Here is a 72089-nt window from a genome sequence, read left to right as displayed (position 1 = left end):
AACAGTAGGTGAGGTAGACTGGTCCAGTGCATACTGAGGATTTTTTTCTGAATCAGTATGACATCCAGGTATTTCTGGCAAACTGTGGATTTTGCTTTTGTTTGCATACTGCATACTGCTGCATACTACATTTTGACCAAATCAGTTCCTACTGCTAGTGTGGTAGAAGGTTTCGAACACAACCAAACACTAAGGCAGGAAAACACACAGACAGGAAGTACAACCAGACATGATACATGAGGAGTGGACCTACAAAATAAAAGAGGAAACAGACTGACATGAATGAATACAGGATGCAAAGAAAAACACAAACAGAAACCTCTAAAAAACAAAATCTACAAGATAACAAAAACCCAGGATCATAACAATTATTTTTCTTTACAATGGTTCATATCAAGAAAGGAGAGTTTCAAAACTGTTTCCACCAAGATCATGTCAATCTTAACAGACTCTAATAGTTAACAGCTACATGGACTCAGCCTGCCAGCTCACTGCTTTATTGGCCGACAAAAATCTTACGAGGCGGTGGGACAGGTGGCCACCATGACGAATAGCCTAGCCATCCTCCAACCTTATCAGGCCTGCCTCCTGCGTGACCTAGAAGGCAAGGCCACAGCAAAGACCGTGGGGCGGCTGTGGCTCAGAGGTAGATCGGAAGGTCAGCGGTTCAATCCCCAGCTCCTCCAGGCAACATGTCGAAATATCCTTGGGCATGATACTGAACCTCAAATTGCTCCTGATGCACCATGTACAGCAGTCTTGGCCACAAGTGTGTGAATGAGATATGTAGTGTAAAAGCCCTTTGAGTGGTCAGAAGACTAAAAAAGTGTAAAAAAAAAAAATTAAATTAAATAAACATTTTTTTTAACTACACAGAGCTTAGGAAAGCTACAGATTTCTCCTTATGCATGATCACATGCGCTGTTCAGGAAGCTGGGACAATTATGGGCTTCTTGGTGGTTACCCGACATCATCTCTGGCTGAATCTCACCCAGATGTCCAACTGGGAGAATATGAGGCTCTTTAAAGCCCGTGTTTCCACCACAGGCCTGGTTGGCCCGGCAATACAGCAGTTTTTGAAGAGGGCCTTTATTTCATAAATGTTAGATGCAGGATTTTGTTGAGTATAAGTGTTATTTTCAGTGTAAAGGCATGACCAGGGTTGATGTTTTGCAATTGTTTGTTTAAAAGACTGATGATTGGTGTAGTTGTTTCTCTTCAAGTAGCAATGATGTGTGGAAGATGAAGAAACCTCCGCGGACACCAACTCGGTTGCATAATAATCAATTTATTGCAGCAAAGTTCAGCATCCACCAGGCCCCATGGTCTGCCTGGGAGAGGATTCAGGACCAAAGCGAATCTCTCTCTTTCAGCTCATTCAAGTCTCTTATATACGTACAGGCATCAATACATTTGTCCGTATAGCAACTCTTCCCCTGCTATGATCAATCACAAAAAACCCCACAAGTATCTCCATATTTGGAAGGAGCCTTATTCCATATTACTTCTAGCCTGGCGCCAGTATTCTACACATTTGTCTTCCAGGCCTAAACATCCCTAGGCCACTAACTTCGAGGCCTCCTTGCCTGACCAAATTAGGAACTTTAAGAAACTGAGCATAATACACTACATATTTCCCCCCTTCGAGACTCCACAGAGTCTCGAAAATAAAAAGGTAATTCATGCACATAACATTTCCTTAACAACTGTAGAAATTGATGGAGTGTGAGAGCGAAAAACCTGCCTGGCAGCTTTCTTTACCATTTGCCCATCAAACAATCTAGACAGGAAAATTCTCTCACGGTCCCTCTGCCTCAGGTGACCACATATAGTACTCCAGACCAAATTACTTGCTTTCCCTAAAAGTGTATGAATCAACATATGAGCAAATACATATGAAAACCCCAGAAACAAATCAAAACATCATCCAAAGTCAGGCTGGTCAACCCATCGTACCTTCCAGTGGACCTTTCCCTGCCTACCATCAACTTCCCTACGCATCGAAAAAGAAAAAAAAACACTTGAGGTTTCCATTGTATTTACATCATAACAAAAACATCATCTCTAAAACAATTGAAATACAGAATCGTCATGCAACAATATACATCGGGGTCAACAAACAAAAAAATATAATATTATAATTCTTGACTTCCTTATGGTAGATGAAGATCGAGGTGTCATGTTCTGTCCTTGTTCGGGGCCTTCCATCCTTTTCAATGTCCATTTTGAGTGTCCAGATCCATGTAGAACAGAGGGGATTCCTGAATAAACAATAACTTCCATGTTGATCTCCCAAACACTGTCCTGGGAAGAAAAAACACATCACCCAGTATCTTGCCGAACACCACAAAACACACACAAATATAATTTTATATATTTTCTTTTTCTTTTTTTTTCCCATTTCAGTTTACCAATCTTTCCATTTCCCCCCTTTAACCATAGCGACCTCTATTTAGGGTCTCAACGTGCTCAAGTATAATTAATTCCACTAATACTAACACAGTGTAGCAAAATATCATTGAAACCAAACCAAAGACGTTACGTATGTGAAAAAACATCAGTAAAATGTTATAATGATAACAGAATAATATTTCAAAACAAACACATAATCCGCATTACAAGCAAATAATCAAAATGGATATTTCTCAACCACTTCAACTTCTGGCATTATTTCCTCATCATTTTCGTCTAAATCGATCCTTGGTAACAATGGCATCTGGGCTCCATTTCCCGGCATCACAACTCCAACCCATCTCAATATCATGGCTTTTGCAAAGGTCAATAATAATGTACAAAAGCAGAACATTATACCTAATGATAAAAGAACTGCTACCAAGATCTGAACTAACACTGCCCCCATTGGCCCTAATTTATCCTGCAACCAAGCATTATGAACCATCCAGCTGACTGTGAAGGCCCAAATGCATCCCTTATATGTTTTAACGCATCTATAACACTTGTCATGTTATCAGAATTGTCAGGAACCAAAGTATAACAAGCATCCCCAGACAAATTCAGCACCATACATAAACCTCCTTGTTTGGCCAAAATATAATCAAGAGCCATGTCATGTTTAAGCAACGTTAGTCTATGACTTCTCTGCGTATTTGACAGAAAGTCAAAACCTTTTATAGTTTCATTTGCAAAGCCCTGCAAAGTGTACGTAATGTTATCAATATGATCAGCCAAGAATGTCACTCCATACCAAGGAAATAGTCCAATTCCCCATTTTTCTCCAAGACTTAACCTCCAGTGGTAAGATTCCAAATTGTGGAACTGAGCCATTTCTCTCTTTTTCCTACCTCCTGGGATGTGATTAAATTGCGCATCATCAGGCGCATATCCCCTCTGGATGGTTAAAACCTCATATGGAAGTTTCAGAGTTGCCATATAACAACATCCCGTCCATCCATATGGTAAAAATATATAGGCTTTATCCTGGCAAATCCACCAAATATCTTGGAAAGTTCCTATTGTGACATTTCCTGGCAAAATCTGATTCCGTACCTTCAGAGTTCTACTTTGTTTACGATGTGGGGCATGAAAAGTCACCATATATGTATCATCACTTGATTTATGACCAATTCTTCCAAATTGCATCATATATTTATCACATTCCGATATTCCCATAAACATTCCCGGACCATTGTGAGTGTCATTGGAACAAAAACAATCTTTAGCCCTCACAGGTTTCACTTCCATTGCATCTGGAACTGCTGTCACTACATCTTCATGTCGGTCAAGTAAATTTAAATACGGTAACTCCATTAACCAAGAACAATTAAACCTAGGCTTAAACAAATGAGACGACAAGGCCATAATTCTATCTTCCGGTGAATTCTGTTGATAAACCAACCATGACAATACATAGAACTGACAGACAGTAGAAAGCGGTTCTGGTACTGCTTCCAAAATTGACGGCCACGTGCCAGGTGATGGGATTTTCACCACACATGGACACTTCAACTGTCTTACCGATCTTACAGAATGTGTCAACTGCTGGAACCACAAATTCTTACTTGCCCATGGGTCTGTGATTTGTAATGCCGAGGAATCAAATCCATATGCCTTCCACTGTGCTTCTCTCTTTGTCAATATATGATATGGTTCTTCCTCGTCAGGATTTAAACCATCAACCTCTGAAAGAATTTGCTGAGCCAATACAAATAAATCCTCATCACTCATTCCCACGATTAGTTTCCCTTCATCATTATTCCCAGTAACATTTACCACATCAGCATCATTGTATTTCTCTGTTTAAAACCTGCAAAGTCCAATATTGGCGTTTGTTTTCCTGTAAAGTTTTCAGCCACCAATGACTCTCCTATTACTCCACTGTACATTATCCTCCTTTAAAGTCGCATTTGTAAAAAATGATTCTTGTACATTTTCAACAACCACAGAACCTTCAGTAGTCCCCAAATTTTTCATTGTAAGGACCACCCTACGTGTTACATATTTTTCTATCCAGTATTCTTCAGATGGCACAAATTCAAACTTTGGTTCCAAATAAGTACACGTATATTCTCCCAGATCGTCTAAGGTAACATTACGCAAGAAGAGTGAACAGTCTCCTTGAACTTTTATCCACCACAAATCATTTTCCAACACATACCTCCTTTTGTTAATTGGTACCATATCAACTTCAGGTCCTATTAACATAACATCATCACCGCTGCTATTCTTCCACTGAGGTGGATATTTACCATTATAATTCCTTCTTCCGCACTTACACGGAAGCTGGACTGATTCCCCTGACACTACTTCAACTTTACTCTTCGTAACGTTTAGGCTTAACTCTTCTCCGGACTGGTCTCGGACTTCTTTGTCCACTTGTGGTTTCAAATTGTCCTGGACCGTCATCACAGCAGCCCTCTGTGGTCTCCGATTCGCAGTCCACTGCAGTGGATCCTGCTGTTGCTGGGACATGTTGAAAATCGATGCTACTAAATTGCTCTCCCTGTCCATCATCTGACCTGTGTCCTGTGGCATTGTCAGAAACATATGTATCCTCATCAATATTAGCCACACTATGAACATCCTCCTCTGTTTCTCCTGAACCCGCATTATTTTGTCTCTGAGGGAATGATTCTTTCTCCCTCGGTACTTTTACACAGTGTGATAAATGATACCAAGTCGGAGACCCTTTGACCTGGACCGCAGTTCCAGTACTGCGGACCACTTCAAATGGTCCTTCACGACGTTCGTTATACCACTTTCTTCTAAATACCTTTACAAACACCTTGTCTCCTGGTTGCACTGTGTTCCTGTTTTGTTCAGCAAGGCTCTCCTGCACCTCTTCTTGTTTCTGCCTGTCGGAAACATATGTGGATATCTTTTTACGAAGAGTTGCCATATATGTCACATATGCTCGCATGTCATCTTCCAAAAGGGCCAAACTTGGTCCCTTTCCACTTGTTCGCAAACAAGGAGTTGGCATCCGTCTCCCTGTGGCTAACTCATGTGGAGTCATTTGCAAGTCACGAAGCTCACTTGAACGACACACCATCAATGCTAACGAAAGTGCCGCCACCCAATTCAAACCCATATGTTGGCAAATTTTAACAATTCGGTTTTTCAAAATGCCATTCATTTTTTCACAAATCCCTTGACTTTGTGGATGGTAAACGGCTCCTAGACGCTGTTTGATTCCTAATTTTTGCAAAATCAACTGCACCGTTTTATCCACGAACTCTTTTCCATTATCTGAGGATATCCGATCAGGAAGTCCCCACCTGCTTATAACTTCACGACACAAGAACTTGGCAACCGACTGAGCATCCTTTCGCTTGGTTGGACAAGCCTCAGGCCACCGTGAAAATCTATCCACAACAACTAAATATATCTTTTTCCTTCCACTGGTTTAATCATATCAACAAAATCAACTACCAATTCTCGCATAGTACCTTTCGGAGTTGGAATGTAACCAGGGGAACCTTTATACCTCTCGAACATTATTCTTCAGACAAATGGTGCACCTTCCTATAACAGAATCAATCTGTTCCAACAAGTACGGTGCCCAAAAACCATATTCTTGTACAATTTTCCTTTTCACTTCTCCTCTTGCGACATGAGCCAACCCATGTGCTTCTTGAATCATTAATCCCAACAGGTCCGGGGGTGCCACTATCAAGCCCTCATGATTTCGCCACAAGCCAGTAGAATCTTGTGTTGCACCTCGGTCCTGCCATAACTGTTTATCAATTACAGAAGCAGTTTCCTGCATCACGACCACATCTCTAAGGGTAATTTTATCCTCCATGTCCACTTCATGGGTAACCAAAAAAACCTTTCCCAATCTATCAGCTCCTATAACTGCTTTTGCAGCCTCATCAGCAGCTTTATTTCCCTGGGTGACCCATGACATGTCTTTCTTATGTGCCGCACATTTAGCTATTGCTATTTCTTTAGGTTTCATCATTGCATGTAATAATTTCATTATTTGGGCATGATGTTGTATAGGAGAACCATCCGTTTTCTTGAACCCTCGGTTCTTCCATACCGCTCCAAACAGGTGACACATTATGTGCATACGCCCAGAATCTGTGTATATCGTCACCCGCTTGTCATCTACTAACAAACATGCTTCAGTAAGCCCCACCAGCTCCATAAGGTTGTGCGGTAGGCTGCGTATTATTTCAGCCTTTTTCAACAACAAAATCAGATCCGTGGGCTCTGACCACCGCATAGCCAGCAATTAATTTCTCTCCTATACGATAACAGGATCCATCCGTCCAATAATCCAAGTCTGCCTCACACATTGGGAGGGCTTGCAAATCCGATCTAAGCCTCGAATACTTCTCTGTTTCCTGAATGCAATCATGCGGCTCCCCATCCTCTGGAGTTGGCAAATTTTCAGCCGGATTCACCGTGGCACACCTTGCCAGGGTGACATCTTCCTGTTCTAAGAGCCTATGATAATCTCGGAGCCTAGGCATAGTCAATGTATATTTTCCATAATTCAAAAGATTTCTAAGGCTATGGTGGGTAAGGATTGTTACTGGATAACCCATAGTGACAGAAGATGCCTTATCATACATCAAATAGACTCCCACCATTGCTCTATAACATAATGATAACCCCATCTCCACTTCTGAATAAGCTGTAGAGTAATAAGAAATGGGTTGAGGACTTGTCCCTGTCCCGGTTGGCTGACAAAGAACTGCACATGCATATTTGCCTCCAATAGAAGTAGAGACATACAACAAAAAATTCTTAGAATAGTCTGGCAGTGCTAATGCTGGAGCTTCCTGTAACCTCTGTTTAATTGTTTCAAATGCAACAAGGCCATCCTGTGTCCAATTAAGATTACAATGGAGTTGAGCACTCCCGGTATCTTTAATCATAGCCCTCAAAGGGCCTGTTAAATTGGCATAATCCTCTACCCATGCTGATGAATATCCAGCAATACCAAGAAACGTCATCATCTCTCGGACCGTTCTGGGCTTTGGAGCCTTTCGAATAGCTTCCAAATGACTGTCAGAAATACTTCTATGCCCTTTAGTTATTGTTTGACCCAAATAAACTACTCTCTCCTGACAATACTGCAGCTTTTTCTGAGAAGCCTTATGTCCTTTTTCTGCCAATGTCTGCAACAATTTCACCGAATCCTTATGGCATGTCTCCTTATCTGGCGAACAAACAATGATATCATCCACATACTGAACAACAGTGCTAGTCACCATCTGATCTACTCCTGCCAAATCTTCTTTCAATACTTTATTGAAAATATGAGGACTGTGTTTAAATCCCTGTGGCAATCTCTTATACTCATAAAACCGTCCATTATAAGTAAACCCAAACAGACCTTGACTTTCTATACTAAGTGGCACACTAAAGAACGCTCCACACAAATCTAACACTGTGAAATGTGTAGCAGCTGGAGGGATTTGGGCTAACAAAGTATGTGGATCAGGTACATCTGCTGGAAAGTCAGCCACCACTTCATTTACAGCTCTCAAATCATGTACCATTCGGTAGGAATCATCTGGCTTCTTTGTGGGCAATAACGGCGTATTGCTGTGAGGAGTCTGAGTTATTTTTAAGACACCTACTTTCAGTAATCCTTCAATTTGTGGTTTAATTCCTTGAATTGCCTCCTCCTTTAGTGGATACTGATTCTTCCATGGAGGTTCAGTGCCTGGTCGGAGTTCAACTTTCACTGGTTGAGCTGACTTCACGAGTCCAATATCCGTACTATGCTGAGACCACAGACATTCTGGTACCTGTTTCAACATTTCCTCTCTCATAGGGTCTGTGTCCATCTTTGCACTGAAAATTGACTCGTGTGTCATCTGCACCGATTGTGGTTGTCCCTGTCCTTGAGCTGAAATCATAATTTTTATGAACCGTTGATCCTCGCTTCTCCAAATAGCAAGGTTATCCTTTAGTGGCGTAAAAGTGGCCTCCTCTGCTTCTGCCATCATTGCCCCAATATGTTTCTGTTCATATCCTTCAGCTACCATCAAAGTCACATGTGGAACACTATTTTCAATACTATATTCTTTATCAATATATTCATTGTTGTTTATCTTCATGGCTGCTCCTTGTGGACCCAAAACTATACAACATGAGCTGAGTTGAACACGCTCTGGTTGACGACTCAACCACTCATCTGGATTTGATTGGGCTCCATCCTTAAAATACTTAAGCGTGCAGTGAAGCGGATACTCAGGGAGCTTCACGTCAGGCATGTTTGCTACTATAAACTTTTCCCATAGTCTGACTGGCTCCAATAGACCTGGACTAAGATTTCCAACCCAATAAACTGAAGAAGCCCCAGTTTCTGTTGTCATATATAACTGATGACAGGTATCGCTTGGCATTTCCACTAGACAGCCATCTGGTGTACACCGTATTGTACATTTCAGTCTACACAAGGCATCTCGGCCCAAAAGTGCAATAGGTGTGTGTTCTGAAACCAATATAGGTATCATAATCCTTTGATTTTTATAGCAGAGCTCAATTGGTTTTGTGAGAGGAATCAGCTGTTTCACACCCTCAAACCCGACTGTCCGTACCAATTGATTGGACATGGGGAGATGTATAGCATCCTTAGGCCGAATACAAGTAAAGGCAGCTCCGCAATCCGCCATCACTTCCAATGGTTGATTATTCACCTTTACCACTATTGTTGGATCTTGTTCCGGTCCTGACACTACCAGCTGACACCCCCCTCTCGGGTTTTCTGGGCACCCCTAAAATCCTGGTTCCGGACCCCTATACGGGTTCACCGGTCCCTGTGATGGCTGTCCTGATGATTGTCCCCTAAATCCTCCTCTAAAACCTCCTCTAAAACCTCCTCTGAAGCCTCCTCTCATTGGGCTCCCCCCTTGTATATTGCAGTCATGAGCATAATGACCGAATTCCCCACAATTATAACATACGTCTGAAAACTGCTGAGGGCCCGGATTGAAATTTCCTCCTCTACCTCTTCCCTGATTTCCTCGACCTCTTCCTCTCCATATCTGTGGCTGACCAAAAACTGGTTGTGAGAAAGAGACAGTAGGGGCCACAGACGGCAACTGTGGTGGTTGTAACTGGATCTGACTTGGCTGTGGTTGGGGTGATGGTTGACTTGGTTGAGACTGACCCTGCATAACCACAGCTTGTTTTTTCTCCTTCTTCTTATTATCCACTAGTTGTATTTGAGTAAGTTTTCGTAAAGTTTCCTGATCTTGTTCTTTCTGATCATGCTCCTTTTTCCGATACAACTCAACTTGGTGCGCTATATGATCTGTATAAACACTTTTTGCCATACTTCCAAGACCCACTACCTCTGCCAATTTACTCCTCGCTGGTAGGGGCAGCCCTTTCTGTATCTTAGCTCGCAAAATCGATTGTTCCATTTGATTCAAATCTGGGTAATTTCCTGTAACATTTCTCCACACTTGATGAGCCCTCGACACATATGCCCTCGGATTTTCCTGCTGTCCTAAAGGCTCAATAAGAATATTATCAGGGTGCACATTTGTTGGGAATGTATCCCTCAGTGCTCTCCACATTCTTCCTCTATTTGCAGCAAACAGCTCTGAATCATAAACTGTCGTTGCCACATAACGATTGAGCCCTGCTTTCTGTAAAATCTCTTCCATCGCCGGGACCCCTAGAAGACTAGCTAGAAGTCTCTTGATATCTCCTATTGCTGGCTGCGTTCCCACCAAGACTTCTTCCAGCTTTGAGATCCAAGGATACGCTCCATCTTGCAAAATAGGTAATTTCTCTAATGTGTCTGACATATCTGTATTCTGCCAAGGCTTATACTCCAAATTCTGTCCCCGAACTATCACTGGGCACATCTTATCAAACTTATCATCCTTCTTTGAGCGTAAGTCATACTTTGAAGTCAACCCTTTTGAGGAATCTTTCCTTCGCAACTCTGCTACCTGTATCCGCAACTCCTTTAATTCATCCTCCAACGCTTTTTGAATTTCTGGATCAGTGGATTTTTCTATGTCCACCAAACATTGATCCATTCTTTTCGTGGCAGTTTTCAAAACCTCCTGTCTTTCTTCATCGTCCCTAGATCCAGATCCTGACTGGACAAAATACTTAGGAGACCAAGAGCGCTCATCCTCAGAGGCACTATCTCCACTCTCACTCTCAGTTGTGCTATGCTTGCCTGGATCCATTTTCTTCAAAATCTTAGTTCCTCTTTTTTCCGCTTTGGCCAATATCCGTCTCACTACTGAATCATATCCTCCAAAAACTTCATCCGAATCAGTATAACTATCATCTTTTACTGCCTTCTTTTTAGGCCTTTGTCCAGACCGACCTTTCAGAGGTGTCTGTTTCTTTTTTGTTTTAGAGCTGGGGTACATTTCTATAATTGTTTTAGCCTTTCCTGTCTCTATGATTTGCTCATTCTCATCCATAATATGATAATTACCCTCCTGACTGATCACTGGCAGCTGGGGATAAATGTCAGTATACTGTATCTCCTTCTCATAGGGTGGGGGGCTCTTTACCGAGACTGTGTGTGAGAAGGGTGCGTTAATTTTTCCCATTAATTCCTCTGTCTTTTTTCCATTTTTCTTTATTTCTTCTGCACTCCTCTTCCTTCTTTCATCTGCTAATGTTAACACTTTTTGTCCTTCATTTTCAAACAACTGCAAAATTCCAAACTCTATTTCTCTTTTCTCTTTGCGTTTCTGTCCCTTTTTCCCTTTCTTTTGGCCCGCATTATATGTGGCCACGAGTACCTGCATTGTTTTGATTACTTCAGGGTTAAGGGTCCCTTCCACTGGCCAAGTTTGCTCAATGTCAGGCCACCGCTTACTCCATTTTTCTGAAATTTTGCAATACCTTTAACAAGAGGATTATTCTTCTGCACTACTTCAACAGGGGTAATTGCTTTTTTAGTTTTAATATCCATTCTTGTACTATCTCAACCACTCAAAGGCTAAACAAATTTGCCAATGTCAGAGGAAACCAGAGATTTATCAATACACGAGCAAAAACACAACACTAAATACTCATCTATTATTGTTATAACACTCCTTGTCAGATTTCAAATAACTCACAATCCTGTATAGAAATAAAGACTCAATAAGTCAACACTCCACTAATTGATTAAATGCTTCAATTGCTCAGTCCGCTGCCAAGTTTATCTTCCCTATAACTGCAACATATAATATAAATAAACAGACAAGTGTATTCTTTTTCACCCCAAACTTGCAACACAACAGATAAAAAGAAGCACTACAAACCTGTATGGAACACAAACTAAATATGTATCATTAATTACTACTACTTGTGATATATATATATTTTTTCTTTTCCCCAAATTCTATGAATAGATGTGTACGCATCTATGTCAGGTCAGATATTCATGTAAAGAGTTTGTGGATAAAATTGCACTGGCCTTAGTCAAGCTGGGTGCTGAATTGAGGCAAGCTGGCACCAGCAGACCCCGGCCCGCGCCAAGTGAGGTCAAGGGTCTTCCCGTCTGCTCTTGGAGGAATCCAATTTCAGATGCTCTCCGTCTTCTCAGGTTTCTCCCCAATTCTCATACACCATAGTTAAAAAAAGGAACAAAACAACAGTTCAATATCTTATATATGTTCTAAATCCTCTAGTATAATTTACACACTTTATTTACCAACAGAATAAACATTTAACTCAACTATTATTCATAACTCAGGACTAACTAACTTAATACGATAAAGAACAAGGTCAGGAACACACACAAATTTCAGGATAAATCCTTCCAAGCATCAACTAAACCACAAAGTTATCCTTTTCAGGATTTTAATTTTCAACACTTCCTCAGGAGATTTCTTTACTTTATTTATACTTTCCCCCTTTTTCCTAATGCTTGTGTATACAAAAAGTCCTTGCTGATTTCTCCACTCAGCTAAGGCTCATATAATTTATTAATATAAAAAGTCCCTTGTGAGGCTCATATATTAATCTACAAATGTCCCCTTATAAGGGCTCATAGGTTTTATTCATTGTTCTATAAAGTCCTCTTATCAAGACAAGGGCTCATGTCGTTTTTAACACTGGGGAGACAAAAGTCTCTCCTTATAAGTTACTAAATCTCCTTTATTCAACCTCCCTATATATATATTTCCATTTAGTATAAACTCTACTTTCTATATATCAATTACACATACTCACAGATATCCCACAACCTTCTACACACAACCTCATACACACCCCCAGGTACCAACAAAAGCACGGACCAGCCGTTTATCACATAGAGACACAAACCCAACAAACAATATTTCCAAAGACACAACAACACTGGATCCTAAACTGTTAAAGTTAGAACTTATTTCTAACTCATTCTTAACTTATTTTCCTCATTTGGTTATGTTATCTTATTCCAAAAAACTTCTCACTTAGAGCAAGCTTTTCAAAAACAACTCACCATTTAACAAGTTTCCTCATAATGCGTGCATGCTTTTTACTCTTAGGCTCATTCAGCCCCTTTTTCATCTTATCTTATTCACACTTCAACTTCTATTTTCTCTTTTATTACTTCTATTTTTCACTCATCTTTTCTTTTATTCTTTAATCTCTTTTCTCCTTTTTCTTTTATCTCTTTTATCTTCTCTTTACTTCATCTTTCCAATTTTAGCCTGGCGCCAGGCCTTCTATTTTAACTCTTTTTAAACCTTTACTCCAATTCGACTATTCCTCAAAGTCAACTATCACGCAGTCACTAATTTACACGTCTTACCGTTAAGAGCCGTGGGCCCTGACTTCATTAATCTTGCATGGTTATTTAGCTCACAAACGTATAATTCCACTTATTCTACACTTTAGCTTTAATTTTAACCTACTTCTTTTCTTCTTTATTCTTCTTCTCTATTACTTATTTCTATTTCTATTCTCTTTTCCCTTTTTTCTCTTTAAGGTTCCTTTATCTCTTATTTCTTATTTCTTCTATTTATACCTATGCCCCCCTGTTTTGCAACACTTCTGATGCAAAAACACAATTTAGACACGAAAGCCACTCCAACATCAACACATCATAGTACTCCTGCACTCTTTACAGTGTGACCCAGCAGCAAAAAATCCCCCAGCCTCAGCGAACAAACCAGCGTGGTAATTTGTGAGGAAATACTCACCCTATTAGTTGACTTGACACGGGAGCAAGTGCATTGAAGCTGTCGGCAATGCTGCGGGACACAACAGATCCTGTTCGTGACGCCAAATCTGTAGTTGTTTCTCTTCAAGTAGCAATGATGTGTGGAAGATGAAGAAACCTCCGCGGACACCGACTTGGTTGCATAATAATCAATTTATTGCAGCAAAGTTCAGCATCCACCAGGCCCCATGGTCTGCCTGGGAGAGGATTCAGGACCAAAGCGAATCTCTCTCTTTCAGCTCATGCAAGTCTCTTATATACATACAGGCATCAATACATTTGTCCGTATAGCAACTCTTCCCCTGCTATGATCAATCACAAAAAACCCCACAAGTATCTCCATATTTGGAAGGAGCCTTATTCCATATTACTTCTAGCCTGGCGCCAGTATTCTACACATTTGTCTTCCAGGCCTAAACATCCCTAGGCCACTAACTTCGAGGCCTCCTTGCCTGACCAAATTAGGAACTTTAAGAAACTGAGCATAATACACTACATTGGGACCAATCAGGAAAAGTTATTAGAACAAAAAATCACATAGCACCCAACATATATAATCAGTGCAGAATCTCAAGCAGCGAGCACAAAACCAGACTGAGCCACCCCAACTGGTGCACCCAGACGCCCACAACCATGGCCGAACATGATCCTCCAACCCAGTTATGGAAGGATTTGATGGCCCCGCTATTTGGTTTTATAACGGAGGGGGTCTCCATTGGCAAACAGGCTTGACTTTTTCAAAAAGCTTGTGAAGTTTGCAAAAGGAAGTTGGAAAAATCCCACACCCCAAACCCCCCATCCCCCACCCAGAGCCAGCGCTCTGCCGGCTCATCCCGCTATCAGGAGAGGCCCTGACATTCGGAGGTGAGCCAATCTACCCGGCGCTCGACTGACCAAAGCTGGCTAACTCACCCTCTCTGGCAGCAGCAGCCCAGCCAGGTGGGCAGAGGGAAAAATCTAGGACCTAGTTACTCCCTTTGTGGAAGGAGGGAATGAACAACACCCTCCTGTCGGGACACATGGTCCCTCAGCAGCCAGATGCTCTGAAACAAAAGCTGGTGCAACAGTGTCCCTTGCTAGTGAAAACCGCTTGGCATAAACAGTCACTAAGCACACACCCTGACAATCCCCCCACATTTCCACCTCACAAAATCTGCACACCCCTGTCCACTAAGCTCTATCAGAACCATGATCACAGAAAGCACTCATATGACCCGAAGCCCACCTAGAGGCCAGGACATTTTCTCACATTTTTAAAGCAAGCACAAGTGAGCCCAAAGCCAGCTACATGGCTGAGTCCCTCTCAAATAACATCACAAAATACAGCCTCACTGTCACACGCAGACAGCCTGACTGTAGCAAAGAGAGGTCACGGCTGCCCTCTTGTGGTGAGAGGCCAGCACTGTGCAACAGACTGGAAATACGAAAGCGTCTCTGCCATCTATCTCTGTGGATTCTGAACACTCTAAAGAAAGGCTGTGCCTTACAGTTTGATCGCAGTCCACCGTGTTTCACTGGTGTTATTCAGCCAACAGCCCCAGTTCTAGTACAGGAGATATCCTCCCTCCTAGAGAAAGCTGCTATATGCTCAGTGAGAGAGGCAACACGGGCTATTGTCACAGATATTTCCTAACCTCAAAGAAGGATAAATCCAAATGGCCAATTTTGGATATGAGAAAATTAAACAAATCATTGAGAAAAATGTCATTCTGTATGTTGACACAATGCCGTCTATCCAAAGCGATCAGAGGTTTGCCCTTCTGTACAAAGCCCGAGTTCTGTGTCCTCCCTATCAGCCTGTCTCCCCCTCCCCCTTTGACTTCCAGTGTGTGCATAAACGCTGCACTGGCCCCCCTACACTAGGGAGGGATAAGAAATTATTGTTATCTGGATAAAGCACTCACACACATCATGCCAGAGTCAAGGAGCTTTGTCATTACACACACCAAAGCTGACAGATCACCTGCAAAAGCTGGGTTTCCTAATAAACTGGAAGAGAATTTGCCTTGTGTCCAAGTGACAACTTTTCTGGATTTGAAGTTGAATTCCCAGTCAATGGGAATGCGCTTGTATGGGGACAGACAGTTGTGTATTTAAAGGACAGCTTGAGCTTATTATTAACACCGTCTCAGCGTGTCAGTGTATGGTGATGCTAGGACTGATGGTGGCAGCATCAGCAGTGATACCACTTGGTCTCCAGCCTCTCTAAAGATGGTTCATCAGACATCATACAAACCCAGTCGAGGACCATCATCACAGGCTCAGGATTACATCGCGGTTCCATCAGATCCTGAATCCATCCAGTTAGATGACTAACTGGATGGATTCACGTTTGCTAACAGCTGGTATCATGAAGACCAATGCGTTCCTATGGGGATGGACGCGGTGTGCGACAGCAGTGCGGTAAGTGTAGAGTGCAGGGGGAGTATGCTTTATGGAGCAGATATGGTTGGACAACACCGCCACAATCTTATACAGAAATTGACAAGGCGGAGTCCCCTCCCCAGTCCTAAACCAAGAGGCATTTCAGGTGCACTTGTGGGCAAACAAACACTTTCCCTGTCAGCAGCACACATTCAGGGCCAGATCAATCTGGGATCAGACTTCCGTTCAAGGGGTAATCCTCATCCTGCAGAATGGAATCTGCACCCATAGGTGATGGAGGAAATTTGGACTCTGTTCGGCCGAGTGAGCGTTGATTTGTTGGCATTGTGGCTCGCAACACACTGCCTGCTGTGGTTCTCCATTCACAATGACGACCCTCGGTTAGGGCATAATGTGCTGGTGCACGCATGGCCGAAAGAAAGGCTTTACATGTGTCCCCCTATCCCACTTATCCAACAGGTTCTGGACAGAGCTAGGAAGGCCAGGTTGCAAATCATCCTGGTCACGTCATATGGGCTATCAAAGATGTGGTTTGTGGACCTGCCCTCAATGATGCATGAGACACCCTGGGCACTCCTATTGCACGCAGATGTCCTAACCCATGCAGCAGGAGAGATTTTCCATTCTTCCCCATACAAGTGGAAGCTGGTGGTTTGGTTTCTGGGAGTGCTTGCTAGGCAAGGGTTTGTCTTTAGTAGAAGTGGAGACAATACAGAGTGCCAGGGCTTCATCTAACCATTCTCTGTATGCTATTACGCACTGCTGTGAGGCACGTAATGGGGATCTGATATACTGTGGTATAAGGATTTTTTCTGTGTTTTCTTCAAAGCCTGTTGGACAAAGGTTTGTCCGCTTACGCCTTAAAGGTCTACTTATTATTGGGGCGCCTGTTGGCTCAGTGGATAGAGCAGCGCACAGATTGTATTCTCGCCGCAGTGGCCACGGGTTCAATTCTGGCCTCAGCCCTTTGCACCTGTGCATTATACCTATCTGCAGAAGATCTGCCTAGCTGTGACTGCAGTTTTGATCTATTTTAAGCCCTTGTTTGAGATCAGTTTTGAAGGAGTTGTATGTAGGACATTCTCGTATTACAGGCAGTATGTTATTTAAGATGTTAGTACCCTTAACGTGATGGTCTAAGGACAGAGGGATTTCATATGCTGTAACGCCCTCTGAGGCAAACTTTCTTTGTGATAATGGGCTTTACAAATAAAATGAACTTGACTAAACTGACAGTAGAGATTGTCAGAATGTGGTGCTTCTGTATGACACCTCACAGTCCCTTCTGGCAGTGGCCCTGGTTGTTGTGCCACTGTTTGCTTTCAGTAGCATTTAAGCATATTTAAATGTTTTAACATTTCCGAAACTCATAAAGTAAAGTCAAGGGTACGGAAATGATCATAAGTGAATGGTTTGAGCATAGTTACACCAGTGAGTGACCAGTTTGTAAAACAATGCAATGACCTGATTTGTCATGTAGATTGAGTTTAAAAGTACTAGAGATCTTTTTGATGTAGTTGCTGAAGGTGAGTGAAGGGTCTAAAAAAAATCAAGGTACTTGAACTCTTCTACCATCTCAAGCTCCTCCCCTCTCAGAAATACATTTCAGTGTGTAGTCTTTGTTGGGTGTTTAGAGAACATTATACACACTGGGTTTTTTTGTGTTAAATAAGAGACATGATTTGGCGAGCCAATCCTGGATGTGGGTCATTGCTAACGTAAGAATATGGGCGGCTTCTTGGTTGTTTTTTGCTGATGTAAAGATAACTGTGACATCCTCATATATTTGAAAATTAATGTCTTTGCATGCATTTGGCAGAACATTGACGCTAATGAAAACAAAATTGGTCTTAGTATGGAGCCTTGTGGCACACATCCCGTGAAAGGAGATCACCACCAACCATGACACATTGATTTCTGCTGGATAGGTATGAATTCATTCCTTGGATGGCTTGTTTAGAGAAGTTAAAATTAGTTATTTTAGCTCAAAGGATTTGGTGGTCAGGGGTACCAACACAACCACTCTTGTCCAGGAAGCCCCTGATTTTTTTGAGAAATTCACTTCTTGCTGATTCAGCTGAGTGGTGGGCATGGAATCTAAAATGCATAGGATGCAATGAGATGTAGCCATGTTGTTTGGGTACCCACTTATCTATTATTTTTGAGACAAGGCTGGAATGTTGATAGGCCTGTAGTTATTCTTGTCTGTTTTACCTCCAGATTTTAAAATTGGACTGTGCTCACTTTCCAAGATGATGGGACAACAGAGTGTTTGATTAATAAATTTACCATATGTGTAATCGAACTTATCATGGAGGCTGCAATTTCCGCCTGGCATGTGGATTTTTTTTTTTAAGATTTTTTGTTGGGGGGGGGGGTCTCTTTATTTAATGGGACAGATTGCATGAAAGGGGGAGAGAGAGGGCGGCTAATAATAAATGGACTCTCTTTTCTTCCTTCACCTTCTTAAAAAGGTCAGCGCTGCAATATTTGTGCTCATCCAAAATCTCTTGATACCTAAGTCCTTCATAACCTTTAAAAGCAGGTGTGTTTCTCCTTATGACCAGATATGTGGGATTTTCTTTTGCATGCATCTCTACCTCACAGCCTTACAATGTGTTGGTGTGCATGTTAGCAGAGCCATTGAACAGGGAAGACAAGTATGTTGTATAAATCGCAGGATACAGCCCAACCTAAGTTGAATATATCTCATCACAGCAGCTCTCAGAGCCTGTTTGAATCTGGTATCAACATGTGTCTTAGGTGGTCTGATGACAAATAGACAGCTCGGTCTGTTCACACACATTAGAATGTGTCTCCTCATGTGTCTCAAGTGACCACTTGTGATTGGATCTCCCATATTTGCTTTACAAGCAAATAACCATGGACATCATTTCTGTTTAAAAAGACCAAATGCTCTGCTACTGGAACACTTATAATCTTTTGAAGGTGGGTGATATATCCAATATACTTAGTGTATGATGTTTGGTTCCACTTCCACGATTTATGAAATGACTATATTGCTAACATGGAGTATAAACTGTCACGTCATTTTTTTTAACCACTGGCACAAGATTTGCTTCGGCTTGTCAGTTCTCCTGCTCTAACAGAGCAGGGTTTTTGTAGAGTTCCAGACCTGACTAGTCACATTTTGAGACCATGGAACACCAGTGCGACTTGCAATTTGTTTGTTTTCAGCTTACAGAAAATAATTCCTCAAGTTTAACAGTGCTGTGGTAACAGTCTAACTTAGTCCAACAGTAGTGTAAGCAAGAGGAGTGTATTTTTGTATCTACAGAGCTATGATCGTTACTTTTTAGTCACGTTTTGACACCATGGAGCACCAGTGCAACTTAAATATATGGCAGTAGCTGCTTTAATTTTCTTAAATGTAACTGCAGTTCAACTAATACTTTTGTATTCTTTTGTAGTTTAATTTGCATTACTTTAGAGGAGATTTAAAAATGCAGAGATATGTATTGTGTATCACAAAATAGTCTAAACACTTTTGCAACATTATTTAAAGTCATATTGCCCAGCCCTATAGTCTTTATTGTTTGAATGGGTACAATCTTCTGTCACTGTAAAGCTGCACACAGCACAATGATTGGCAGTCTCTCCCTGCCCCTGTCTCTCTATGTCTCTTTTGTTTATCATACTGGGAGAGACTGCTGCTGAGGGTATGTGAGCTCCACCCATACACACAGTGAAAGGACTAAGGTCTCGAACACAGTGAATAAGTGAGCAGTGCGTGATGGCAACCTGGTTGAACTGCAACGTCTTTCACACTTGGATTGCTGATACTGGCAGCATTGTAGCTGCGAATGCTCTGCAAAACTGCCTGCTGCAATGAGTACTGTTCCAGTTTCCACATTTCTAAGAAACTCTATGATGATATTGTGAGTGTTGATAAGAGTCTCATGCATATATTGATAGGGTGGTGTCCAAAGGCATGATAACGGCATCGCCGCAACCAGGACCAAGACCAAGGACTGGGGTGAGCGGGAGGTACAGTACAGTACAGCCACAGCACGAGCACAACCAAAGGCAGGTCACAGCGCCAGCACAGATATCACCACGATCAGGCACAGCCAGGGTTGCGGCCAGAATCCGGGAAAGCTAGGACACATGGGAGCAGGAATGCTCCGGAGAGGCAACGGGATTAGCGTAGTGCATTTCAACAGACCCAAGGTGGTGAGCAGTAAAAAGGATAAGCACTCACTGAGGATCCTAGAGTCACTGATCAGCAATTATGACTTAAATATGAATGCCAGAGAGCAGTAATAGAAAAGAAAGAAAGTTACCGGTCTCAGTGCTAAAAGAATGTGGTCATATGTGTCCCAGGCTGCATTATTATTTGTGTCCTTACTTCCTACACAAAAGGAGAGGAGAATTATGACATCAGTTAAACTTTAAAACTCTATGTTGTTACAATGTATTCATCGCTGCTCTAGAAATAATTCTCCATATTTAGTTAGTAATGTATGATTACAATACATTAGATAGAATGTTCTCACAGCCCGTTGAGTTCTGTATGAGTTAAAAAGAAAATGAGGAATCAATGTTGATCTCATTGTCTCATCTCTCTCCACCAGCTTCTTAATCACAACTCCTAATCACCTGATAATGTGAAATTAATGAACCTTGACAAACTGTGTGTATATACAGTAGGTATATGTGTATTTGTGTTTGTGTCTGCTTATGTTCTATTTCCCCTGATTACCTGCTAATATTAAAATACTGACTGTCAGAGAGCAGCAGCACTGCAGATGTGTGTATGCATTGATACATCATGTGTATGTATGTGTAAATACAGCAGTAATTTCCTGAGTCTGTCTGAAGGTTAATGATGTGTGGAGTCATTAATCATGGCACAATTAGGAGCGGTTGTAACAAGAATTAGAGCTATGAATTGCGTGTGTGTACTCTACAGAACGTGTGGAGGCGAGTATGTGTGGTTGTGTTTTACAGTTGTATGTTTTGTCTGGCTGCATTCATGAGATCATGATGTCATCAATGAGCACTGGCTTGAGAGTGTTGATTTTAACATGTAAATATTAACACAGGTGTTCTCTGATAGTACTTTACACTGAAGGCCTTTCCTTTACACTGCTGGCTCTTGTTACAACCCATCTGAAGTCAGCAGCTTTCTGTTCCAACTGCACTCTCTAGGCAGCGTGATGTTGCACACACTCTAATGACAATTACCAGTACCCTCTCATCCCAAGTCGTCATATGCAGCTGCTTTGCTGTGGGCTTGTGCATTTATATATAAAGGTCTTGTTATCCCTCTTTGTCTGCTTTTCATATTCCAGGTGGGATTACTGCTTACTATTAGACAACAAAGCACATGGCAGCCAATGCTGGGATGTCAACAGGTGCCAACACGTTTTCATTCCAACTTGTCACATGGTGCTTCTCTGTCAGTGACCTTCCGCAACATGACAATTTAGGTATCCTTCTGCATCAGCTGTTTATGCTCTGGGATGCTGTTACCATGACATAAACAAATGCACGTGGTGGGATGAAGCAGTGCGATCCTTATCTTTACATAACAGCGCGGACTGTCACGATGGTTAGGATTAGGCAACAAAGTTACAGAGAATTAGGTTTAGACAAAAGAGACACATGGTCAGGGGTAGAAAATAACAGACACATATCCACACGGGAAGCGAACTCTGCACTCCCGTACAAAAGTAAATTGTTTGGGGGACCGATCCACCTCCCCACCCAACCGCCCTATACTGTAAGCGCAGTCATGCTCCTTATACTACATGGTTACCAGCAGCATTGTGAGGGCCTGAGCACCAACTGTACGCCCGACGCACAAAAGAGCATCTTGGACCCACCCCCAAACTCAACAGGAAGTCGGCCATTTTGAATTTTGTGCTGATTTTTGTTGATTTTGGGCCTTGTACTTTTGCAAACTTGTCCTACAGGATTAATCCGAACAACTTCAAATGAGGTGTGTCCATTCTCAACCCCTTGATGAAAAGTTATCAAATGTGTGTGCAAAACTGCACAGGCTTTCCCGTGGTGTGGTGTACAATTTTGATGTCTTGTCATAAAACAGGAAGTTGTTATAACTTTGGTGTACATTGTCTGATCTGCCTGAAACTTCACTGGTTTGATTGGGTCCTGCCCCGAACACATCTATATGACCACAGGAAATAACGTATTTTTTTGTACTTTAATGAGATCCAGTTGAAATTCTGCCTGCATGATCTTAAGACCTTCCCGATTGAAAGTTATCAAAGGTCCATGCAAAACCAAACTGGACACATCTGTATGACAATATTCAATAATAGCGCCACCTACTGACAACAGGAAGTAAGCCTTGAGGGACAATTATCATTGGATTTACATGATATTTACAGGGCTTGGTCTACAAATGATGTACACCAAGATGATATGGAATTTGTGTCCCCACAGCTGCCATCTAGTGGCCGCTGGAAGTACTACACCATGTGAAATAGCTCACTCCAGGGTCCAAAGTCTCTGCATAAATTATCCAACTTTCATAGAAATGAATGACCACTTTAGCTGGAGTCCCACCTGTAGTGGAATGCATGGCGTGGTCATTACATTTTTCCTCTGAGGAACTCCAGAGCTCAATGTCCCCTGGGCAAGTGGGGGACACGTCAAGAGACACTGTTTTACAACCCAAAACATCCAACAGAGGGTTGTAAATTAACTTAACTATTACTCCATGTAGGCATCTGCAAACACATTCTGCTTTTAAGCCACAGAAAGTGTCAGTACTTGTACAAGTACTTGGCCCTTTCCATCACAAGATGCGGTGGGAGATAGGCAACTCTTGAGGCCATGTCCAGCATACCACAGGATGTAAGACATCTGAATGACCTCCTGGGGTCACTCAGGCACATGAAGCAACAATCATTCATTGCCCCCCCCTGCTGAGATGACAAAAGGCAGAACATGTTGTAAAATCATTATAAATCCTTGTGTTGAGACTAACATCGCTTGGACCTAGGTTGCGAGTTAAAGTTTAACTTAATTCTCTAATCCTTCTCTTTGTAGGTAAGAGTTTGTCTATGTACTTTGATGAAGAAGTAGGACCAACTCCCATTCTTTTATCATTTAATTTGAATGATTTAGGTAAAAGCATGTTTTATTCCCTTTTTGTGATGGAGCCCTATTGCCATCTAAGTGACCTTAATTATCATTAATCTCGTAACCAACTTTATAGTTACATCTTATTTTGCAGTCATTGTATAATGTTAAAAAGTAATCCTATATCTATGTAATCACCAGGTCTGTTAGGATCCATGGTACAATGTTATGTTATGTGTGGTCATTTAACAGAATTGTGCAAAGGATCTTCAGAATCATGTGTTATGTTATAAATTGCCTTTAGGTCTCCTAACATGTATTTGAAGTTACTGTGATGAGACTATAGTGGTGATAAGATACCTGAATTTATACACCACAGGTTAGATCGCGTAATTCGTCATTAAGTACAGAGACATAAATGTCTCCTAAAGTACATTAGGTCTTTTAGAAACTAATGCCAGATGTGCAATCGCTCAGTTCAAAAGTTCACTAACTCCGCCTTCCATCCGCATCCCCAAATCGAAAGATAAAAACTGAGTGAGCTCAGCTCAGCTTGCTCTTCTCAATCTCTTCTCTCCTTCTCTCTTCTCAAGTTTTTCTTCAAGCCTCTTCAGGCTTCTTTTTGCTTCTGAGGTGTATTATGCTCTGTTTATATGGGTCTTATCTTGAGATCAAAGGTTAAGGGATGGTTAGGCCTTGGGGTCTGATGGCTGGAGTACGGACACCCGGCTTAAATTACATGGAATGTGTCCCCTTGGGGTTTTTGTGGTTGAACAAAATGGGTGAAGGAATGTTTACTGATAGATCTGTAGATGCTTGTACCTATATAAGACACATGCATGAGCTGTAAGAGAGAGATTCACATTGGTCCCGAATCTTCTCCCAGGCAGACCATGGTGCCTGGTGGATGCTGAACTTTGTTGTAATAAATTGATTCTTATGCAACCAAGTCGGTGTCAGCGGAGGTTTCTTCATCGTCTACACATCATTGCTGCTTAGGAAACAACGACACTCCTTTTTACTGCGGCGCGTCTCGTGCATCCGCGCTTGCAACTTTTTCTTTTCTTCAATTTTATAAGCGGAGCCGCAACAGCTCACCAGAGCTTTGCTGAACTTTACTTTTGAAGCCATTTTCTTTTTAAATCTCTTTGACGCTTTTCTTTAAACCAGTTTTTGGTCAGTAAAGACACTTTTGTAATTCGTTTTAAGTAAACTCAAATTGATAATTTAAAGTGACTCCCTCAGACCAATGGGACTACTTTTGATTATTTCCGCAAGTTTTAATTGAGAAGGACACTCCGCAATTCGCCATCAACTCTGCCACGGATCTAGAAGCAACACCTGCTGCACAAACTATCAGCATCCGTTGCCTGCCCTTAAGGACTTTGTTTAAAGACTTTTACCGGTTCGCTGAGGCGAACACCGAGGCCAGTTAAAGATCGCCACACACCGACTCCACCTGCCCGGCCGCCGCCGCCGGAAGACGTGCCGCAGCTCTCCCCTGGAGTGACGCGAGGACCTGGACCTCCCCGGAGAAGTCTTATCAAGTCGGCAAAAGTAGGCCAACATTTTCCTGTGATCAGAGTTGATGTCATATAGCAAAAGCTTTAATGCCAAATTTCTAAATTCAAATTCACCGTTCAGTGCGCATCCACGCTTTAGACGGTCACGTATTTCCACCCACTATCATCCATAATTAATTATTTACATCACCTGAACATACATCACTTAGGTTCCCTTTCATTTGTTCATTGTCCCTTATATGTCATACTATTTCCTCTATATACTCATCATTTTATTTGCCTAAATAAATTATTCTCATTTATCGGCAAGTCATTGTCTGTGGATATTATTTCATGAGAGAAACAAGATCAATGTATACAGGATAAACGGTACAGATTGTGAGATTGATTAAAGTAATGACATGTCTTAACACGGTCACAATTTAAGATTTAATTTTCTCCTGAATGGAGAATGGTACCCCTTTTACTTTAACGAGTGCAAAATCCAAATTCTAATGTAGTTATTATTAACTGCTACACACCAGTACCCTGACATATGTGAGGGTGTGAGGGCCCTTTCATCAGTGCTTGCAGCTTTAATTACCTGATGTTGTCCATCAACATGTCATAAGCACGCGACATGTTCCCTCCAGCTGGGTTTTCAAGTGACACCGCCAGTGCGTGTTGCAAGTGGACATTCCCCCTACCCTCCAGCCATCCACCAGCATATAATAACGTCGCCACCAGTTCTGTCTGAGTGCTTTCTCATCTAACGCCGTCCAGCTGAATTGCGATTGCACATGTAAGGTGGCTTTTGGCATCATGCTCGTACACCGAAAACACTGACACTGCAAATGCACATGCTGGCACGGATAGTTAGGATTAGGCGAAGGAGGGACATGGTAAGGTGATTAAAAAAACCCCATCACATTCAGATGGGAAGCAAACACCAGACTCGTGCATGAAAGTCCAGGATTTGTTGGACCCATCCTCCCGCACAGGGGCTGTTCCTGTTCAGCTATGTTCTCACTTGATGCCATTCAGGAGCATTTCATGCACATGTGAAAGGTGGCTTTTTCCATTGCAAACGCACACCAAAAGCCCTATCCCTATCAAAACGGCAGTAATTTACAAGTTTGGAATGAGAATGGGCTGGGCCCACACCCACAGTTGGCTGTCAGTCAATGTCTGGCTGTTGATCAGCATCTGAGGCCCTGATTGGTGTGTCCCACACTGCTGGCATCAGTCGGTCCTTATCAGCGCTTTTATAGCGATTCAGTTTGTGTAATTAGTTGCAGAGCCAGTCAGCCTTTGTAGCCATTATGTTTTGTTTTGGTTTTTTTTTCAGTTTTTAAATCTGGTCTCGTGTAGTTAAATAATTATCAGACTCCAGGCTAAATCAGTACAGAGAAGGCATCATAGGTTTACATGTAAAGCTTGCATTCCCAAACACTGACATGCTAGCATTGGTTCTCAACTAGACCTGAAGAATGGAACTGTTAATGTCTGTGTTTCCTGCAAAGGGCTGATTTCCTCCTTTAACATTAAAAAAATTCCCTTTTAAAAACTTATTTTGAAATATAACTGGTCTTGGTGTTTGATGAATGAAAGCAGATGGATTAAAAATGCTGCACTTTTTTCCTGCCTACTCAAATGTTTGTCAAATGATTCTGTAATCAAATCTTTCACCTATCATTTCACATCCTGTTGTCAGCAAATGAACCCTGAGGCAGTAAGCTGATTTTTAGTGACAGTCCCCCCTGGCCCTCGCCACAATCATTTACCATCATTATCTGTGGCTTTGTGAATGTGCTGCCCTTCTATAGCCAAGATGATTTACAGAGGAGGCGAGTCGTTAGCTTTATGACAGTTTGAATGTGCACGATACAGGAGCCACAGGATGTACAAGACATTTGCATTGGTATGTGTTGGTGTGACATATGTGTCATTAATAATGCATGTTTGCGTTTCCATGGAGAAGGGCCAGTGCTTATGCTATATCCAGCATGCACATTACACCAGTGTGTTCTCTGCTATACTTCATTCTGTGTGAGTGTGTGAGTGTGTGTGCTTTTATTTGTGACTGTGGTTATTAAATGAATCTTAATCGGTCCATTTGATGTATCAGTGGTCATAAGGGCACTGTCATGTGAAATCAACACAGCATGGATGGAAAAACAACCCAATGTGCAGTGTAAGAAGTTTAGAGTGTAATTAGAGCATATGCAGCATTTGACATTAATGTGCGTACATACATGCAATAACCTTTGAATTACAATACTGCATACAATCCATGGAAATTTCCCTCCAAGTCAGTTTATGACTTCATTAGTGTACATGAGTCTGTCGGTCCATCAGTGTGACTGCCAAGAGCTGTGTTGCTGATAAGGGCTTTCTATACATGCAGGGTGAATAATTCCTATTAAGCTGGCTACGTGCTGCACCCACCTGGTCGTGAAAGTCACTTTGTGTCGCAGTAATTGGCAGGGTGTTCCGCAGCATGGTGATTAAGCATTGCTGAAGAAGTCTGTGTATCCAGGAGAAATCCTGAAGGGGGCAGTGGAGAAAGTTGTCACACTGGTGGAATGCGTATTGTAACAGAAACACGTAGTGCTGGTACATTTATTTACAACAGTATGCAGTGCATTTGGTGCTGCAGGGACATCTTCTCTTAAAATGTTTCTGTGAAATTGTTTGTTGTGAAACCGCTGGCTGCTATATGCTTGTCTCAAATGCTTGTCTCTATTTCATTGCCATACATTTTTCTGTGAACAAATAAGTCAATGCATAGAGAGTAATGCAGGAAATGTTTCTCTCTTGATAAGTTGGATGCCTAAAAAACTTGCGTTTCTGAGTTGGCTGATCTAATGGACTGTTTTTCAATAGGAACTCTGTTACCAGCTCCCTCTCATTTGAAAATGGTAAAATGAATGAATTGATAGTACTTTTTGTGTATATTGGCGATGACAAAATGCGCCTTGCACATAGGGCTTGCGCATAAAATGCTGCTGGATGATGTCAGGCTAGAAAGATGGCACCCACAACCAGCTGGACTGCACCTGCCGCAATGTCACCTGAGAATGCAGAACTTGTCATGTCCGCATGAAATGCTGGAGAACGGCGTCAGGTTGGAACACTGCCAGTAACCACTTAATATAAGAAGCATGATGAGCACTATAGGGCGGGTGGGAACAAACACCAGACCTTCATGTGGAAGTCTGGTGTTTGTTCTGTCTGAATGTGATGTTTTTCTTGTGATGTTTGCCTCCTTCCGCTAATCTAACTACCCGGGCCAGCTTGAGCATTATTTGACATCGTGGTATTGGTTGCCATGTGATTTATTGTCTAAACATAACAACGTGCAGCATGGTGGGATGCCACCATGTATTCTATTGAATGTATAACATTGCTGTTTTTTTTTTCAAATGTGCTAAATAAAAATAAATAAATAAATAACAATGTGTATTTGTTGACATCATGGGAGCCGAATCCTAGAGCATGAAGAGCAGACAGAAGGATAACTTGAGCATTAAATGACGTGGGCGTGATATTAAAATTTTTGTTATTGCATAACATCGCAAAAATTAGACATATCATATCTCAAAGAGACACCGAAACATTAGTGCACTTATTTGTTACTTCTAGGCTGGATTACTGTGACACTCTATTATCCGGTTGCCCCAACAAGTCCCTGAAGTCTGTCCAACTGGTTTATTACGCTGCTGCATGTGTATTAATGGGAACCAAGAAAAGGGATCATATTTTTCCTGTCTTAGCTTCTTTGAATTGGCTGGGTGAGAAGCTCGGTCATCCGGGAGGGGCTCGGAGTAGAGCCGCTGTTCCTCCGCGTTGAGAAGAGCCAGATGAGGTGGCTCGGGCATCTAATTAGGATGCCTCCCGGACGCCTCTCTGGTGAGGTGTTCAGGGCACGTCCCACCGGTAGGAGACCCCGGGGTAGACCCAGGACACGCTGGAGAGACTATGTCTCTCAGCTGGCCTGGGAACACCTCGGGATCCCCCGGGAAGAGCTGGACAAAGTGGCTGGGGAGAGGGATGTCTGGGCTTCCCTGCTTAGGCTGCTGCCCACCCGACCCGTAAAATCCAGAATTTAATTTAAAATCCTCCTCCTAACATACAAAGCTCTGAATCTGTTGCAGCTCATAGTTACTTATCAACCCTCAAGAGCACTGCGCTCTGGAAATGCAGGGTTACTTGTGGTTCCCAAAGTCTCCAAATGTAGGATGGGAGCCAGAGCCCTCAGTTACCACACTCCTCTTTTATGGAACCATCTCCCAGGTTCGGTCAGTGAGGCAGACACTGTCTCCACCTTTAAGGGTAGACTTAAGACCTTCCTCTTTGATAAAGCTTATAATTAGGGCAGGCTGAGGGTGCCTGGACCAGCCCCTAGTTAGGCTGACATCGGTTTAGTCTGCTTGGGGACTTTCTACAATACACTGAGCTCCTTTTTCCTTCTCTTGCTCCCTCCATCTGCAAACGCCCTTGTCTTTTTACTGCATTACACTAACTCGGTTGCCTCTCCAAAACATCCATGCTCCCTTATTTCATAGTTTTCTCAGATCTTGGCTGCAATCTTGGCTCAACTGGATCATGATGATGGCTATCCTGATGCTGTGACCCTGCCTTTGGCCATGCTCATGCTGTGGCTGCAACTCCGGCTCGCCTTGTCCGTGGTCTTGGTTGTGCTGTTGTGCTGTTGCTGTGGTCCTGTCTTAGGCTGCGCCTGTGTCGTGGGCCTTGGTTGCACATTGCCATGATCCTGCTTGAAGTGACCTACTGCCATTATTATGCATCATGCCTCCATAATTTATATATGCATGGGAATCTTGTCAACACCTACGATATTTGCACGCAGGGCATAAAATTAACACCCGCCAAGCACCAAAAATTAGTTTGGCATGTAAAACAAAAACACACACCATATGGTAATTATTTTAAATCAAATAAGGCATGATTTTTTATTTGGTCCGTGAAAAGTATTTTTGGCCAGTAAATTTTTGGAGATCACTCGCCAATGGCAGATGAGGTAAAAAGTTAATTTTACACCCTGTTTGCACGTAACATTACATGCTATCATAGAGTGCATTTAGTTATTTTATATCTATCACTATTGTTATGTGATATGCTATTGTTACCATTATTGCTATGCTTCTCTTTTTCTCTCTGTCTTTCTCTTTCCTCTTTGTCATTACTGTAATTAAATTGTTAATTACGGCTTCTATTGCACATTTGTCCATTCTGGAAGAGGGATCCATCCTCAGTTGCTCTTCCTGAGGTTTCTACCATTTTTCCTCCTAGTTACAGGGGTTTTTGGGGGAGTTTTTACTGAGGGTCTAATGGCAGTGGGACGTCGTATGCTGTAAAGCCCTCTGCGGCAAACTGTGTTTTGTGATAATGGACTTTATAAATAAAATTGAACTGAACTGAAATTGAATTGCAAAGTGGCAACATGTGACAAATAGGGATGAGAAAGTGCTGCAGACACAAAACTCTTTTGGTATGTTTAAGGAAAGCCTAACATAAATTTGTGTTTTGTTATTTTAGATTTCTTGATTCTTGATTCTTTTAATCAATTCACTTTTCATTATATTAAACACAAAAAACCCACTTGCACACACACACACACACACACACACACACACACACAAATTACTGTGTTTACATAGTATTGCAAGAGCAGTGTACAGCCTGGGGATTGTGTACTTAACAGAGATGTAAAGAGAGATACCTCACACACACACACACACACACACACACACACACACACACACACACACACACGTACTTGGAAGACAAACAACACAACACATGCCATCATGCTTCATACACACAAAAGGTTACTATGACTGACATTTGACAGTCCTGTTCTTACAAGGATCAGGATCAGGAACTGAAACCAAGTTTGTGTCATTTTTGCCTAATACTGCCACTTCATTCTGAAAGAAGTACAAGACAATTAGTCTGCGAAAAAAAAAAAAATCATGTGTCTGCTCTTACTGAACTGCCACTCACAGTAAACAATCAAACAGAGCCAAGGAATCTCACACAGCTCAGTCAATCATGTCGATCAGTGTTCATGATCCATGGTCAATCTGTCAAACTAGGTAGCACAGAAAAGAATATGAATCAGGATTTTGTTACTGCATTGCCTATTTCTTCTCTCTAATGTTTGCAGAAACTTATTTTAGAATAAGACAATTAGTGACTAAGGCCAGTGGGTGGTGCTATATTTTGGCTTGGCTGTTTCCAGCATGTCAGCGGAGTCATAAAGTTGACATCTGAATTTGACATCATTTGACAGCTGAACAGTAAACTGAAAATGGTTTCTGCAAACATGGAGTAGTTGGATGCCGTTTAACTGCAGTTACCAAACAGTACCACTCACCATCAGAAGAACTGTTGGGGACTGAGCACCACCTGGACCTGTCCCTTTTCTGTGCGTTTTGGGTTAGATGGCTGGTGATGCCAGTTCAGTTTGGCGTTTTGGCACCAATCCAACTATAAATCTTGTCCTTGACATGGAGACACCACCAAGATCTTGCTGGCTCTTCAGCAAAATTTTGGAAATGAAGAGCACCCCTCCAGGTTGATTGATGATATTAGCGATGCCTTAGATAGTATATATGAAGTTTAGCTCCGGTTACTCCAACTGTTTTCATAGTGGATCTTCTTCCATTGGTTCTTTAACTACCTCACAGACAGGGTGAAAATCACAACTGTTCTCTCAGCCCCTCCCTGTCACACAGGGTGTATCCCTGGGCTCATGGGCCCTACACCATTTGCTGTAAATATAAATGACGGTCCCTGCTCTGCTGAGACCTATCTATCCACCTTTATGCCGTGTTATCAATTGACGCCTCCCATTCACGTATCATGCTGCCATGCCCGGTGCTGTCCGGCTGACTTGCTGCATACACTACATAACACTGTGAAAGGTTCCACCTGATTCCGACTGGCAGTGTACCATACAACCGTGAAAGGTGGCTTTTGGTGTCAGTGTCTCACGTCAAAATCACTGACAAAGCAGCGGTATCTGATTGAGAATGGGCTGGGTCCCCTACTCGTATCACTTGTTGCACACTACATCTGCTGCCTACAACACCCATTCTGCTCGCCATTATCTGTTTGAAAACAAATACCATAATCGGTCAGTTGTCATTCCAGTCTGCTGCAGACAAAAAACATTACAACTGGAAATATTAACTGTAAGTCAGATTCCAGGGACACTTTTATGGATATTATAGCTGCATTGTAGCCCACTAGTATTTCCTAACCTCTGTCTATCTGTTGTTTGGTGTTGTCCCATGCATTTTCCTCTTCTCTTGCTTCCTCTGTTTTGCTTTTCCTGTTTGTCTTACTGCCTGTGTATGCTACTACTGTCCAGTTGGTTATATCACCTGATGCTGCTGTCTGATTGTGATGCTGTGTGTGCTAGTCTGCATGTTATTTATAATAGTGTTTGTTGTGATTGTGCATGTTGTGGCTGTTTTGGAAATGTTTGGATGTGTGCTACTGTATTTTTGACTTTGGATGTTTGTATTTAGCCCCTAACTCCTTCCCTCAAGAGGCATTGCACAGTGAAGTATATAATCATGAATCGTCGGAGAAAGTATCCAAAACCCCTGAATCTTTTTTGGCATTGCCTTATTGTGAGGACCCCCCCCCCAACATGTGGCGAGTTAGGATGAGAAAATGGCACATCATAATATCTGCTGTCGCATAATTACATAGCCTAGTGTAAGTGCAGTCAGACTCTTTTTCAGTCAGACTCTGTCTTTTCTTAATGTCTAACAAATGATCTTCCAGATCTTTCCTTGACATCATGATGTTTTCCATCACAGACAGAGATGTAATGTTTTTGGACTCTATGCAGCCAAAGATGATTTGAGTATAGCATCCAGTAATGTCTAATTTGAAAAGCTTAGGATGACACTATTTGAATATAAATTAATAAACTTTTTTAATGAGACACTTTATTAGTCAAAGGCCACATTTAGAGTGTGTCAGTGCAGAGGCTTGTATCAATGTCCTCCGTTCTTATTAAACACAGATTTTTGACTGGCTAATGCTGTGGCAGACATTTCCATGGTGCATTCTGTCCATCTCTCTGTCACTCTCTGCCACGGGTTATGTTTGAACAGGTTAATTGGTTGAGACTGATTTTTCACCCTCTAGGGTAAGGACCCACACACACGCATGCGCGCACACACACACACACACACACACACACACACACTTTCCACATCGCAAAGACATCAATACTCTGGATACATGCAAAGAGCACTGCTGATATTTGCTGAAATTCTTGTATGTGAGTATTAAGGTAAACAGCTCATCAAGACACACACAAACACACACACACACACACACACACACACACACACACACACACAGAAGAATAGTCCTGTTTATTGTTTGCTGCTATCATTGTCATATTAACAGCCTTTTATTTGGTGTTAGTCAATATCTACAGACATATTTTCTATAACTAGCAATCTATTTCACCATGTATAGTGTGAGTGTGTGTGTGTGTGTGTGTGTGTGTTGGGGGGGGGGGCTCTGAGAAAAAGAAAGAGAGAATCACAGAATCATGCACAGAAATACTGCCTTTACCAAAGCAACTCAAAGTGACTATTGTTTTTAAATTGTGAGGAATTTTGATGATGCCAAGTATTTTTTGTCTCTCTGGATTGTGCAGATGCAGTGCATCAATTATTAACAGCTGCATGTGCAAAGTGATCCAAATGAAATATGTCAAAGGCCCTGTGCAGTTTGCATGATGATGCAATGATGTTTCTTCATTTCCAATCTTACTTGTGCAAATGTCCACAAATTGCAAAAAGTCTGCAGGTGGAGAAAAAAAAAACTGCACAGTGCTGGGAGCACTGGGAGCATTTGAGCTGATTGTTTATGCATGCCATGTGGCATGCAAGAAGGTTGCTTAAACACCAAAAGCCGGGTTCAATAGAGGACTGACTAACTGACCAGCTGAAGGATGCAGGTGACAGGCACAGAGACAAAAAGAGGGATGTTGAACTGCACTGCAAGAGAAACTCTGTCCCAAACAGACATTCTGACTGTACTGGCTGGCACAGTAACTGTTGTTTACACTGAGGCCTGTTCCCCTGCCACTCTGTGTCCACTCTGTTCATCGAGCCCCCACACACTCTTGTCACAGACACTGATTCCAGAAACATCCTGCCACAAGTCATTACGCTGTGCAAGCTAAAAGTCAAAGATATACCTCTTTGTTTGGCCTTTGTTGTCTTCTTTTTGTTTGATGGAGTTTCTCCACCAACATAAAATTCAACTGGCTCATGGAAATTTTGGAAATATTCTCTGCCCAAAGTAACATCTGCTTAAAATATCAGTTATTAGGATGTGTTATAGAGGGTAAAACAATGAACACTGAACAAAAATATTTAACACTTCTGGTTTTGCTCCCATTTTTCATGAGGTGAACTCAAAGATGTAAAACATTTTCTATATACACAAAAGACACATTTCTCTCAAATATTGTTCACAAATCTGTCTAAATCTGTGTTAGTGAGCACTTCTCTTTCACTCACTTTTTACAGGCACACCTGTGCAGTAATCATGCTGTCTAATCAGCATTTTGATATGCCACACCTGTGAGGTGGGATGGATTATCTCGGCAAAGGAGAAGTGCTCACTAACACAGATTTAGACAGATTTGTGAACAATATTTGAGAGAAATGTGTCTTTTGTGTATATAGAAAATGCCTCATGAAAAATGGGAGCAAAAACAAAAGTGTTGCGTTTATATTTTTGTTCAGTGTATGTTTGAAACTTCACCAAATCCTGATAAATATTTAGTAAACTTTGTTTTGTTTACATGCAAGTTGTGTTTTGTAGCTTATTCAAATTTAAGTGTTAATACCTTTACTATCACTTTAAGAGGTTATGGTTTTGACGACACAACAGTGCCACTCACTAGCCTCATTCTCACTCAAAAAAACCGCTAATATCTGTCTTTTTCACGTAATGGGAACGTGTATGATCAGCATTCACACCCAGGTCAAATTACTCTGCAGTAGACACGGGTCTTTATTGCCTCTGACTCCGATTGACATTGATGGGATTAAAACACCCAGGTGAACACTGTAATTTTAGCTCCTTAATTATTGTCTCTCTCCTCCTAAGCAGCATTAAAACATTATTCCAAGTTTGTCTGCACCGAGTTTGAAAGAGAAACTGAAAAAGTAAGCGATAGCGTAGAAAACACTGAAAAGACCTTTGTTCCTGCTGCTGTCTACTGATTACCTGCTCTCCTGTCTGTCCACAATGTTGCACTGACACACCAACAATAGCCCCCCCAAACACACAAGCTGACAGAAAGGCAGACTCATGTGTTGCAGCCCTGTGTTCACAGGCAATGGGAAGGCAGCTTATCGTTTATAATCAGTGGGTATACCCTTGTTCCACTACATAGGCTTGGATGAATTAATAACTGATTTTGATGCCAAAGTCATTTTACAGTTTAAATCTAGCTCAGCAAGAAGTGTGGGTTTGTGTAGCTAACTTTACTGTCCAGGAGAGAAATTGCATCAGAGTCTTATGTCCTTATGACTCCCAACAAGGTCCGCCCATCAAGTGCAACAGCTTGATTTGGGATTGTTTCTCTGTGAAGATGTGTGCAGAGCAGTCTCTGATTTCCTGTTGCTGAGTGAGCCTCAATCACATCTCATCCACTTTAGTCTCTTGCTATGAGACATTAGCCAGAAGAGACTTGGTAGAGGAACAGCTCTTGGTCAAAGTCAGGCCAGCTCGCCCTGATGCCGGCTCTCCTCCCTCTCTTCAACAGGCACTTTCGGTTTCGCTTCTCCCCTCTGGTCTGACAAGCTGGTTAGCGTACACCATTGATGGGGACCCTTTCGAGGTCCACAGCATTCAGTCCAAACCCTACACAACTTTTCCCAATATTGATAAGTGCTTCTCTATCATAGAAAAGTCGTGTTTCAGCAAAAGGGGCCATGGTGTTAAAAAAATAGAAAAAAATATAGTGATAAAGTAGCAAGGATATGAGGAGCTACTGGCTGCTGCATCTACATAGGCTGCCATCGTCAAGGCGAAGACAAAGGGGAGACATGTTCACATGTTCTTTGAAAATGTTGAGATGTAGGGTTGCTGTTGATATTGAGCAGTGCACAGTAGACCTTTTTCACAGCAGATATTTTGACTTGTATAAGTAGGAAAAGCGTGTTACTAATGACACTAACAATGGCTCTCTTCTATTCAAAAGACCTTAGGCCTTTCTCAATATGGGTTCTTGATGCTACTTGTGTTCTTGCAGAAACGTCATCAGTCGCAGACTGAGTGCTGTTCCAAATAAAAGTCCACATCTACCCAAGTTTGGTCCAGATGTGGTCTGGCTCTGCCCTTTTTTATCGAGAATGCTTTGGGATGTGACTTGTGTGGACTCGGGACAGCCATGTATCCTAATAATCCAGTGATCCCCAACCTTTTTGTAACTGCGGACCAGTCAACGCTTGACAATTTTACTGCGGACCGGGGGGGGGGCGAGATTGTTAGAAAATAATAATAAACATGAATCCACTGTGTACTCGTATGCAACTTTATTAGCAGCTTCCTCGTAACATTGCGCCAACAACATAACATAAGTATAAGATCAAAGTCTCTGGTAACATCCTCTCTGGCCATTAAATAAATAATAATAAAAAAAAACTAACGTGGAAAAATAAATAAATGAGAAGAACCAGCAATTCCACATTTCTTCTATCTAAATATACCTACACACCATTTTTATTATTATTAAACACTCCATGAATGTTATTCAACATTTATTTCAACAGGTGAAATAAAGTTGCCAGTTTGAACCGTCAGATAAGGCTCCTGCCTGAGACTCACAAGCTCTCCTCCTCTCCTCTCCCCTCTCCCTCACCTCCCTCTGTTGGCAACCACTGCCCTAACGCTCTCTGATTCTGGTTGCTATGGTAACATTTACATGCCTTCAAAATTGTAATGGGCGTGAGGAGGACCCAAATGCAGAACAGTACGCTTCACTGGCGCTTGGTAATAACTTTTATTAATACCAACACAAATGGCAGACTGGACACAGAATGAAAGTTCGTTCTTCGAGCTGTGAGCCCAAACAATGTCTCTGGAGATCACCAGTAACGAAGACACGAAGCTCGTACCCGCTGTAGCTGGTGGCGAGGAAACCCCGTAGCTCCGTGAGCCGACAACACGTGTGAGAGCGATGTCGGGGATCGAACGGAGGGGTGGTCGAGGGCAGGCAGGGGTTCGGTTACCGGGAGGTCCGTCCACGGAAACAGCAGCACCAGCAGGGATCAGGCGGAAGAATCGTCGAGTCTGAGCAGAGAGGTCTTTACCGGGGAATCCGTCAGATTTCAGGAACGCCGAAACCGAGTTCGTGGTCGGGGACAGAAGGCAGGTCGGATCACAGGGAGGCAGGCTAGAAGAGAGGGTCAGGGACAGGCAGAGTCGGCAACGGAGAATCTGGACGGAGAGTGCTGGAAAGACGTGCATGCTGCAGAGGACGATCTGGCAATGAGTGTGTGAACAGGAGTGTCTTAAATACCGGGTTGATTGGTGATGAGCTGCAGCTGTGGAGAGCAGGCTGCAGCAGTGGGCGTGGCTAGGAGGTAGAGCAGATCAGAGGAAGGTGAATGGAAATTTACTGGCAGTGAGGGGGAGGAGGATGCAGGAACCATGACAAAAATAAGATGCAGATACACCATAAAAATGAATATAAAGTGTATGAAAATTTTATCTCACCATAACGCTAAATCAATGGGAGCCCTGAGCTTGTTTCTCTGCAACAAGACGGTCCCATCTGGGGGTAATGGGAGACAAAGACACCCGAAGTGTGTTGCTTATGTCCAGTCTACTCCGTTGCTTTATTTTGGTGGCTGTCACTGCAGAAAACCCCGCTTCACACAGATAGGATGTCGGAAATGGCAACAGGGTTTTCAGTGCCGTGGTGGCGATCTCGGGGTATTCTGCCATGACTTTAATCCAGAACACCGGCAGAGTTGTTGTCTCAAACACACTTTTAAGGCCGCCGTCATTTGCGATCTCCAGCAGTTGATCTTCTTCTTGCACAGACATGCTGGATTCACCTGGTTTGTTGACAAATGGGTCGCAGATCCATTCCTTGGGTCCTTTGAGGTTGGGAAGTAGCGCTCAAACTCTTTTAAAAGCAAAGACAGGTGATCGTGCACCAGCTTGGTGAATGAAGGCGCAGGCTCAGTCTCACCCAAAATCCCCGCTAATGTTTGAAACATGTCCAATATGCCTCTGTTTACGCGCCGTCCCCACAAATCCGGTTTGGCTTTAAATGCAGTTACTTTATCTGCCAATTTAAAGTTGTACAGTTGTCATTTTTCCCTGAAGTGACAGATTGAGTTCATTGAGCAAGCTGAATATGTTGCACAGGTAAGCCAGTTTTGCGACCCATTCCTCGTCACTGAAATGTGCTGCCAGTGGTAACTTCTTTTCTGAGAGAAATTTTTGCAGCGGCTCTCGTAATTCAAACACTCTGGCCAGTTATTTCCCACAGGATAACCATCTTATTTCTGTGTATAAGAGAAGGGGTCTGTGCTCCGTGTCCATCTCCTCACAAAGCTGCTCAAACAGGCGTGAGTTAAGTGCATGTGCTTTGATGTGGTTAATAACTTTAACGACATCATTCAATACGCTGTTAAATTCCGGTGGCATTTTTCGGCTTGCAAGCATTTCCCTGTGAATGATACAATGCGTGGATTCACATTCAGGTGCAACCTCCTTAATCCGAGCAGTTAAACCAGACAGCCGTGGTCATGGCAGCAGCTCCATCTGTGCATATGCCGTCACAAAAGGACCATTTCAGTTTTCCTGATATCTAACCATCCAGCGACTTGAACAGTTCTGCGGCTGTGGTGTTGGTTGGCAACGATAGTGCACATAACATATCCTCATGCACATCCTCCTGATAAATATATCGCACATAAACAAGTAGTATTGCCTTGTTGTCAACATCTGTAGATTCGTCAACCTGGAGTGCGTACCACGGTGATTTATCAATCCTCACTTACAATTGTGTCTCAATGTCTTCGGCTACTTCCTCAATGCGCCGAGTCACGGTGCTAGCCGACAGAGGCACCTGTGCTATCTTTTTAACAGCAGCCTCTCCTAGAAGTTCACGGCAAATGTCTTTAGTGGAGGGCAAGATCAATTCTTCACCAATAGTGAATGGCTTTTTAGCCTTAGGAATACGATTAGCCACTAAGTATGATGCTCTCAGTACATTCTCATTTACTGATGTGGTGGCCCTCAGTAATTTCTTCTGTCCTTCGTGTTCATGTTTTTTTCTTTCAAAATACTCCGGGGGCTTGTCTTTTAATCCAGGGTGCTTGGTCTCTAAGTGGCAAAGCAGTACCAAAGTGCAAATGGTAATACAGAGAAGTATAAATAATAGCTTTCCTTGTCTGCTTGTCCTTCAGATGCCACATCGGGTGAATCACTGTGCTGAATCTGTTTGGAAGACCTGCTGCTTGTAGGTAGGCCAGTGTGGGGTTTGAACACAGCGTGTCCCAAATCAAGTCATCTGATGCACAAAAAAAAAGCAGGTATTTCCACACAATGCTCAAACATACGATGATAGTGTGGTGTCCAACCATCCCCAATTCACCCAGACAGAAGAAAACCTGACACTTTCTTTAATTAAAAAAACATCACCTTAAGTGTGTTTAAGTAGCCTTCACACGAAAATACTACTCATAATGATTGAATAAAAACATTATGCAGTCTGGGTTGACTAGTCTTTGTTTCTTTCCTCCAGGTCACAGAAATCCAGAGGGTTTTCTTTTTTATATCAAAAGTTCTAGGTCCACATACAGCCCATTCTACAGAAGGAAAGTAGCATCATAGATTTCTGCAAACCACAAATATGTTCCAATTGCACATTTGTCATATCAAGCTTCCTAAGGTGGCATAGTATATGAGTGACTTTGTCACCTAAACGTGGAGTGGAGGATGTGACACCTAGACATCTGACAATTGTACTTTTTGTGTTGTTGTTATTGGTGTTTTGTTGCGAAATGTTGTTTTTCTAGCTGGGATAGTGCCCCAAAGAAGTGGTTGTTTTTTTTACCAAGACGTTGCTGCATTTTCTTTTCCTAACTACAAAGCTCAGCAGGGGAGTTGTGTGCACATCCATCCTGTTTTGAAGCTAGGTTCCAGATAAAACTACGTATTTCTGTAACAAAGTAAATTAATGTCTCGACATTAGAGTATAGCTCCCAGTATTTAACTGACTACAACAAAAGCAACATTTCAACCCAGCAGAGTCCTAATCAGGCAAATGGTATGCATGGCAGACAAAAATATATACACAAGACTTGAGCTGATGAGTGAATGAGATCAGCTGAGTCAATTAAGCAGGCTATGTCACATTAGCCAATCAATAGCGGCAAGTGTTTTCAGGTGGAGCCTGCTGTAGCCTGATTCTTCTGCATTCTATCATGGGTCACCCATTACTGAGAGCCACGTCTCCACCACCATCCAAGAGAGTTTGTTTTGGAATTCCAGATGATGTTCACACCGACAAGGTTGCACACTGGCCTGTGAAATGTAAGAAGTGTGGCCTTTGCAAGTTCTGCAAAATCAATGCAATCACCAACCTCTGTGAGAAATGCAATGTGCTTTGCTTCACTAAAGAAATAAATAGTTTCAGATAATACCATTTGGCATAGGCTAGCTGCCAAAATGCTTAATGCTCATGAAGAATTGATAACAATGGTCCAAACAAAGTGTTGATAATACAAAGGCTCTGTTTGCAATTTGGTTTATTTCCTGTTTTATTCTGTAGGTCAAGCTTATCATGTGTCATGTCTTGTGTTACTTACTGTCTTTGTCTGTTTCCGAACTGTTTTCTTACACAGTGCCTTCTATCAGAATCGGTAGTCCTTCCCTGCTCCAGAGGCTTCCCTGCACACCTGTTGTGTACTAGTCATTTGCTCCATCCAGAGACTATACATAAAGATGGACATGCATCCCCACTAACCCCCACTATGATGAAGCTAAAATATCATCTTGTGCCGGTGATGTCATTCAGACCTGTCTATCCACAGTGGGGAGGTTCTTGCCAAAACACCTGTCCCATCAATTGCGAACAGCCTGTACAACAGTTGGAGGTATAAATTATTTTTATTTTTATTTTATTTTTTACTTTTTGTCCCACAGTGCCCACAATTCACTAACTAGATGATCAATAACACAATTCTAGGAAAAGTCAGGAACAGAGAAATGTAGGGGCTTTATATTAACAAAGTAACATACATTTAAAAACATGACGGGGTAAAAATGACCCGCCTTGGCAGTTCCAGTGTTAAATAAGACCCCTCATTCAACTGAGCCAAGCAAAGCACACATAACGCTGCCCAAGTGTGTGATTTAGATCACAATGCCCAGCATGATGTGAAACACAACAGTGTCTGTGTCTAGTGTGTGTGTGTGTGTGTGTGCACGTGTGTGCTGTGTAAGGTAGTTCCACACTTTGTGAAAAGCTCTGCAGCTGGCTCAGCATGCTCCAAATGTCTTTGTCTGTTCCTATTTTTGTGATGACCTGACACACCCAGGCACATATGTAATGCTGGAGAGAAAAACAGCAGGAGAGCAACACAAAGAGGGCTCAAGACAAAGGGACAGCAGCAAATATGGAAAAGTCACAGAATCACAAAACCACACACAGCCTTGAGCTGAGGTAGACCTAAGAGGACCAAGCAAACTACATCCGTCCAAACCAGGGTACTCCCCAAACACATCATACAGCTGCTCACTCACTGTTAGCTCGTTAGCTACTTTAGCTTTAACTCTGGTTAGCGATGGCTTCTCCCTGCTCCTCTTCCTCTTCTGCTGCTCTCTCTTGCTCAGTGTGTCAGATGTTTAATTACTCCTCTGCCTCCTTTAGTGATAGTGGTACTTGTAACAAGTGAAGTTTATTTGCTGCGCTGGAGGCAAGGCTTAGCAATCTGGAAGCATGGCTCCGCACCGTGGAAAATCCCTTTGTGGCTGCAGTAGTTAGCAAGCCCCCTGTGCACTGCAAGAAAGGGTAGTCCAAATATAAGATATAAACACTAAATTTGAGAAGAAAATTACTTAAAACTAGTGAAATTATCTGTCCATGCAGCAAGTAAATTTTACTTGATAAGGATTCTTGAAATAAGATTTTTTAAATCCAGAAATAAGTTGTTCCTGGTAAGTATCCAAAAGGGTTCAAATGAGCTAAAAATGCTGATTTTTAGATCAAAATACTTGAAATCAAACTTGATTACTGCCCAATAATAAGTGAAAAATACCAAATATAAGCAAATAATTATTTTTTTTTTTAATTATTTTCTCATTTTTAGTAAATCAAGGTTTAAAAACAAGAAAAAAAATTACTAATTTAAGTAAAGATTACTCAGTATTAGTACAGTATGATTACACTGTGTCTTGATAGAAGTTGGTTTATCTTGAAATAAACCTAAATCCATATTAAAACCAAACCCAAAAACTTAAAACCAGACCTTATTCTAAGATTATCCTGGCTGACTCTACTGAAATAACAAGCAGGACATGTATGACAAGCATCAACATTTATTTAACTTTATTTAACTACACCATCAACACTGGGTCAGGGTTCTTCCACAATCTTAAAATCGAAATTAAAACATTTTAAGACTTTTTAGTAGCCCAAACAAAGACAACATTAATTTGGCACAGAAATCACGCATACACTGCAAATGCCAAAACAAGATGATCCACTGAAAACGAATAATACAAATCACAAAATGGTCAACCTGACTCAGCTAAAGTGCCATATAAAATTTGAGATCTCTAGGAAATACAAATAGAACCTTTTAAGGATGTGTGGGACCCCTGATGAGGTATTTCAGCAAATAACCATAACACGCTGGACAAAACATGCAGAGTAGTTTGCCAAGTCAGGAGCAAAACTACTGAAAGGTGCTGCAAACCAAAACAAGCACAACTGTCCTGAGACTAATGCTGCTTGGCATTCACCTATTTTTCAATGAATGAAATCCATTCAGCTATTGCTTTCTTATATGTGCTAGTGGCATCCTGATCATGGATGGCATCTCCAACTACCTCTGTCTGGATGACAGAGAGTGTTGCAACACATTTTGGGTATGTCAAGTACAAAGTGTAGTAGTATGCCATTAACACCAACATTCCTTCCCAAAAATCCTCCTGGGGGAGGGTGCTCACTGGCATGTTTCCCACAGCGACAATGCAGACTGTCCCATCAAAGAGCAGCACCGGTGAGGACAGACGCCGCTTTTCCAGGTATAGCACAGGGTCCTCACCTGGCTGGAATAGAATGACAAGGACAATATGGTGAAGAGTTTGAAGATAAACAGTGCTGTGCATCAAAACTGCTTATAAGAGACTGCAACAAATGAATGGCATCAAGAGTGCTATCAACAGTTTATGGTTGGATTTACTGTTGGGACAGAAAAAATTAACATGAATTAGTTCACTAAAAGAAAAAAATTAAGGAGTGCACAATAAAACTCATTGTCATTGTCATCATTCTACAATTCTACAATTTCATTTAGCAGACGCTTTTATCCAAAGCGACGTACAACACAAGCAAGAATTTAGACTTAAGGAAAAGAACTCTTAGTAAGTGCAAAAAGTGCTTCAGGTGTGATTGGTCACAGGTATTGCCGTCTAGTGGCAGAAGAAGTGCCGCACAGCCCCCCCCCCTCTTTTTTTTTTTTTTGAGAAACCAAAGTAATAACCAGTAGCGATCTCAGCATCTGAGATTCAACAATCTCAGTATCACTACTTACGATGACAGTCAACATCACACAACTTTGTCAGTGCTAGATAATCATTAGGTGCTGGGTTTTGGACCATCTGACTTAATCTACCCCAAAGGGCAAAGAGCAGAAGAGTCAGGTTAAGTGCCTAGGTGTTCACGGAACAATTGAGTTTTCAATTGTCTCTTAAAAGTAGAAAGGGACTCAGCAGAACGCACAGAGTTTGGAAGTTTGTTCCACCATTTGGGAACAACAGAAGAGAAGAGTCTGGCTAGAGATTTAGAGCCGTGCTGGGCTGGAAGCACCAGGCATCTTTTGCATGCAGAGCGTAGTGGGCGAGAAGGAGAGTAGACCTGGATCAGGGATTCCAGGTAGGCTGGCTTGTGATTGTTTTGTAAGCCAAGAGAAGTGCTTTGAATTTGATTCTGGCTGCCACTGGAAGCCAGTAAAGAGAAATTAGCAGCGGGGTGACATGTGCTCTTTTGGGCTGGTTGAAGACCAGACGTGCTGCTGCATTCTGGATCATCTGAAGAGGTTTGTATGAGCATGCAGGGAGGCCTGCCAGAAGAGAGTTGCAGTAGTCAATGCGTGAGATCACAAGAGCCTGAACCAGAAGCTGTGTGGCCTGTTGGGTCAGGAAGGGTCTGATCTTCCTGATGTTGTAGAGGGCATAACGACAAGACCGAGAAACTGAGGCCACATGAACCTTAAAGGTCAGCTGGTCATCGATCATGACACCCAGGTTGGCTGAGTTTGTGGGCACAAGTAGGCTCGAGTCAAGTTGGACACTGATCCGAGGCTGAACAGATGGACAAGCTGGAAAGACCATGAGTTCGGTCTTAGACAGATTTAGCTGAAGGTGGCGTTCCTTCATCCATGTGGAGATATCAGCCAGACACGCTGATATCCGAGCTGAGACCGTTCTGTCATCAGGTGGAAAGGAGAGGAAGAGCTGAGTGTCATCAGCATAGCAGTGGTAGGAGAAACCATGGGAGCGGATCACTGCACCGAGTGAGGTGGTGTACAGAGAGAAGAGTAGGGGACCAAGCACCGACCCCTGAGGAACCCCTGTCGATAGGCCATGTGACCTAGACACCTCTCCTCGCCATGACACTCTGAAGGATCTGCCTGTGAGGTAGGACTTGAACCACCGTAGGACAGAATCTGAGATGCCGCGCTCAGAGAGTGTGGAGAGAAGGATTTGATGGTTCACCGTGTCAAAGGCAGCAGACAGGTCCAGCAGCAGTAGGACAGAGGATTGACCAGCAGCTCGAGCCAGTCTCAGTGACTCAGTGACTGACAGGAGTACAGTCTCAGTGGAGTGGTCACACCTGAAGCCAGACTGAAAAAAGTCGAGTAGGTTGTTGTTCCGCAAGTGTTCAGAGACCTGGTTAAATACTGCGCGCTCCAGTATTTTCGACAGAAATGGTAGAAGTGAGACTGCTCTGTAGTTTTCAACCTGAGCGGGGTTGAGATTAGGCTTTTTGAGCAGTGGGGTGACATGGGCTTGCTTAAAAGTAGCAGGAAAAGTGCCAGTTTTTAGGGAGGAATTGACAATGTGTGTGACTGCAGGTTTGATAGTGGGCAGGATGGTCTGCAGGATGCAGGTGGGTATTGGATCGAGAGGACATGTTGTAGGTTTTGAGCTCAGAAGAAGTCTGGAGACCTCATCCTCGGTCAGAGGAGCGAAAGAGCAGTGTGAAGCGACAGTAGTGGAATTGAGCTGACTCGGCCGGTCAGGCTCAGAGAACTGGTTGCTGATTACAACCACCTTTTCAGTGAAAAAGGAGGAAAACATGTCTGGAGTCAGTGTAGGGGAAGGCTGAGCAGCTGGAGGAGAAAGCAAGGAGTTGAACACCATAAAGAGTTTTCTTGAATCAGTGGCAGCACAGATCTTGTTCTGATAGAAGGCTTTCTTAGCGGACTGCAAGGAAGAGGTAAAGGAAGCAAGTTTCTGTTTGTATGAGGACAAATCAGTGGCAGGGGCGGATCTAGAAAAATATTTATGGGGTGGCAAGAAGGGGGCAGGCATTTTTGAGGGGTGGCAACATATGACAGATGTGTATATACTGAATTTAATAGTTTGATGAGAAATAGTATGTACACACTTCATACGGGCATGGGCTGACATTTACAAACTCATACAGACAAACTTAATCTCATTTGAAGTTTCATCAAAATGTCTGTTTATGTCATTTGTCGTTATAATATATATGTAACTTAGTATACTATACAGCAACAATTTCCATACCATGAGGACCAGCTCGACTAGAGATGGTTGGTGATGGATCAGGCACTCTCCTTTCCCTTTCACTGTCTGAACCCTGCACGTCGTCTTTCTCGCTTTCTGCCTCCTCATCTTCGTGAAGCTCTCCTTCCTCCATCTCTTCACCACTGTGGTGCTCTCCAACCTCCTCCTGTCCCTGGTCACCGAGGGCTTGTATTTCATCACTGTTCTGTTGCCTTGTTCTCTCTCCTTCAACCTCGTCTTTGTCTTTTCTCTCTCCTTCCACCTCATCTTCTCCATCACCCTTGCTCAATTGTTCATTTTCTATTTCTGTCGCCTTTCTCTTTGGTGAAAAAAAACTGCAAATGCTACCTTTCCTCTTCATGTCTGTAAGATTCAAAGTAATTTCACAGGCTATAGTTAGCAAAACAACGTTCTTCAACCTGATTTTTTAATCTCAAAATCAGCACTGCAACTATACTAGCACTTTGCTTTCATTATCATTACGTTTCTTGATAGACAGACATATAGATATTTGCTCAGTTTTTACCTTTCTCCTCCTGTGTCTTCTTTCCTCCCGACTCCTGGCTCCCTCGCTTTTTCAAAACAAATCAGTGTCTTACTGCGCCGGCGCTGCAGCCGCTCGCTGTCGCTCATGTTGTGCTGCATTCACGGCAATCAGACATTGGAGTTCCTCGATCGAAAATGCCAAATTCGACGCTGCAAATTGGGGTGGCAGCAGGGGTGGCAAGGCTTTCTTTTAGGGTGGCATGTGCCACCCTATGCCACCCCAGTAGATCCGCGAATGATCAGTGGGTTCTTGGGATTTACGTTACTTTCTTTCTGCTGCCCTGAGTCCAGTTCTTTGTTCTCTCAGAACATCAGAGAGCCATGGAGTTGGTTGTTTTTTCTTGGCTGGTTTGGACACCAGGGGGCAGAGTTTGTCCAGAGAGGATGCCAGAGAGGAACAGAGTGTTTCTGTAGCCTCATTAACAGAAAGTGAGGAGAAGTGTGAGTGGTCAGGCATGGCAGAGCTCACCTCATCAGACAGCTGTGCTACTGTGAGGGACTTATGGTTTCTGCGGAGGGAAATTTTCTGAGTGGGTGTCTGCAATTTCGGAAAGGTAGCTGCAAATTTTACCAAGAAATGGTCTGACAGGTGTAGTGGGGTAACTGTCACATCTGCTATGGAGCAGTTACGAGTCAGCACCAAGTCAAGGACTTTACCAGCTTTGTGGGTGGGAGAAGAAGGAGCTAGTACAAGTGCAAAGGAGGAGAGGAGTGCCAGAAAGTTGTTTGCCAGAGTACTGTCAATGTGAATGTTCATGTCTCCCATGACAATCAGTGGTGTGCCATCATCAGGGATATCAGAGAGTAACATGTCCATTTCAGAGACAAAGCCATCCAGATTACCCCCTGGTGGGCGGTACACAACCAGAATTTATGCTTTGATGGGAGTAGTGACATGATGTCATGACATCATGATATGAACATGCACGATAAATCACAAAGATGGTTCAAAACACAATGAATGAATGAATGACTTATACAGTTAATTTTGCTTTCTATTATGTTTATATTAGTATGAGATGTTGTGTCTATTGATCATGTTACTTGGTCATATTACCCGACCACTAATAATCACTGCAACTCATGCCCTGATGAAGGCTCCTCAGTGAGCTGCAATGCGTTGGCCTTTTATCTTACCCAGTCCATGTTTAAATAAAGGATTTTTATATTGTTTTAACAAAATCAGAGTGCCTCGGACCTTCTTCCATTTTTGTCTTCATAAATTAGTTCACATTGACAAGTGAACTTCAAATTTTTAAATTTAAGAACTGTGAGCATGAATAATTTAATTTAATCTCTACTGAACTTCACTTTTAGGTAGCTCTTGTTAAGTGTGAACATGCACAACAACGTGAGAAGCTGAAGGACACATAACAATGGCTGGCAAAGGACCAACATAACGTTCCTCACCTTGAGGATATGAAGAAGAGCGTCACTGGCATTTCCAAGCCGCTTTGGTGGTGGAGATGGTGAGGGGAAAAGTGATGGGAGTGCATTGAAGAGGGCGATAGTGAAATCCACTATGGAACAGAGAAAATGGCACTTAATGGAATGGTTTGAACATGGCTGAGATAACAAAAGGTTTACCTTACCTACCTTACCTGTGTGTCCTCTGAGGCTCACTTGTCCTCTGACGTGCTGACGTACTGCGGGTAAGCGTGTTACATCACTTCCGGTGTATCTTGTCTGTGTCTCTGGTAGCGTCTCTGAGCTGCTCCTACGAGCGATCCTCAGCTAATCTTCCAACTTGTTCCTTACTTCGGCTGCTCTTATCTATCTGTGACTGAAAACTCACATAAGTTTTACTTAATCACTCACAGCTGTCTCCTCCTCTCAGCGGTTTTTTCTGTGTATTCACAGCCGCTCTCTCACTGTTAGCCGGTTAGCTTCGTTAGCATTAGCTCTGGTTAGCGATGGCTTCTCTCTGCTCCTCTCCCTCTTCTGCTCTCTCCTGCTCAGTGTGTCAGATGTTTAGTTACTCCTCTGCCTCCTTCAGTGATAGTGGTACCTGTAACAAGTGTAGTTTATTTGCTGCGCTGGAGGCGAGGCTTAGCTCCGCACCGTGGATAATCCCTCTGTAGCTGCGATAGCTAGCGAGCCCCCTGTAGCCGGTGCGGACCGACATAGCATAGCCTCTGCTAGCCGTCCCCCGGCAGCCCCCGTGCAGCCGGGAGGCTGGGTGACTGTCCGAGCGAAGCATAGTAAGCCGAAGCCCGCGGTACACCACCCACCCCCCCTTCACGTTTCAAATAAGTATGCCCCTCTCAGCCACACACCGACCGAGGACACAACCCTGGTCATTGGTAGCTCTATTTTGCGAAACGTGAAGTTAGTGACACCAGCGGCCATAGTCAAATGTATCCCTGGGGCCAGAGCGGGCGACGTCGAGTCAAATTTGAAGCTGCTGGCTAAGGCTAAACGTAAATACAGTAAGATTGTTATTCACGTTGGCGGCAATGACACCCGGTTACGTCAATCGGAGGTCACTAAAATTAACATAGAGTCGGTGTGTGAGTACGCCAAGACGATGTCGGACACCGTAATCTTCTCTGGACCCCTCCCCAATGTGACCAGTGATGACATGTTTAGCCGCATGTCAGCACTCAACCGCTGGTTGTCGCGGTGGTGTCCAGCAAATGATGTGGGCTTCGTTAATAATTGGTGCTCCTTTTGGGGGAAACCTGGTCTTATCCGAAGGGACGGCATCCATCCCACTTTGGATGGAGCCGCTCTCCTCTCTAAGAATCTGGCCGATTTTATTAGAGGCCCAAAGCCATGACAAACCAGAGTTGGGACCAGGTTTCAGAGTCGCAGTCTTACACGCTTCTCTGAGCTTCCTCTAGCACAGTCACACACCCATAATGTAAATGTTATAAAAACAGTGTCTGTCCCCCGACCACTTCATTTGTTTAATACTAAAATAAACAAAAGGGGAGTTGTACATGAAAATCTCATAAAAATTAACTCATCTCCTGTCATACAGCATCATAACAGGAGAATTAAATGCGGACTCTTGAACGTTAGATCCTTATCAACCAAGGCTCATTTAGTCACTGATTTAATATCGGATAACCATATTGATTTATTCTGCCTCACTGAGACCTGGCTTTGTCCTGAAGAGTACGTTAGCCTGAATGAATCCACTCCTCCTGGTCACATAAATAGTCACGTTGCGCGGGACACTGGCCGAGGAGGGGGAGTCGCTGCTATTTTTGATTCAAGCTTAGCAATTCACACTAAGGCCAAGTTAAACTATAATTCATTTGAAAGCCTTTTCTTAGTCTTTCTCACCCATCCTGGAAAACTTTACAGCCAATTCTATTTGTCATAGTGTACCGCGCCCCCGGCCCATACTCTGAATTTCTATCTGAGTTCTCTGAGCTTATATCATGTTTAGTGCTCAAATCAGACAAAATTATTATCGTAGGGATTTTAACATTCACATGGATGTTAATAGTGACAGCCTTAGTTCTGCTTTCTCCACACTTTTGGATTCAATAGGCTTCAGTCAGTGTGTACATAAACCCACCCACCGCTACAATCACACCCTCGATTTAGTCCTTGCGTACGGCATTGATATTGCAGATTTATCAGTCTTTCCTGAGATTCCTGCTCTGTCTGACCATTATTTGATAACTTTTAATTTTTATTACTTGACTACAAGCCTCTCAGTAAGAGCTACTCTTCTAGATGTCTATCTGACTCAGCAGTGGCTGAATTTAAGAAACTAATTCCCTCTGCTTTGACATCATTACCATGTCTTACAACCCCTGAGCACACTACTACTAACTTAAGTCATTCCCAAATTGACTGTCTCATCGATAATGCTACTGGCTCACTGCGATCAGCTCTCGACACTGTTGCACCCTTCAAGAAGAAAATAATGAAACAAAAAATTAGCCCCATGGTTTAACCTCCAGATTCGCAAATTGAAACAAACATCGCGAAAATTTGAAAGACATTGGCGTTCGACCAAACTGGAAGAGTCCCGTTTAGTCTGGCTGGACAGTCTTAAAGTCTATAAGAAGGCCCTCCGCCATGCCAGGGCAAACTATTATTCATCACTAATTGAGGAAAACAAAAACAATCCCAGGTTTCTTTTCAACACTGTAGCCAGGTTGACTCAGAGTCACAGCTCTATAGAGCCCTGTATTCCTTGACCCTCAGCAGTGACGACTTTATGAATTTCTTTAATAATAAAATCATAACTATTCGAGATAAAATCCATCACCTCTTACCCTCAACTGACCTGACCCCGGACTCAGATAGCCTGATTATGGCAGCAAGACCGAAATTTATCTAGACCATTTCTCCCCATTTACCTTCATCAACTCTATACTTTGGTTTCTGCATCTAAGCCATCAACATGCCTGCTAGACCCCATCCCAACTAAGCTCCTTAAGGAAGTTTTACCTTTATTAGACAACTTTTTATTAGATATAATCAACGCGTCTTTATTGACAGGTTATGTACCCCAGTCTTTTAAAGTAGCTGTCATTAAACCTCTTCTAAAGAAGCCCACTCTCGATCCTGAGATTTTAGCTAACTATAGACCGATATCTAATCTCCCCTTTATTTCTAAAATCCTTGAGAGAGTGGTTGCTCATCAGCTCTGTGACTTTCTCCAAGACAACAGTTTATTCGAGGACTTTCAGTCAGGCTTTAGAGTTCATCATAGCACAGAGACGGCACTAGTAAAAATTAATAACGACTTATTTATCGCTTCTGACACAGGTCTGGTCTCTGTTTTAATCCTATTAGATCTCAGTGCTGCATTTGACACCATTGACCATCAAATCTTACTGCACAGACTTGAATCCTCAATTGGCCTTAAAGGAACGTCACTAGCCTGGTTTAGGTCATACTTATCAGATCGTTCCCAATTTGTTCACATCAATGATCAACCCTCCGCACATACAAAGGTCTGCTTTGGAGTGCCACAAGGTTCGGTGCTCGGACCAATCCTTTTCACTTTATATATGCTTCCGCTTAGGCAACATAATTAGAAAACATTCCTTAAATTTCCATTGTTATGCTGATGATACGCAATTATATCTATCTATGAAACCAGATGAAACTGATCAGCTATCTAGACTTCAAACATGTCTTAAGGATGTAAAAGCCTGGATGAGCCGTAATTTCCTGATGTTGAATTCAGACAAAACTGAAGTTATTGTTCTTGGCCCAAAACACCTCAGAAGCTCCTTTTCCAACAATTTAATTTCTCTAGATGGCATTACCCTGGCCTCTAGCACAACTGTAAGGAACCTCGGAGTTTTATTTGACCAGGATTTATCCTTTGCCTCCCATATAAAACAAACTTCAAGGACGGCTTTCTTTCACTTGCGTAACATCGCAAAAATTAGACATATCCTATCACAAACGGATGCTGAAAAATTAGTACATGCATTTGTCACCTCTAGGCTGGATTACTGTAATTCCCTATTATTTGGTTGCCCAAACAAATCTCTTAGGTCTCTCCAACTGGTGCAGAACGCTGCTGCTCGTGTTTTAACGGGAAGCAAGAAAAGGGATCATATTTCTCCTGTTTTAGCTTCTTTGCACTGGCTCCCTGTGAAATCCAGGATTGAATTTAAAATCCTCCTCCTTACTTATAAAGCTCTAAATGGTCAGGCTCCATCCTATCTGTCACAGCTCATAGTTCCTTACCAACCCTCAAGATCACTGCGCTCTGAAAACGCAGGGTTACTTGTGATTCCCAATATTTCCAAAAGTAGGTTAGGAACCAGAGCCTTCAGCTACCACGCTCCTCTCCTATGGAACCATCTTCCATTTTCGGTCAGGGAGGCAGACACCGTTTCAACTTTTAAGGGTAGACTTAAGACCTTCCTCTTTGATAAAGCTTATAATTAGGGCTGGCTCAGGTTGCCTGGTCCAGCCCATAGTTAAACTGACATAGGTTTAACCTGCCGGGGACTTCCTCTGATATGCTGAGCTCCTTTCCTTCTCTCAATGCTGCCATCAGAAATCATGCATGTCTGTTTACTGCATTGCCATGTGCAAGCTTAACTTAGCTCTGTGATAGCCATGTGATACTCTCACTGCCTGGGGCTCGCGATTACAGAGCCTGGGTCTGTTGAACTGCACTACGCTAATCCCATTGCCTCTCGGGAGCGTTCCTGCTCCCTTGTTTCCTAGTTTCCCTGGATCCTGGCCGTAACCTTGACTGTGCCTGACCGTGGTGATAGCTGTGCTGATGCTGCGACCCTGCCTTTGGTTGTGCTCGTGCTGTGGCTGTACTGATTCTGTGCCCCCCGCTCGCCCTGATCGTGGTCTGGTCCTGGTTGCGCCGATGCTGTGATCTTGCCTTTGGACAACTCCTTTCACATATGCATGAGACTGTTATCATCTCTATCAACATCATCATAGACAGCAATTACTAATTTCACACCTACCATTATTGTAATTTGACATGCATCTGTTTCTATTGTTCTGTGCCCCCCCCCTCCCCCCTCTCCCCCTCTCTTTCTCTTTCCTTTTTTGCCATGATTGTATTTCACTTGCTATTTACGACATCTATTGCTCGTCTGTCCGTCCTGGAAGAGGGATCCCTCACTATCCTCTACCGCTCTTCCTGAGGTTTCTTCCTCTTTTTTTTCCCCGTTACAGGGGTTCTTTTTGGGGAGTTTTTCCTTGGGTGATGTGAGGGTCTAAGGGCAGAGGGATGTCGTACACTGTAAAGCCCTCTGAGGCAAACCTTGTTTTGTGATAATGGGCTATATAAATAAAACTGACTTGACTTGACTTACCTCCACGTACATCCAAGGGGAAAGGAGGTTTCAGGGCTTTCTTCCACATGCCATAGAACTGCACCTTAGCACAAAAGTTTGCCCATCTTCCCTGTATTTGCAGTTGGTGCCATCAATGATGCGACGCAGCTCATCCATTGCCTAGGACAAAATAGTGCTCTATTATTCAGCCACTGACCAAGAATAAAACAAAGCAGCCTACACAGACATTGTGTGAAGTTTTCCCATTTTCAGGCATGTTATTTTGTTCTACTATTTTATTTTGTTGTGAGTTCATAGCACCCTCTAGTGGCAGCAGTCCACCTTGTATTTTTTCTCTCTCCCGGTGATTGTTCTTACGTGCTGTGCCTCGTTTTGACTGGTGAAGCTGAGCTGGTGAGGAAATGCATACAAAGTGTTTGTAACTGGTGTTAATATCATAAATATGTCTGTGCCAGTAAAGTAGTGATTTTGTTATATCTTATGTTTTCTAGTTGATTACCTACCGACAGCACAACCACTGTTTAAGTGCAAGCATGTGTGGAGTTGCTGAGGAGAAGGAATAAACACTTAAAGGAGACAGAGATTAAGTGTCGTTACTGAGTATGACACTGTTTCACCAGTCGAGAACACCCCGTGCGGTGGGATGTATCAGATCAACGTAGTTAATTTGGTACCAACCGTACAGTAATCAACACTAAGCCAGCCCCGTGACGGAGAAGCGGAGGTCGGACAGTGTCAACAACGGAAAGCTACAGGAGGCTAACGTAGGAACGAGACCCCGGCGGAGCTTCCCGGCCCGGGAACGGATATCGTGTGGTCTGTGACTGTGCTTGAGTGACTGTAATTCTGACTGTTTAGCGCGACGGCATAGGATAAGCCGATCGCCGCCAATTTACTGTGTTAGCACGTTAGCGAGCCGTGAGTTAGCCGTTAGCTCGCCGCTAGCCGCTAAGCTAACGGAAGTAGATCGCCGCCATTTTGGCCAAGTACGACGGCCGGAAGTACGTCATCAAAACAAACAACGAGTACAACAAAAAAGGGAAGAATGGTGGACTGTGGAGAGTTAAAGAAAAAGCGATCCTATGCACAAGGGGCTTTTAATAGGATAGCAAATGCCATTGACTTTAACATAGACCTTTTAACTGAACACGACCTCAAACTTGAATTGAGAGCGCTCAAGGGCAGCTATGAAGAGATCTGTAATAGCAGTTTTGATTACATTGCTGCAATGGAAGAAGAGGATGCAAGTGGATTCGAAACAGATGTTGCTGATGTCAAGAAAAGGCTGCATGATTGCCGGACAAAGTATCAGGACACAGAGATGAAGGTAAAAGATACATTGTGGTCCCGCTGTGCATCAAGTCAATTTGGTGGCCTGACAGTCAGCCTTAAGGACGTGTTTGATCAGGCTGAAGCACTCCAGCCAGGTCACATAACCGATGAACAGTATGATTTGGTGCACACAGCACTTGAGAGCAGAGTCGAAGCACTGGAGGAGTTTGCGCAGAGCTGGGAGCGCTATGTCCCGGAAAAGCAGGTGGATATCATGCGAACCTTTCTCAAAGACTGCAGGGAGAGGAAAAGTGTGACGATAGTTATACTGACTAACTACCTGCGCACAAGATCAATGCATGGCGACCTTGGTGTCCTGTCAAGCGGTCAAGAGAAAGAGGGAGATGTTGACGGTGGAGTCGACAGTAAAGGCAGTATGGATGATGGAGGAACAACCACAGCTGATGGGGCAAGTGGACCTTCAGATGGTGGGGGGGTTGGTGGCACGGCACATGATGACGGCGTGCAAAGTGCAGGTGCAGGCCCGGTCGTCAACCCAACCACTGCAGTGACTGGCAGTGCACTGGACAGTAATGTGGACCGTCCTGATCGGGCACAAGGCACGGGCGCCCCGTCGGGGTCTCCCCAAGTGACACCACAACGACATCCCCCGCTGTGGTCTATGAACCCAACGTTTGGCCCCAGCTTCTCCAGTACCCCACAGCAGCAGTGAGGAGCGCACACTATGCTACCAGATAGTGTTGGCGCAGGGCGGAGTGTGTCTACCATCTCGCAGGGGGTTAGTCGGGCCCAGGATTGCGCTTCCACCCCTAAGCCTGCCAAAGTTCTCTGGGGACAGGAGAAGCTGTTGGCGATGGAAGAGTAACTGGGGGACCCTTCAGGCATTAGCTGAACCCACAGGCTCCCCGGAGTGTCGGCTCTTTCACCTGCTGGACAGCATCAGTGATGCAGTGAAACGCGAACACAGGCTGTCTCATTGCCGTACCGCGGAGGAGGTCTTCCGGGTTCTGGAGGACTGTTATGGGGACATGTCGCAAATAGCGGACGACATCGTACTGGAGCTACAGGATTTTCCAGCTGTGCGCAACAACCAACCAAGGGAGGCATTACAGATGATCCAAGTGGTGGAAAGGGCGCTGTTGGACCTCATAGACTTAGGTTGTGAGGACGCCATAAAAAACCAGCTGGTGATCAGGTCACTTGAAAGTTACCAGACAGTATGAAAGAAAGGTGGCTGTTGTACCGGTGCGACGCGGCTAGCAACGTCAACCCTCGTAACCGGTTTGACAAACTCTGGCAGTTCCTGAGAGATCAGAAGACGGTTCTGGTGCAACTAGAGCAGTTACAGATCACCAGACGACCTAACCCTGCCAGGGCAGGTGAACCGAGTCCCCGTGAAAAGACAAAGGAAAGACTGGGGGACCGGAAGCAGGAGAGGCGTTCATTTACCAAGGCCACGGCAAGTGAGGCGAGAGGAGAATCATCGCGAGAGCCTTGTAGTATGTGTGGTGAAGAGGGGCACACTGGACGTTTGTACCGCTGTAAGACATTTAAGAAGTCCAGCCCGTCAGAGCGGAGAGCCCAAATTAAAAAGACGAAAGCCTGCCCCAGGTGCCTGGATCTCCATGGGAAAGACAGTCCATGCAATGGAAACTTCTTGTGTCGCAATGAGGAATGTCAAAGAGGTGACACCCCTCCAGATCACCACTTCTTCCTGTGCCTCAAATCACCAGCCAAAAAGGACACCACCAGGGGGGAGACCAAGGGGGCAAAGAGGAGAGGACCCTGTGGTCCGACCGAAGAACAAGAGGCTGTGTTTGCAACTCTAGGTCTGACCCCGGAGCAGCTGGAAGTTGTTCGTAAAGCCTGCACAAACAAGGTGTCTTCAACAGTAAGTGCTGGCAAAGATCTGATGGATGAGAGTGGACCGAAGGAGCACCCGGTTCTCATGATGTTGGTGGAGGTCACGACCAAGAGGGGGGACTGGGTCGGTGCACTTATCGATTTAGCCTCCGATACTAACTATATCACTCACCAAGCAGCAGAAAGGCTTGGATTGCCTGGTGAGCCAGTCACACTGGTCGTATATGGTGTGGGTGGTATGGAGGTGAAGGTTGAGTCTAAGAGGTACTGTGTGAGCATCAAGGTAGCCACGAAAAAGGGGACATGGCGACTCCATGAGTTGCTCTGCTATGGACTGGAGGAGATTGCCAGAGTAGACCATGCAGTGGACTCAGAGTGCCTGGAGAAGTTCTTCCCAGGTGTTGTCAAACCGGGGGAGCTGACCCGCCCGGAAAAGGTTGAGCTATTTATCAGTACCCGGGAGGGCCGTCTTGCCCCCCAGCGGATGATGAGGTGCGGCGATCTGGTGTTGTGGGACGGTCCACTCGGAAAGACCGTCAGTGGCATGCATCCGGATCTTTGTGAGGACATTGAGGTGACTGCACGCCACTCTTCGACCCACTTTGCATGCTCCATGAGGGCGGAGTCCGGGAGGGTCGAGGTTCTCCACAACTACTGCCCCCAGCTAAAGAGCAGCATGGAAGTCGGAACCACAGCTGCGTGTAATGCCGAGATTGTCAAGTGGCTGCAGTGGGACAGCATTGGTGCCGCCTGCGACCCGATGTGTGGTGGGTGTCGCTGTGGAAAGTGCGCCCCTGGAGGGAAGGAGATGTCACTCGCGGATGAAAGGGAGTTAGAGATCATCAGGGGAGGACTGACCTTCAAGTTAAGCGACCACCACAGCGACAAGCCCCACTGGGACGCCAGGTACCCCTGGAAGGAGAACCCTGCTACTCTGCCTAACAACCGTGAAGCTGTCAAAGCAGCGTTCCTAAAATCAGAGAGGCGCCTTGATCGAGATCCGAAGTGGAAGGAGGCTTACGCGAGGCAGGTGCGTGACATGGTAGCCAGGGGGGCCGCAATCAAGCTTTCCAGGGCTGTGATGGACAGTTTGAACGGAGCTGTATGGTGGGTGAACCACCTAACAGCCCCCAACCCACACTCTGTCTCCACCCCAGTGAGACTAGTCTGGGATAGCAGCCGGGAATTCAAGGGCGTTAGCCTTAATGGCATCCTGCTGAAGGGCCCAGACGTCTTGAACCCCATCCGGGCGGTCCTGCTCCGTTTCCGGGAAGGGGAACATGCGGCGATTGGCGACGTGTCAAAAATGTACAACTCGGTGTGGTTGGAGGATCAGGAGCTGCATGTCCATCGCTTCCTGTGGAGAGATTCTCCGGCCGATGACATTGAGGACTACACCGTGGTGCGGGTGAACATGGGCGATAAGCCGGCTGGCTGCATCGCCCAGGTGGCAATGCGGGTTCACAGTTCACAGACAAAGTAGAAGAAAGACATGTCATTATAGACAAGACCTATGTGGACGACATTCTTGTGTCCCACAATGACCCCCAAAGACTGAGTGAGATCCTTGAAGGGGTCGAAGTCATTCTCGCAGCCAGGGGATTTCACCTCAAGCCATGGGTACGATCTGGCCAAAGTGGGAGGCAAAGCGGTGCTCCCACCAATCCGGAGACTATTGTGTTGCCCAATCAATTACGGGACGAGGACAATAAAGCCCTGGGAGTGGGTTACCATGTCGGGGAGGACAAACTTTTCCTCATGGTGGCCATTAATTTCTCCACAAGGAAGAAAAAGATGCGCACAGAGCTCAACCTCGCTGTGGAGGAGATAGAGGAGAAGACCCCAGATCCCCTTACCCGTCGCATGTTATTGAGCCAGGTAGCCGGGTTTTACGACCCCCTTGGTCTGGCGACGCCCCTGAAACAGAAGGGCGTCATCCTCGTCAGGAGGGCCTTTCAAGAAGCTGGGACATTGACCAAGGATACGTGGGACAAACCACTGTCCAGTGAGCTGCGCGGGAGGGCGATCGAGCTCTTCAAGGAGTATGCCCGGCTGAGTACCATCACTTTCCCCAGGAGTATTACACCTTCCGGCTGGCAGGGTAAACCCTGGGGGATAACATTCTCCGATGGGAGCTGCGACTCTTATGGGGCAGTTCTCTACCTGCGCTGGGAGACTACAGGGGGCGTTGTGACCCAGCTCGTGGAGTCAAAGGCTAAATTGACCCCCTTGGACCAGAAGGGTGATGCAGTTAAAGCGGAGATCTGTGGGGCCGTCTTTGCTGCCCGGCTGAAGGGATACATGCAGAAACATGGGCGGTTGGAAGTGGGTAGGTGGTACCACTTCGTCGATAGCCAAACTGTGCTAGGAGCCATCCAGCGGGAAAGTTATGGGTTCCAAACTTTCTTCGCTAATCGTGTTGGCGAAATACAGAAAGCCGGGCCTGTGACAGATTGGTGGTGGGTCCCCGGTCAGTATAATGTGGCTGACCTGGTCACTAGAGGGTGTCCCCCTGATCAGCTTGCTGGTGACTCCCAGTGGCAGAGAGGTCCCGAGTTTCTGTCCAGAGCAGTGGAAGAGTGGCCCATGAAGTCTGCGGCAGAGGTGGCCTCTGGTACCAGGGAGGTTGTGAGCAAGCTCCAAAGGAAGGCTTTGACCGCCATCACCACAAGAGCCCAGGCCAAGGAATTGTCAGCTCCAGATGGTCCTATTGGTGTCAATGCCATGGTCAGGGACGAGGCAACCATGTTGCCTTCTTCAGTCGAGGATAGGGGATCCTCGCCAGATGCTGCTGAAGGGTCCTCTTCAATAACACCTGGTGCCTCCGATACGAAGAGGTTTTGGGGGTCAGCTCTTGTAAGTCAAATGGATCTTTCGAGGTTTGCTACACTAACCAGACTCTGTGGGACTGTGGGATACGTCCGCAGAGCGGTGCACTCCTGGTTACTCGGCAGAGACTGAACCGGCGAGCGAGAACAGTGGGAGGCAGTACTCACAGTCCAGGAGCGAGAGGCGGCATTCCAGGACTTATGTCTCGCTGCCCAGGCAGGCGTGACTTTCCCCACAGCAACGCTCAACCGCCTGGTTGTGAACCTGGACAATTCAACAGGCCTCTTGTTATGCCACGGTCGGGTCCAGTCTATTGATAAGGAGAAACTTGGGGTCCCATTGATCCCCTACAAGGAGCGGATCAGTATCCTCCTTGCTGAAGAAGCCCACCGTGCCAACCATGAGGGCATTGCCGGTACCCTCCTTCGAATGAGGAAAAGAGCCTGGGTGGTGCAAGGCCCTAGAGTCGCTCGCAAAGTCATTGACTCATGTGTACATTGTCGGAAGTGCAGAGCCAAGCTATGCTCACAAGTAATGGGCGATCTCCCTTCTGTACGCACCAGTCCAGCAGCCCCTTTCGAGTACACAATGCTCGACCTGTTTGGTCCATACACAGTCAGGGACGCCGTGAGACGGCGCACGAAGAAGAAGGTCTGGGGCGTGGTCTTTAGTTGTATGGCTTCAAGAGTGATCCACGCGGATTTGGTTGAAGACCTATCAACTGAGGGCTTTCTCAAAACTTATCAGCGATTCACCGCCCTAAGGGTTCATCCCAGAAAGCTCTGGTCCGACCCGGGCACCAACTTCGTGGGGGCCAGACCTGTGCTGGAGGATCTCTACGGTTTCCTGGCAGGTGTCGACAAAGAGGAGGTCCAAAGGAGAGCGGTTGTGGCTGGAACTGATTGGGTGTGGGAGTTCAGTCCGGCAGACTCACCACACCGGAATGGGGCAGCGGAGGCAGCTGAAGAGGTCATTGGGCAGTGTTGGTGAGGAGGGTGACTTGACCACCCTGGAGTTTCAGACCCTCCTCTACCTGGCTGCCAACCTTTCCAATGAGAGGCCAATCAGTGCCAGAGCTCAGGTCCAGGAGGAGACAGTAGACGTTGTGACACCGAACTCGTTGCTGTTGGGTCGGACGGGGCCCAGGGGTGACACCCAGGGTTTCGAATTCCCTGCCTACCCGTTCAGTCGTCTGCGAGCAGTCCAGGTGGAAGTGGACAAGTTTTGGAGACGTTGGAGCCAGTTGGCAGGGCCTCACCTGTTTGTCCGGCAAAAGTGGCATGCCCTAGCCCGGAATGTCTCTGTTGGAGACCTGGTATGGGTTGCAGACCAAAATGCCCTCCGGGGTCGGTTTAGGCTGGGTCGTGTCGAGGAGGCGTGTCCAGATGATAAGGGTGTCGTCCGAGACGTTAAAGTGAGGATTTGTCATAGCCTTCCCATCAGTCTGTCCCAAGCCAGGAAAGACAAGGAGCCGTGTCCTTCCACCATACTACACAGGGATGTCAGACGACTGGTGGTGTTGCTACCAGTAGAGGAGCAGTAGGGGGCGTCACTTACACCCCTAAGTGCCTGGACAGTGGACACTTGAATACAGGACTCAGACCAAATCTGTGTCATTGGACGGTCATGTTGTGTCTTTATTGTGTCTCTTGGAGGTTGCACATGTTTTGTGTATTGCATTGTTGCCTTGATAATTGGTGTTGTGGCCTACTTGGTCAGAGACTAGTAGCCCAAGTGGGAGGTGTGTGAAGTTTTCCCATTTTCAGGCATGTTATTTTGTTCTACTATTTTATTTTGTTGTGAGTTCATAGCACCCTCTAGTGGCAGCAGTCCACCTTGTATTTTGTCTCTCTCCCGGTGATTGTTCTTACATGCTGTGCCTCGTTTTGACTGGTGAAGCTGAGCTGGTGAGGAAATGCATACAAAGTGTTTGTAACTGGTGTTAATATCATAAATATGTCTGTGCCAGTAAAGTAGTGATTTTGTTATATCTTATGTTTTCTAGTTGATTACCTACCGACGGCACAACCACCGTTTAAGTGCAAGCATGTGTGGAGTTGCTGAGGAGAAGGAATAAACACTTAAAGGAGACAGAGATTAAGTGTCATTACTGAGTATGACACTGTTTCACCAGTCGACACCCCGTGCGGTGGGATGTATCAGATCAACGTAGTTAATTTGGTACCAACCGTACAGACATAAACAAAGAATTCAAACAAAGGTATTTAATTAAGAAACTTACATTTCGAAAGTAAAGCATGGGTATGCCTCAAAGATTTTTGTGGGTCGGTCTTCTTCCTTTGTAACATCTCCCACAATGAAAGCCCGTCTGGCCTCAAACCCAAGGTCCAAAAGTTGAGCAACATCTCTTTGGTTGGGTTTTGCATTGGGGTTCTTGTACATGTTGCTCAAAGTTTTGTAGTGCCTCGCCTGCATCTTCCGACTGTCCTGGCCTGCTAAAATTGATAAAGCAGGGCATGGGGAGAGTCAGGGAAAGACATTTTATAGTAAACACTTTGACACTTCCATCAGAGACAAGAAATCATAGTTCATTTGTATGTTTAAATTACAAGACATTATTTTAGGAAGTAATTGTAGCAGTCAATATGGGCACAATAATGAAACATCACTACTCCCCCCACTAGACTTGAAAAAAATCTATAGAAAATGTAAGGTACACATATCAGAAGTACTATTTCTGCTAACCTCAAATCTGAAAGGCAATAAAGCTTGAGTACAGCAGTGATTTCTTAATGAAATTTTTAGAAATTCCTACAGTTTTTTAAAGTTACTTTATCTATTTCATCAGCATTTTTTTAATAAAAATGCATTATGATACATAACTTGGCTTAAATGCATGTTTGAGATGCTTCACTGTAAAAGAATGGGTCAAATCAAATGAAGTTAGGCCAATATAATAATTTGTGTAACACTGCTCACATCAGATGGATGGATAAAAATCTTTCGAATAATTCGAACAACATAAAAATGCAAAAAGTTAAAGAATCACTACACAAATGCAAAAAAAGAGAGAATTACTCACACACTGAGGTCCACTTGCTGAATAAATAATTCAATAAACACGAACAACGTTTCTGTCACAGACCTTCATCGCATTTCTCATGTTGTGTTTGTAAATTAGATTCTTTATTGAGCAAGTGGACAACAGTGTGCGAGTAATTCTCTCTTTTTTTGCATTTGTGTAGTTGCATTTTCTTAACCTAAACACAACAAGTCTTTTTGGGTGTGCAAGAGATGTTGTGATTTAAGTAATTTGATCTAAAAATCAATATCTAGCAGGCTGAGAGGTGGCAAAAGGTGAAGGCAGGCTTACCAACAACATTTTCTGCAGGTGCAGCTGGTGGTGCTGTCACAGTCCTGGGCAAGGAGCCTGCAGCTGAGTTGGATAGTAGTGGTGAAGCCATGTTGCTGTTGTTTGACTTCCTTAGCAAACTGGAGGGTAGCTGTGGTAGGGATGCTTTTTCTGGGGAAAATAATTGAAAATTTTCTAAACTTAAGTAAAGAAACAAACAGGAAAGCACAGGCAAATATACAGACAATGCTGTGTCTGCCTTGAAATACAATCTGACTCATGAAATGGAGGCATATACCCTCACTGTACAGAAACCAGTACTATGACAGCACACTTTTTTCCCCACTTTAAGCACACACTTGCACTGGAGTTGTCCTCGCTGATGTCATCATTGCTCTCAAGAAGAATGGTATTAGCACTTGAGCCGCTTGTGTCGCCACTTATGTCACCATCTGACCCATCGTCTGTGTTGTCTAAGCTGATCTGAGTCTTCTTGGCCCTTGTTGTGGTATGGAACCCTGCCTCTTCCTTGGGGACCTCATATTTTGGAGTCGTTTGTACATTTTGGTGTAGATAGTCAGTTGTGGTAAAAGAATGTTTGATAAGTTGTGTGTCTTGTTGCTGTCCCACTCAAACTTCAAAGTTTTTTTAAAGAAAAAAACAAAAAAACAAACACTACTTACACAAGGCATAAATGTGTCTCCATCACGTAACATAGGGTAATAGTCGACAATCTTCTGTACCATTGCTCTCATTTCGACTTTGGAGGGGTATTTTACTTGGTTCCCCATGAGACTAGCACGCAGGATGGCAACCACGCTGGTGACTGTGTTCCTTATGAGTCTGCAACAGAGCTCTTTAGACATCTTACAGTCTTCTCCCTTTCCATTGCGGAGCAATGTGAAGTACTGACTGCGCACCATTTCCAACTCTGTATCTGTGTACACCACGTACTCTGGTGGGTCTGGCATTTTCATTGTTTTGTCAGCAGTTTGGGATATGGGAGTGGAAGCTTGAGGCTGGCATGGTGGCATGGCTCTAGCTGAGGGTATAACCTCACTTCCACTACAAGCGTTGGCATCTTGGTCAGTAGTACTTTCACACTATTGCAATTGTTGGGGATAAAAAAGTAAAATACAATTAAGGGCATTGATCATGCGAGACAATTTGGACAATAATAATCACATTAGTTGTTCAATGTGTATTTACCTTTCGACAGACAAAATCCCAAAGCTTCTTTCTCCTGAGAAAATTTTCAGGGCCAGGAAAAAGATCCTTCAGGTCATCCCGGCTAAGGCTAATCAAAGCCTCCTCATCAACACTGGCGGCTGTAAATTGATAAAACATATCTGATTTTAAATGAGACACTTTCCAGCTTCCTCTAGATGTGGCTGCATGTTAGAAGCACATAGACATTTGTTTGCCGGGTTGTCTGTGCAATGAAGCACTGCTTTTGCTCGAATGCTTAGTGTCACATTTACTAATTGCCAACCTATCAAAAATAATTGAAAGCCTGTCATTTCGACACATGTTGCAAATAAAGATGAGGCAAGTTTATAGACAGAAAAAATAAACATGTATTAAACTTATATTAAACTTGTATTTTGTTTATCTCACAATATAGAATAGAATAAACTTTATTAATCCTCAAAGGGAAATTCAGCATTATGGGGATTCTATGTTATTTTTTTCCTTTTAACTTTTTTCTTGGGCTGTCAAACGACTAATGTATTTAATCCCCATTAATCTCATGATTTTCCATAGTTAACTTGCATTTTTTAAAAAAAAAAATCTGTTTTAAATGTACCTTAAATGGATATTTTCAAGTTTTTGATATTCTTATCTACATGGGAGTGGACAAATATGCCTTCTTTGGGTGGATGTTTGTTTATTGTAATTGCAACAATCCCAAACAAGGACAAATACTGTCCAGAAATATCCAAAAATATGGTAAAAACTTAACATGGCAAACCCAAGTGGTGGCCGACTAGCTGGTGCTATATCCCGTCCCCTCTCTCTGTCTCTGTGTGTGCCCGGTCTCTCCCCCCACCCCCCCAAATGCTAACGCTGCTTAGCTAATCAGCTAATTTATGTAAAACATATCTTCTAACGTCTAACCTTCTAACATACCTTCTAACGTCGACCGTATGGTGTCATCAAACTCCTCCATGCTGGGTTAACGGCCTTAACACGCAGCGCCTGACAAAAATCCACAGTTAATGTTAGCAAAATATGTCAATGGCTAATGATAACGTTAGCTAGCTTGCTGACCTGCAGCCGTCATGGCCGACAATTAAAAAGCGGTTACTTGTCTTAGTAACACCGTTGTCCTAGAGTGTTGTTTTTACACATATAATTTACCAATTTAGAAAATGTTACCTACCTTCAATGGCTGTTAGTGTACTTCGCATTAAAAACATCTCTCTGGTCTCTCTCAGAGCGGGGAAATCGCTTCAACTCAAATGATTGACGTCATTAAGGTGTAGACCAACATAGCGTAGCCTCTGCTAGCCGTCCCCCAGCAACCCCTGTGCAGCCGGGAGGCTGGATTGACTGTCCGAGTGAAGCATAGTAAGCTGAAGCCCATGGTACACCTCCCACCGCCCCTTTTAAATAGGTACTCCCCGCTCAGCGCACATACTGGCTGAGGACGTTTCCAATTTGTTCACATCAATGACCAATCGTCCGTGCATACTAAGGTCTGCTTCGGAGTGCCACAGGGTTCTGTGCTTGGACCAATCATTTTTACTTTATATATGCTTCCTCTAGGCAACATAATTAGAAAACACTATACATTTTCATTGTTGTGCTGACAACACACAAATGTATCTATCTATGAAACCAGATCAAACTGATCAGCTATCTAGACTTCAGACATGTCTTAAGGACGCAACAGCCTGGATGAGCCATAATTTCTTGATGTTTAATTCAGACAAAACTGAAGTTATTGGTCTTGGCCCCAAACACCTCAGAAACTCCTTTTCTAACAATGTAATTACTCTAGATGGCATTACCTTGGCCTCTAGCACATCAGTAAGGAACCTCAGAGTTTTATTTGATCAAGATTTATCTTTTGCCTCCCAAAACAAACTTCAAGGACTACTTTCTTTCACTTGCGCAACATCGCAAAAATTAGACATATCCTATCCCAGACAGATCCTGAAAAATTATTACATGCATTTGTCACCTCTAGGCTGGATTACTGTAATTCCCTATTATTATTCTGTTGCCCCAACAAATCACTTAGGTCGCTCCAACTGGTGCAGAACGCTGCTGCATGTGTTCTAACGGGAACCAAGAAAAGGGACCATATTTCTCCTGTTTTAGCTTTGTTGCACTGGCTCCCTGTAAAATCCAGGTTTGAATTTAAAATCCTCCTCCTTACTTACAAAGCTCTAAATGGTCTGGCTCCATCCTATCTGTTGTTGCTCATAGTTCCTTACCAACCCTCAAGATCACTGCGCTCTGAAAATGCAGGATTACTTGTGGTTCCCAAAGTTTCCAAATTCAGGATAGGAACCAGAGCCTTCAGTTACCACGCTCCTCTCTTATGGAACCATCTTCCAGTTTCAGTTAGGGAGGCAGACACCGTTTCCACTTTTAAGGGTAGACTTAAGACCTTCCTCTTTGATAAAGTTTATAATTAGGGCTGGCTCAAGTTGCCTGGACCTGCCCATAGTTCCCCCTGCCGGGGGACTTTCTATAGGGGTCAGAGAGCACTGCTCTCTAACCTTTATATTTAAGCCATAATATCTGATTAGTGACGTGTCGTACACTGTAAGGCCCTCTGGGGCAACCATGTTTTGTGATAATAGGCGCTATGAATAAAATTGACTTGACTTGACACATTTTCATTTCAGAGGCCAACATGAATGATATCTAGTCCATGTTTGGATTCATGCTGTGAGCTGATACCCAGTACTGAAGTGCTTTGTTGAAAAAATGAGCCAAGCCTAGGGCTCAGAGTCTATCAGCATGATGAGTTAGAGGTAGGGCTGCCACTTTAACTTATTGATTGCCATTGACGTATATATACGTCATTCAAAAGCCAACGCTTGAGTGCCATTGACGTATATATACGTCAAAGTGTGTTTTGGGCGGCTGGCACAAGGGGGCACTCTCACGCTCCCTGTGTGTAATTTTGGGGCTGCTGGGATTCGTAGTTGTAGTAAAAAAGACGGTAGATCAAAGTATGAAGTGGAGTAGCCCGGGATTAGAGAGCACAGTGATCTGTACGGAGGTGATTCGAAACTACAGTAACAAAGCTACATCAATTCAATATTGGCATAAAATGCACCCCAAAAACTGAGGGTCAAGTGGCCAGTTTTGCCAGTGGACGCTGGAAGAAACTCATGGATCTCGTCCCCCCCATGCTCTTCACTGAGTGTACCGCGGGGTCCAAAGCAATTACTTTGAAAAAATTAAAGTGTTCAAATACTGCAGGTAGGAATAATGGAATATGACTCCAGTTCTATTTGTGGGTTTTCTCTCTCTGAACTGGGGCCGTGATTTGTTGCATTGTGCTGTACTTTGCATAGTTACACATTTACACACATTACACATTACACACAATTTTCAGATGTCTTTTATGTCATTGATGGCAAAATTATAACATTCAAATCATTGTTTTGCTTGACAGACTCCCTTTCACAAAAATGCATTTTTCTCAGCTTTCTATAAAAAAAGTGGTCTTTTTGATGAAACTAGCCTCTATTCAACTTCCGATAAATCAAGAATGGAACAAGGTGCAAACAAACATGACAAAAAAGAGAGTTTCTTCTTTCATTTGAGCTATTCTGTGTTTTCAGAGTCTTTGTACAAAATATTCTGTGGGTCTTGAAAGATGACTCAAAATGGCCAGAAAAGCTAGTACAAGCCACTTTCCATTATATAATAGGGCTGGCACTCAACGAGTTAATGTCAGAGATTCCAATTATCAGTCAGAGACCCTCAGTCGACTGAGATTGCTTTAAGTCGAGCAGTCATTCGTCGTTTTTCGGTGCAGTGCGCTCCTACTTTGACGCCACAGTTTGGTACAGAGAGACCTTCTGCTTTGAAGTGGTGAATTAAAAGCCCACAACAACTTAATACGATACAGTGGCTGGCTTTTGTCTGATAACTAGTGTTATCAACAAAAATGTTGTTGTACATTAATGCCGTGCTTGTGTACTATATTACATGAATGTTGCTGTCACACTGAACATCCTGCAGCCCAACCTGAGCCTGTTCTACCTTTGTATGGAAAACAAGAAGAACTGTTGAATATTAGTTTTGAACGGCGGAATTGGATTCAACTGGCATAACCCTGAATCAGGTACAGCCTTAGTTAGAGGTAGTTTATGAAATAATGTAAGATGAATAGTTCAAAATTACATTGTTAGTAAAAACTGAATTGTTGCATTGTTTAAAATATCTTTATGTATATGATCAGTGAAGAAAAAATACAAAAATCTTTCAAATTCAGACAAAGTCTTAAGTTAAAAAAACTTTGTGAAACATTACCTTGCTTACTGATCTGTACAGAGAATATTGAGAATATCCTTATGCCTCACCTTGTTGAGTGCCATTTTTGTGGTATTTCTTATTATTTTCATGCTGACATTCAGTATATTGCTTTTTATTAATTTTATATGTTTAATTTCTTGTTTGTAGATGTGTCTCTGTCCTCATTTGGTTGGTTGTTGCTGTGATTTAACTTGTTTGCTGTGTTAGTTGCCAAAGCTTTTTTTATTTTTATTTTGTTTTTTTGTATCAGTCTAAAACAGTTTTTTTCTTTAATATGTGAAAGGTGGTCGTTGAAAATAGTATATTAGACTTTCTCACACAACACTCATTTTATATATTGAAAAAAAATTATAAGTAAACTGTATACCTTAAAAATCATTGCTTCTTTTCATGTATTTTGTAAGATAGAACCTTCAACTCCCAGCAGAGAGAGAGCTCATAGGATTAGAAGCTTCTATCTGCATTCCACTTGTCCCTAAAAACCCCATTTACAAAAGTGAGGATTCTGATGTTGTACATTTAAGGTTCAAGAGCTAAGGTGTGAGCATGACAATGAAGATGAAGATGATTTTAATGAGACACGACTTTAGGCTATAATAATGTTACGTTCATAAAAAATATGTCAGAAACCAAGCTAACAAGGGGTTTAACAAGTTAACAATTAGTGAAAAAGTAACATTTCACCAGCAGGGGTCCTGTCATTTCAGATGTGTTTGATGCTGCTGCTCCCTTTTCCCAGACATAGTGCCCAGAGTGCACTTTGTTCTGAAAGAGCAGTGCTCTGGATAACGGAACGGTACATTCCAGCACCGCTCCGATTTTAAGAATGGTCCAGTTTTCTGCCAGAGTGCGTTTCTTCACTCAAAATGACCATTTCCGAACACACCCATTGAAAAACACTATGGTGTCCATCACCATAGTGTCTGTCTCATGTATGAGAGAGACTAGTTTTACATAGCATTTTCTTTATAGAAATGCAAAAATGCTTAGAATCTCAGAACCACTCAGAACACAGATAGAACCCTATTATTCCAAGGTAGGGAGATATCTCCATATGAATATACTGTAGATACAAAGATAAATTGTCATAAAACGATAGCTGGTGAATTTCGAGAATGCATTTTGGCCAGTGCATTCTGACTCCATATGGACTGTTTACTTTCCGCTCAAACGTGATTGGGCAATACTCAGACTCTAGAGGAGCTCCAAATGGAAACCAACTACAATTTCGTCCCATCCTAAAGAGAGCCCACATTCACATGCAGATATTTAACTTTAATTTGATTATTAAAAAAAAAGAAAGATGTTAATTTTGATCAAAAATAACAAGTACATTTGACCCAGGAGTAATTAAAAACAAGACACACACACACAGACACACACATATATGTATATATATATTAGATATATAACAAACTTGAGGAAGGTGAAGCTGTAAATGGAAACTTTTAATGAAATGAAGAAAATACTTATTATTAATACTTATTTGCAGCAGAATGTAATTTCTTAGAAACCGAATTGCAAGAAGGACAAAATAAATACAACTCCTTTAAACAGCATAACAAGACAGCAGAGTGGTCAGCTTGATCTTTCGGTTCAGTAGCTGAGTAGGATTTGAAGTTGCCACTGGAGGTTTGGCTACTTTAAAGTGGTACTGTGTACCCATGCTTATAATTTAGTTTGGGTCTGGGAATACAGTTGGGGAATGAAGAAACAGAAAATATGAAATGTATTTTTATTTTTTTTTACCCCCTATTTCCCTTTGCGCATGTTTGTTCATGTTTTCTCTGTGTCCTCTATCTGTCACCCCTGGATCTTTGAACATCCTTTAGCTCACTCTCTTTTCCTCCTCTTTCCGTTCTTTTCTATTTATCTATCTATCTTTATACCTATTTCACTCTATTTTCTCTCCTTTGTTGTCATTACCCAACTCTTGATCTTGCTCCCATTTTCCTATTTCCATCTGTCCCTCTCTCCCTATGTATTTCCATTTGTCAGTCTCCCATTATCTATTTTTTCCCCCTTTTTTCTCGTGCTCGCTTTATCCATATCTTATCTTCCCTCACGCTTTGTCTTTCTACCCCTGAAATCCAAATGTAATTTATTTAATTACTTTGTTGCCAAGTAATAAAGCAATCGACCTATGTAAACACCTATTACCAGATGACTGCCAATACAAATGTAATTATCAGTGTTATCAGCATCAATGGATTTTGATGCCTGTCTTTTTGATGCTTGTCTATTTGTGGTATTATGGCACAGGTGGTTAGAGCCAAAAAGGACAAAAACAGGCCAGAGACAGACTTGTTTTAAGGAAAAGATTTCTCCCATTGCATATTACACATTATAAGGAATGAAATGATAATGTTTAAAAAATTGCAAGTTATCTTACCACACTATCTTTATAAATGGAAGCATTTTAAAATAATGATCACTGACCAGTATCCTTCATAGGATATTTGAAAGTCTAAATGGATTATTGTTCTTGGTGATGCTATGTCCATGTCAAATTCAATGTGATTTTAAAGTACAGTTTTTGAGAATTTTAAAGGTAAAGTCAGCTCCAAAGACCTACTAAAGATCAACAGGATCCAACACGTTCTGATCCCAACTCGTCAAATGTTGCCAATTTGCAGTGGCCCTTCACATCTACATATTATTCTCTAGGCATTCTTCTGTGTCTGCTGTTTATGTTCCGAGATGCCACTACAATGATGTCAACACAGGCACATATTGGGATAAAACCTCAGGTAGTTATGTTTAGGGAAAAACAGCACATGCCTACCCAACAGGAAGTGCTGAAGGTCCCAGGTTTGTTGGACCTATCCACTGCCCCTCCCTCTCAATATGCACACCTGTGCTCCTATATTACAATGCTACTGGCAGTGTTCCACCCTTACTCCGCCCTGCTGTGTTTACATGACAGATTCCATCCGGCTGTGTTCTCAAGTGGCATCTCCCTGGCGTGTATTATGGACGCTACATGTGCCTTTGAACAGTTTCTTCTTCTGGGTGACCCTGACTATGTCCATGTCAAATGGAAACACACCTTTACATTATTATTAGAGAAGGTAACTAAGAACCTTAAGTGGGCCAGCATGAAAATCAAGTAAGTCTAGAAGTCTAGAAGTATCTCATTATGTAGAGGGAAATTAAATGATAGGAAATTTATCATAGATGATGAGGAAATTCCAATAATTAGGGAAAAGTCAGTGAAGAGCCTAGGTAGGTGGGACAATGTGGATTTGAATGATGTTGAGCAAGTTGTGCAATTTAGAAAATATGTCGCTGAAGGACTGGATAGAATAGATGAGTCAGGGCTCCCAGGAAAGTTGAAGTTGTGGTGTTTGCAGTTTGGGTTATTTCCTAGGTTAATGTGGCCATCTATGAAGTCCCAGTATCTGTTGTGGAGAGAATGGAAAGTGTTGTTAGCTCATATATTAGGAAGTGGTTAGGCACTCCCAGGTCTCTAAGTAGTGTGGCATTGTATGGGAAAGGGATACTTCAGCTGCCAGTATCTAGCTTAACAGAGGAATTTAAGTGCACCAAGGTTAGGGCAGAGTTGTTGTTACCCGGGAGTAAGGACGTAATAGTTCAGAGTGTGGCTCCAAATCTTTCCAAGGGGAGAAAATGGAACCCAAGAGTGGCTGTTCAGGACGCAGAGGCTGCTCTTAGGCATGCAGAGATAGTAGGTAATGTTCAGTTTGGCCGGGGGAGGCTTAGGGCTTGGGCCAGGCAAACTGGCGTGGAATACAGTAGGCCCCAAGGATAGAAGAAAACTGGTAGTGGAACAGGTACGTAGACAGGAGGAGTCTTTAAGGGGGGCTAAGGCAATGGCTCAGGCTAAACAGGCTCAGTGGTTGAATTGGGAAAGCGTAGAGAGGAGGAAGCTTAGCTGGAGGGACCTGTGGAGTATGGAGGAGAGCCGCATTAGATTTCTGATAGGGGCTACATATGATGTGTTGCCAACCCCCCAGAACCTGACGCTCTGGGTAAATGGCGACCCATCATGCCCATTGTGTTCAGGTACTGCAACGTTAAGACATATTTTGTCAAGCTGCAAAATTAGTTTATCACAATATATGTGGAGACATAATCAGGTGCTGAGAAGCTTAGCTGCAGGTATTGAGGTGAGAAGACGACACGTGAATTCAGGTTTTGAAAAAGAGTCTAGATATCCAGATTGTACGTGAGGGGGAGAAACATAGAGGCTGTAAGTTAGGGAGGAGGCAGGAGTGTGGTTGCCTGGAGGGAGCTTGTGACTGGGAAATGCAGCTAGATTTAGGAGGAAAGCTTGTTGTTCCCCAGGAAAAAGACTTGAAGGCAGAAGCTGAGCAGAAAGGATGGAA

General features: G+C 43.3%; 2 pseudogenes; one reads left to right on the top strand and one right to left on the bottom strand.

Annotated features, from left to right (window-relative positions):
* Nucleotides 1–42624: 42624 nt before the first annotated feature.
* Nucleotides 42625–63555, bottom strand: LOC148189041 (uncharacterized; annotated as a pseudogene).
* LOC148189042 (uncharacterized) lies at nucleotides 48009–49455 on the top strand (annotated as a pseudogene).
* Nucleotides 63556–72089: the final 8534 nt, after the last annotated feature.

The sequence above is a fragment of the Plectropomus leopardus genome, chromosome 8 (assembly GCF_026936395.1).
Source record: "Plectropomus leopardus strain MGB_pleo_1.0 chromosome 8, ASM2693639v1, whole genome shotgun sequence".
NCBI classification, from domain to species: domain Eukaryota; kingdom Metazoa; phylum Chordata; class Actinopteri; order Perciformes; family Serranidae; genus Plectropomus; species Plectropomus leopardus.
The sequence above is the reverse complement of the archived record's forward strand: the minus strand, read 5'-3'. Positions and strand labels throughout refer to the sequence as shown.